This window comes from Monodelphis domestica, chromosome 3 (genome assembly GCF_027887165.1).
Source record: "Monodelphis domestica isolate mMonDom1 chromosome 3, mMonDom1.pri, whole genome shotgun sequence".
Classification (NCBI taxonomy): domain Eukaryota; kingdom Metazoa; phylum Chordata; class Mammalia; order Didelphimorphia; family Didelphidae; genus Monodelphis; species Monodelphis domestica.
This window is the reverse complement of record NC_077229.1, coordinates 140,581,019-140,653,107: the sequence shown is the minus strand read 5'-3', so window position 1 is coordinate 140,653,107 and position 72,089 is coordinate 140,581,019. Positions and strand designations below refer to the sequence as shown.

The 72,089-nt window shown below is 38.9% G+C and overlaps 1 protein-coding gene and 1 long non-coding RNA gene across 2 annotated transcripts; one reads left to right on the top strand and one right to left on the bottom strand.

Moving 5' to 3' along the window:
• Positions 1–20,547: 20,547 nt before the first annotated feature.
• HAS2 (hyaluronan synthase 2) lies at positions 20,548–60,244 on the bottom strand. Its single transcript, XM_001370252.4, has 4 exons — positions 59,649–60,244; positions 37,415–38,041; positions 25,004–25,105; positions 20,548–22,665 (listed from the first exon to the last, which is right to left on the bottom strand). The coding sequence occupies exons 2-4, from the start codon at positions 38,039–38,041 to the stop codon at positions 21,736–21,738; spliced, it is 1,659 nt and encodes a 552-aa protein (XP_001370289.1). The 5' UTR covers positions 59,649–60,244; the 3' UTR covers positions 20,548–21,735.
• LOC130458336 (uncharacterized) lies at positions 33,594–57,051 on the top strand. The gene is made up of 2 exons (XR_008917512.1): positions 33,594–34,208; positions 56,858–57,051. It is a non-coding gene; the product is annotated as an uncharacterized LOC130458336 (long non-coding RNA).
• Positions 60,245–72,089: the final 11,845 nt, after the last annotated feature.

The window sequence follows — 72,089 nt, the reverse complement described above, 5'->3', positions numbered from 1 at the left end:
AAATAGAAACATATGTAAAATAAAACTAAGGGAATATATTTTTTTCTTTTTTTTAAAGCATGCATCAAGTGAATCCAAAAAATCAGGAATTATCATCATGTAATCTAACAAGGCAAAAACAAATAATCAATAAGTGTTTACTAAAGGTTTATGTGCTCAAAACCCAGCTACGATGGTCTGGACACGTCATCCGCATGGACCCACAGCGAATACCAAGACAGGTATTCTATGGTGAACTGTCAGCTGGACTCAGGAAACAAGGCCGACCAAAGAAAAGATTCAAGGATCAGCTAAAGTCCAACTTGAAGTGGGCTGGCATGACACCAAAGCAACTAGAACTCGCTGCCTCTGACAGAAGCAGCTGGCGAACCCCCATTAACCATGCCGCCGCCACCTTTGAAGATGAGCCACGTCGACGTCTTGCCACTGCGTGTGAATGCCGACACCAGGCCACACCCGCACCTCCCATAACAACTGGCGTCCCAGGCCCCGTGTGCCACAAACTGTGCTCCTCAGCCTTTGGACTGCAATGCCACATGAAGGTGCATCAATAGATGATAATGCACAAAGACAATTGTCATTCTCGGTCACTGAGAGACTACCACTAATTGTACTATACTAAGCCATACAGATTCTTTGTATCAAAAACATTTTTGTCCATTTTTCCTGCCCTCAAAGAGCTCACATTCTGCTGAGGGAAACAATATGAAAAAAAATTATGTGTGTCTGTTTGTTTGATCTATGTAGCGTAAGTGGAAGTTTAGCTTAAAAGGAAGTTAATAGGGTTAAGGAATGGAAAAGAGATTTGGTTATAAGCAATGGAGTAAGATGGAAATTCCACAATTTAAAAAACAGAGAATCTGTGTTCAAGTTAAGACTTGTATTATCTGAGGGAGTTGTTTGACTACCCTTTGAGACTGTTCCCTCACCTATAGGTAACCTGAACCTCTAAACTCATTCTCATGGGACTCTCCTCATTGGTGGAGATTGATTATTGGATGACCCATTCATGTCTAAGTAAGGGGAGGAGTTGGTGAGAGATTGGGAGAAAAGAGATCGTGGTTTTCTGATCTCCAAAGACAAGAAAAGTGGTACCAGGCTCTCTTCAGATCCATGAAAGGGGGGAAAGATTCCTGGAAGAAAATGGCATGTAGAAGATGACAGCTTAGCAAGCAGCAAAAGTTCAGACCTCGTGGAAGACCCTTCCTTAACAGATATAGACTGGATGCTCCTAGGGCACCGAAATTCAATCTGAACAACAGGACAGAAGTGGGGAACCCTCCTTCTGGACTCAAATCAAAAGGGATGCCCCCCAAAAGCCAGAATCCAAGAATACTCAGGGCTAAGGGGAAGGCAGAGCGAAGGTCCCAGGACCCCTCCCCCACAACCCAGAGGGCTGAAGCCCCAGCAGCAGCGGGAACCTCTGAGCGGGAAAAAGTGCTGGTTTGCAGGGTCTACCTTGGGAGCAGCAGGGCACCGGGCTCAGAGCATCCAACTTGGACAGCGGGGAGGAAGCCAGGGAGAACCAGGCTATGACTAGGTCCCTCCATCAGGCTCCAGTCTCACCCTTGCCTCGGGCACATCCAGACCAATCCAGTTGAACTAATCCAATCAGAACTCCTCAGAGTTTAGGGAGGCGGGCAAAGGCACTTGCGGACAGCAGAGAAGCAGCTGGAGAGAACTGGAGAGAGCCTGGGTGGCCCAGCCTTCCAGGAGTCTTCAGAGCCTCAGAGCTTCATACCACATACAGCCCAACTGAATTGAACTCAATCCAATCAAAAGCCTCCAGAGGACAAGGAAGCTAACATTCCTCCCCTAGAGACTGTACCAAGAGATCTGCAAAGCTCCAAGAGGGGAAACTGATAGCCCCAAATCCAAAACAAAATGAGAGGAGCAAGAGCACAGCCAAATACGGGGAGCAAAGAAGGGGTAGTAAACTCGAGCAAACAACAGAAAAAGAAGAAAGAAATTACAATACACAGCTTCTGCACAGGTAATGAGCAAAGAGCAAATGAAACAGAGGGGGAGGACCCAGCAAAGGAAAAATCAGAAATCCCAGCGAATTGGATACAGGCTTTGGAAGAACTCAAAATGCAATTCAAAACACAATTAAGAGAGGCTGAAGACAATTGGGAAAAGAACTTAAAAACTAAGATAAGTCATCTGGAAACAGAAAATAGTGTCTTGAAAGCCAAAATCAACCAGCTGGAAAATGAGGCAAAGGAGATGAAAGATGAGGCAAAGCAGATGAAAGATGAGGTGAAGAAGATGAAAGATGACCTCCAAAGAAAATCTGACCAAAAGGAAAAGGACGACCAAAAAACTAAGGATGAAATCCAGTCTTTAAGAACCAGAATACAACAACTAGAATTGAGTGACCTCACAAGGCAGCAGGACACTATAAAACAAAACCAAAAGAATGAAAAAACTGAGGAAAATATGAAGCATCTCATTCACAAAACAGAGGATTTAGAAAATCTTTCAAGGAGAGACAATTTAAGAATTATTGGCCTACCAGAAGACCATGACAAAAGAAAAAGTCTGGACATCATACTACAGGAAATTATTAAAGAAAACTGCCCTGAAATCCTTGAACAAGAGGGAAAAGTGGAGATTGATAGAATCCACAGATCACCTCCTGTACTTAATCCCCAACTGACAACACCCAGGAGTGTTATAGCCAAATTCAAGAACTATCAGACCAAAGAAAAGATATTACAAGCTGCCAAGAAGAAGTCATTCAGATACCAAGGAACCACAGTGAGGATAACTCAGGATCTGGCTGCATCCACACTGAAAAAAAGAAAGGCATGGAATATGATATTCCAGAAAGCAAGGGAACTAGGTCTACAACCAAGAATCAACTACCCAGCAAAACTGACCATATTCTTACAGGGGAAAGTATGGTCATTCAACAAAATAGAAGAATTTCAAGAATTTGTAAATAAAAGACCAGACCTTATCTTCTCAGATTTCTGGTTTGCTTGACTTGAGTTTTATTTGCTCTGCATGTTCATTGTGGAACTGATATTTGGGGAGGAAGTCAGGCCTTGGATATGTAACGTGGGGGACTCCTTCCCCATGTAAGAAGGGTGATAAGGAGTTCAACTTGAACCTAAGAAAAATTTTCACCTAAACTACCAATATTAAGGATGATAGAGAGATATAATTCTAGTCAAATATCCCTTTTCATTGAGGAGATAATAATAACCAGCCTCTGACCCAAAAGTCCCCCTTAGAGAAGGATGGGGGAGGATGACTCTGGGGATAACTATTCATGCCTCCCTGAGAACCACATCTAGATAGAACCATATAGACATACATAACTCCAGATAAAAGAAAGACAAGTAATAATTATATTATTTGCCACACAGTTGTGATGAAAAAAGTAAAACACTATACAAATAAGAACTAGCACCGTTATCATTGAAATTCCACGCCTGAGGACTGATGCTCATCTCCTTCATTAAATAGGCAGAGTAGTTGAGGAGAGAGCATCAATACTCTGGTCCAGAACAACATGGAGAAGCAGAAAGGAAGACTCATCTCATTGGAGTACAAGAAGGAGCACTTGATAAGCCTCAGCAGAACTGGGACAAAAATTAGCTCAGGTGGCAGGGGAAAGGTCCCAGGCACTAAGTCCAAGCCTCACCAGAAGAAGCATCAGTGGGAGGAAAGTGACCCTGTCTAGTCCAACCAGTACAAAGGTTGGTGTGACCCAGCACAGGCAGTGGTGGGAGGAACTCTGCCCAACAAGGTCCAATCTCCATGGGATTGACAGAACCCAACTCCAAGGAGTTGCACTGAGCTAACTTAAATAGCCAGGCAAGGAGATCATCTCTGGAGACAGTTGAGTTGACCCCAGACAAAATACGAGTGCAGGATGGTGATCCCTCCTCCACCCCAGAAATGGAGCTAAATTTCAGTGTATAGATAAAAATCAAGGAAGAAGCATTTCCTAAAGGAGCAAAAGACAAAGAAAAAGCTTGATGTTTGAAAAACATCTCAACAATAAAAGCTTGGAAGAGGACAGCAATACAAAAATGAAAATATGTGAAGCCTCAGAGGAAAATTTGAAAGGATGTCAAGCCAAAAATGCACCCCTGGAAGAGCTCCAAAAAATGATAGAAAAATAAATAAGAAAAAATATGAAGAAAATATAGAAAAGAAAATAAGAGAAAAAATCGACAGATGAGAACAGAGTACTGCACTAGACAGTAAAGACTTGGAATCAGGAAGACCTAGGTACAAACCCTTTCTGCTGAAATAGCTTCTAAGGTGTTGGGCAAATTCATTTCACCTCTCCAAACCTCAATTTCTTCACATGTGAAATGAGGCTAAAAATACTCCTAGTATCTACCTCACAGGATTGCCAGTGATGAAACTAAAGTAGACTTTATATATATGAAACACTTTGCAATCTTTCAGGCGTTAAATAAAGGGTCATCGCCATGGATGGGGACTGGATCTTTAGTGGCAATGCCAGTGAGACCCAAGCTCTATCCAGATCTGCCAGGCTGAAAAGGCTGTCAATGTTGCCTGGGTATGGATTGTGCTTGTGATCCCAGGATGAGTTTTAGGTGAATTTGAAGAGGTTCATTAGGAGAGGGTTGGATAGAGAGCAACTTATTTGAGAAGAGATTTCACTCTGATGGGATGATGTAAATGCTCATGCCAGTGGAATTCAGATATTCAGTGGAATATCTTTTCGGGTATTCAAATATCCTCAGCATCCCAGACATGGCATGTTGCCTCACCTCTACCTTCTGGCTGCCTTCATTTTTCAGCTTACATGCTACCCTATCCCACCCTTCCCTCTATAAGCATACAGATACCATTGCTTTCCCTCTAAGGGAATTGCCTTCCATTTACAGTTTTTATATCTTCTAGGCACATATTCATTTCATTGTTGTATCAGCCATTAGAATATGAGCTTCTTGAAAATGGGTACTATAGTTTTGCCTTTATTTATAACCCCAGCACTTAACATAATATCTGGCATACTACAAGCACTTAATAAAGGGTGATTGACTGGTTAAAGCCCTGAAAGACATAAAAGTTTCTAATAATGGAAAGGGAAACCAAAGTAGTATGAAATGAAGTGGATAAAGTGGTAGAGAAATACGAACTCAAACACATAGCTAACCACCCCCAAAAAGATATCTATTGTCTATGCTAATTTTACCAAGTAGCTTTAGAGTAAGGAGAAGACTGGGGAGAAAGGAGGAAAGAAAGAGGTGAGATTGAATTAAGCAGGTTAATAATTTGTTCTTATTCATTAGCTTCAGTCATGTCCAACTTCATGACCCAATTTGGGGTTCTCTTGACAAAGATACTAGAGTAGTCTGCCATTTGCTTCTCCAGCCCATTTTACAGAGGAGGAAACTGAGACAAACAGGGTAAAGTGACTTGCCCAGAGTCATACAGCTAGTAAGTGTCTGAGGTCAAATTTGAACTCTGAAAGATGAATCTGCCTGACTCTAATCCTGACACTCTATCCACTGTGGCATCTAGTTGCTCTAGGTTAATAATACTTAGAGTTAACTGAAATGGGTAATTTTGTCATCTTCTCAAAAGCTAAATTTAACAGAGGTATGAATTTATATATTTAGATGACATAAGTCATCAATAACTTTTGCTCCCTGGACAGCTCTAAACATTTTCCAAACCTCATGATCTTAAATCAAACCCACAAGGAAAAAGAAAATAGCAAGGATCTTATCAAAAATATTTTATTTAAAAAAAGAATCAATTTTACTATACATCCTATAATGGAAATACATTGAATAATTGCTAAAATAAATACAGGCAATTAATTCAACCTTTTTATAGAATGAGAGAATTTGACATTTGAATGTTATCAAAGCTTAACTTAACATAAATAGTTAAAGTTAAATCAAGTTTTAATCTTTTTTTTTTTTTGAATGGCTGTGTTGTTCACAGGCTCACCAACCACTGAAAATCCTGTTTTTCAGAAAATTGTGAACCTTGAAATCTTAAGACAAACTGGAAGGTAGTGAGCATATATAGCTCTCTCTGCAGCAGAATTTCATATAGGTGCCCGCATACAAAGGGCGGAAAAGATGGCTAATTCATTAAAATACCCAATGGTTTCTGCTTTACCACAGGGCTTTTTAATGTCACAATCCAAAGGGTGCCTACTTGTTCTATGGGTTCCAAACACATTTTTAGCCCAAGTATACATAGCACAAAGTACAAGAGAGGATTTGCTGTGCCAACCACCAATCTGGAGAACTAAGGACCCAAAGTGGAACTGAGTATGCGTGTGTGTGTGTGTCTGTGTGTGTGTGGGGGGGGGGCAGTGGGGGAAAGGGTGGCTACTCAGAATGTCCAGTTGGCTGTCCATATGTCCATATTCAAAAGATAGGTACTGGCCTTCTTCCCTTGTACAGTGTAGATATGTTAATGTAAGTCAAAAGAGGGAGAGTTGAGGTAATCTGTGTAATTCATTATCAAATACTTTTGGAGGGAATTTTTCTGATTTAAATGAAGCAGGCTATTGACTGATAAGTTTCAAGACTACTATATCATGCCCATCTCCTTTTGATTTTGACCACATGGGGCTGGCATTACCCTGTGTCTTCACAGGCAAAGTCAAGTAGAAGTTGAACAATTATCTATTTGGAAAATCAGTATGATATGTAAGCACTGTGGAGTGCTTAGGGCATGTTGGAGCACAAAAGACAACACGGCCATCCAATGCAGCTGAGGAAGTCTCTAGGCATAACAATTTTTTGTGCCAATGGACCCAGTCTTCCAACGCCAAGAGAGTGGGACTGTCTCTGTGCATTGGCTTTTCCACTTAAATCTCCTTCACACACAAGTATCTTTGTGCACACTCATCTATCCTAACCACCCTCTTCAAGACCTGAGGCAATGGGGGAGTGGTGACGCAACAGGTGGAGGTGACCACTGGCAGTTGTAGTCACGATCCTGCACGCAGGCGGCCCATGGACCAGTGGTCACTTGGCTCTGTAGGGCAGCAGACATTCGGCAGCATCCTGGGTGACTGAGAAGCCCTCTCTAGGACAGCACTGCTCACTCTAATCAAGGGAGAGGACTAGAAAAGGTGTCCCAAACATTGCCTGCCCTACAAACACCCGGTCAGCACACCGCAGCCGAAGGGTCATCCTTTTAAGTGGTCGAAATCAAAGAAAAAATACAAAGAAACTCCTACTAGGAGCATGGAACATCAGGACATTATTGAATAGAGAGAATACCCTAAGACCTGAGAGAAGAACAGCTCTAATTGGTAAAGGACTGGCGTGATATAACATCGACATCGCGGCATTAAGTGAAACACGCTTACCAGAGGGATCACTCAGCGAACCCACCACTGGATATACCTTCTTGTGGAAAGGTAGAGCCTCAAATGAAGACAGAATCCATGGTGTTGGCCTGGCTATCAAGACCAGTTTGCTCAAACAGCTGCCAGACTTACCTGTGGGCATCAGCGAGAGGCTCATGAAGATCCGTTTGACTCTCAGCAAAGACCGGTACGCCACAATCATCAGCACTTATGCCCCAACACTGACCAGCACAGAGGAGACCATCGAGTAGTTCTACTCTGACCTGAGTGCTGTCCTGCACTCAGTGCCCACAAATGACAAGCTGATACTACGAGGAGACTTCAACGTCTGCGTTGGCCAGGACCATGAAAGATGGAAAGGAGTGCTCAGCAAACATGGCGTGGACAAAATGAACAACAATGGCCTACTGCTACTCAGTAAATACTCAGAGTTCGAACTCACCATCACGAACACTGTGTCTAGAATGGCGAACAAGAAGATGGCAGCTTAGAGAGAGCTAAAGTTCAGATCTCCAAAAACCCCTTCCTTACCGATCTCAAACTGTGTGCTCCTAGGACACCAAAATTCAAAAGAAACAATAGGGTAGATGCCGGGAACCCTCCTCCTGGACCTGGATCAAAAAGTACGGCCCCCCAAAATCCAGAACCTGAGATCACTTGGATCCAAGGGATAGGCAGAAGGAAGGTCCCAGGACCCTTCCCCCCCAACCCAAAGCACTGAGTCCAAGGCAGTGGGAACCTAAGAGCCAGCAAAAGGACCCCAGGGCCGGCTATTCTGAAGGCCGCACACTGAAAACAACCTGAGCCAGTCGCAGGGGCACCCAGACAGCAGGGAAACAGAGAGAGACAGAGGCTGTAATCCCCTGGCTGGATCCTTCAGTCCGAGTCTCAGGTAAGGTCCCTGCTTTAAGACACACTCAATTCAACCCAGTGGAAGTTAATCCTATCAGGAGCCCTTGGAGCTCCAGGAAGCCTCGGCCCCTCCCCCCCTCAGAGTACAGGCCTCTCTGGCCCACAAAGGCTCTGAGATACCTTGGGTACAGTGCAAAGCCAGGCTCAGAGTGTAGGAATATGGCAACGAAGAAGCATCGGGAGGGAACTGAGAGCAGTAACACCCGCAAATGGACAATTTGCCTGGGGCTAAAGCCTCTGAACACCAGACAGAGATAAGAAAAGCTAGACCTCCCCACTCAGAGATGTCAAACTCCACAGAAAAGCCTCAACACTCCAAGAAAAACAAGAAGAAGGGGGCTACTTTGGACACATTTTATGGAGCAAAAATACAAAATACAGAGGAGATAGAAGAGGAAACACAAGCAAATGCTCCAAAACCTTCCAAAGGAAAAGGAAACTCTCCACAAACCCATGAAGAATTTGAATTGGAAATGATCAAAAAGATGGAAGCCTTCTGGGAGGAAAAGTGGGAAATAATGCAAAAGAAATTAATGCATCTACAAAACCAGTTTGACCAAACTGAAAAGGGAAACCAGGCTTTAAAAGTCAGAATCAGCCAACTGGAAGAAAACAAGCAAGAATTAATAAAGCAAAGCCAAGAGACCAAGAAATTAGAAGAGTACATAAAATATCTCACCGACAAGGTCATAGACTTGGAAAATAGAGAGAGAAGAGACAATTTAAGAATAATTGGACTACCAGAAAAGTCAGAAATAAACAGCAAACTCGACATAGTAATACAAGAAATAATCAAAGAAAATTGCCCAGAGATTCTAGAACAAGGGGGCAATACAGTCACTGAAAGAGCTCACAGAACACCCTCTACACTAAATCCCCAAAAGACAACTCCCAGGAATGCAATTGCCAAATTCCAAAGCTTTCAAGCAAAAGAAAAAATCTTTAAGGGAGCCAGAAAAAGACAATCTAGATATAAAGATATAAAGGAATGCCAATCAGGGTCACACAAGACCTTGCAAGTTCCACTCTGGATGACCCTAAGGCATGGAACATGATCTTCAGAAAGGCAAGAGAGCTGGGGCTTCAACCAAGAATCAGCTACCCATCAAAACTGACTATATACTTCAAAGGGAAAGTATGAGCAATCAACAAAATAGAAGATTTCCAAGTTTTTGCAAAGAAAAGACCAGAGCTCTGTGGTATAAAGATTATAATTTAAGAATATGGGGAGACTGAGGCAGGTAGAAATTAGTTTTTCTCTGCAAGGAGTATTATATTTTTAGAGGTTTATTAAAGGTTAAAGATTAAAGAATATACAAGTAAGAAACATGTGCCTAGGCCAAAGGCCTAGACAAAATAACCTCACATCAAGGAAGATATGCATCTGCTCCAAAACGGAAGTCCAAAAAAGAGACCCCAAAAACCTTTGCCACCAGCTTAAATCCTCCCTCGATCTTGGCCCACCTCAGAATTCCCATGAGATTACAAAGCATTTTGGGGAAGTGGAGCAAAGGCTTGTGGGGATTGTAGTCCTGTATTCGAGTCTATTTTTTACATTCCCCTTTTGATCGTTTGCAAAAAAGTTAATTTTTTCCCCAAAGGATCATGAAAACATAATCAATTTAAAGATTACAATAATTTGATAAGAGAAAAAAACAAACAAACCCAATAATTGCTGAACACATTGCCAAAAAGCCAGTTAGGGGGCAGTCCCCTTTGGCATGAAAGTACAGATACAAATAAATGTTCAATCAACCACACCCAAAGTTCAATTTTGTGCAGCTTGTGGTCTGGAGACTTCTTCATTGTGGCTTCTCCAACAATTCAGTTTCTGGATTCAGGGAAGTAGCATCTTCTTTACCTAAACTTCTTCTCAAAAAGGAATTTAAACTTTGCAATTTAAATAATGATATTTTTTACATTCCCCCCGGTAAGAGGGTGATTTTTTAAAAAAAAGGATCACTTAGGGATGCATGGCTGAGGTATGAGGTATATGAATCAATTGGTAAGAGATATTAAAAGACATCAGAAAAATTGAAATAAAAAAAGAAAAATTTTGGGATGAAAATATAGAATATCAAAGTCTTATGTGTAAAAATTCCAAGTGAAAAAAAAATGAATCTATAACAGGTCCTTGAATCAGGGCCCAATTAAAATGATCTAAGCAATGATGCATTTACCCAGTCAGTAGCCAGGATTACAGAAAGTTACCACACTATGAGAGGCAGAAAAGGGGACCAGAGTATATAAGCCAAGGTTCCGGGAGCCAAGTTTGAGGTACTTGGTAGAATGTGGAACAAGGAAGACCTGCTTTTAACACATGTTAAACAGCCGCAACCTTGAACTCCAAACATGTTCAAGTCCTCTTTGTCTAGGCTCAAAGTGACATCAATTTCAACAGGATTGGTTGGTCTCTTTGACCTTATGCTCTATTGGCACTATGCAGTGGCTCTTTTGTGTATATCTTGCCCTGGAATCAGACATAATCATTAAGCAAAGTCCCATAATTTATTTAAATAATTAGTGGCATTGTTTTTATAGTCACAAGCCTTTTGGGGCATGCATTAGCAAATGTATTTCAAACTTGTAGCACTGAAAAGTAAAAAAGTTAAAGAAAATCTTAATGCTGGTGACACGTGCTTCAAATATAAAAAGGAGAGAAAAAATAATTTAAAAAACTGAAAAAGTATATTGCACATGCAAGAAAAATATAATAATAAAAGAGCTTTAAAAATTCAAAAATATAACTCATAATCATTGACACTCTGTGTCAGCTAAGAAAATATAAAATGCAAGGCTTTCTCACCAAAAAATGAGATCCATTTCCTCTTAATATCTGGCCATGATCACTGTGAGTAGAAGGTAAATGAATTGAACAAGGTAATAATTTTTTTCATTTTTAAAAATACACTAGTACAAATATGTAGTTACCAAAATCCCCAAAATTCTCAATAGCCCAATTAATTACAATAGCAAACAGACACACTTTCATATTTCACATAAGTTGCTGTATGACATTTTTAAAACCTATGAATTGATGGACATTTGTCACAATTTTTACAAACATAGCAATCTTTCAACCTTGGTAACAAACATATTTTTTAAAACAAAGTAAAACTCATCTTGGGTTTAGAACATAATCAAGAAATCTATATATCATTCTGGTGCAAGTAAAGTAGTGAGCTGAAGAGTATAAATAAAGGGGTGCTCCTTTTTGGAGGCTTTTTAGGGGTACAAATGCCCTGAGATTAACTGCCCAACTTCCATTCACATATTTAGAAATGCAGGAAGGTTGGGGGTTATAAAATGTATTTCACTTCAGCTACTAGGTCTTACCTCATGGTAGGGGCAGGCAAAACTAACCAGATTGTTAAAAAAAAAATTCCAAAAATCATATTTAAAAAACCCTTAAAATCAAATCATTTGAGGTATTTAGCACATTAAATTTTTCCAAGGTTGTTAATACAATTGTAACCAGTTCTGAAGTCCATCTATCCTCGGCAAAATAGAAAAAAGCTGTTTTTTCATATATGGGCTTATTCACAATAATATTTGTTCAACACAGTTATAGGGGAAAAACAACAGAATTTTTAAAACTAAGTACATTCAAAATAAATTCAATCGACCTTTAGTGTAAGAGAATAATATTGAATCCAGTAACATATGAACTTAAAATCACAAAGTTAAACCTTAACAAAAAATGCAATAGAATACAGAGATTTTTATAAACCATTGGAGTCTGAAATGCCTTAGAATATAGCCTTTAGTCTCTTCAAAGTTCCTTGGGGTGTGGTTGATTGAACATTTTTTGAATGTACACTCTTATGCCAAAGGGGACTGCCCCCTAATTGGCTTTTGTCAATGCGCCCATCAAAAACATTGGTTTGCTGTCTTTCTCTCTCCTCTATTTCCCCATATCTACAACTATTATAGTTTTCCTCTTAGTGGGTAAAATTTTTGTATACACTTAGAGTTAGAATTTTTTGGGGTGCAGTATGTTTATGTTTAGTGATCAATTGGGGAGACTAGTCCCCCAATCATCAGCAGGGGGGATTGTGAATTTTAAAAGTCTCCATCTTGGTCTAGCACCCAAAAATTGTGCATACCCACACTACACGGGCATGTGCTAGTCAATGACAAATCAGAAATAACTAACTGCCCACCTGGGCTGTCCTAAGCCAAGCTAGAGCCACCATTGGCACTTGTGAGGCACAGGAAGTGAGGTAGAGAACAGCCTCTGGAATTCACGCACTTCCTGTGGAGAGATCGAGATGGCAGTTCGAGTTAGAAGCTTGAACAGAGAGGAGGCCTGCAGTCAGCTTCCCTTCAGATCGGTCACGTGAGTCAAGGACTAATTCCTTCCACCTTGGCCTTTGGGCCTAAATTCCATCTGCCTTGGTCAGAGGTTGAGTAACCCCCTTTCCCTTTTCTCCTCTCTCTTTCTCTCCCTCTCCTTTTCCCTACTCCCATTGTGATTAAACCTCCATAAACTCCATTCTGACTTGAGTGTTTCATTTTAGGAATTTCATAAGTAAATTCCTTGGCGGCCATTGTTCAATATTATAACAATCTTAAAAGGTGAAATTTTCACCACAGTGGAAAATTCGATATCAAAAAACAAAGAGCATGGAATACCTGAAAAGGTAAATATGAAGGAAAGGGAAAAGGAGAAAAATGTTATCTTTTTCTTTTATTTAAACTCTCTTCTATAAGGACTATATTTATATCAATCTATGTATATTACTATGGGGGGGGGGAATGTAATGAGTAAATAGGAGGAAAAGAAAGACCAAATAGAATAATCTTTCTCACACAAAGATTCACACAGGAAGGGGAGGGAAGAAAACTCCTATAAGAAGGAGAGGAAGAGACAGACCTTACTCTCAGGGAAATCAACCCGGAGAGGGAAGAACATCCAGATCCATTCGGATCTTGAATTCTATCTGACCCAACAAGGGTAGGGAGAAGGGAAAACCAAGGGGGGTAGAGGAGGAGGGAACATAAAAAAGAGAGGGAAGAAGAGGGGGTGGGGGAAGGAACAAAAAGGGAGTGGCTAGAAAGGGAAATATATCAAGGGAGGGGACAAGTGGGACTGATTTAAAAGAAATCAGTGGATTAAATAGTTAGAGCTGAAGAAGAAAGGTTAGAATTAGGGAAGGATATCAAAATGCCAGGGAGTCCACAAGTGACAATCATAACTTTGAACATGAATGGGATGAACTCACCCATAAAATGTAGATGAATAGCAGAATGGATTAGAATCCAAATCCCTACCATATGTTGTCTTCAAGAAACACACATGAGGTGGGTAGACACCCAAAAGGTCAGAATTAAAGGATGGAGTAAGACCTTCTGGGCCTCAACTGACAGAAAGAAGACAGGAGTTGCAATCATGATATCTGATAAAGCCAAAGCAAAAATAGACCTGATTAAAAGGGATAGGGAAGGTAATTACATTCTTTTAAAAGGGACTTTAGATAATGAGGAAATATCACTAATCAACATACATGCACCAAATAATATAGCACCCAAATATCTAATGGAGAAACTAGGAGAATTGAAGGAAGAAATAGACAGTAAAACCATATTAGTGGGAGACTTGATCCAACCATTATCAAATTTAGATAAATCAAATCAAAAAATAAATAAGAAAAAGGTAAAAAATGAACAAGATCTTAGAAAAATTAGAATTAATAGACATATGCAGAAAAATAAATAGGGACGAAAAGGAATACACCTTCTTCTCAGCACCACATGGCACATTCACAAAGATTGACCATACACTAGGTCACAGAAATATGGCATACAAATGCAGAAAAGCAGAAATAATAAATGCAGCCTTTTCAGATCACAAGGCAATAAAAATAGTGATCAGTAATGGTACATGAAAAACAAAATAAAAAACTAATTGGAAATTAAACAATATGATACTCCAAAATCGTTTAAGTTAGATAAGAAATCATAGAAAAAAATTAATAACTTCATCAAGGAAAAGGACAACGGCGAGACATCCTTTCAAACCTTTTGAGATGCAGCTAAAGCAGTAATCAGAGGTAAATTCATATCCCTGAGTGCATATATTAACAAATTAGGGAGAGCAGAGATCAATCAATTGGAAATGCAAAGAAAAAAAACTCGAAAGCAATCAAATTAAAACCCACCCGCAGAAAACCAAACTAGAAATCCTAAAAATTAAGGGAGAAATTAATAAAATCGAAAGTGATAGAATTATTGATTTAATAAATAAGACAAGAAGCTGGTACATTGAAAAAACAAACAAAATAGACAAAGTACTGGTCAATTTAATTAAAAAAACGAAAGAAGAAAAGCAAATTAACAGCATCAAAGATGAAAAGGGGGACATCACCTCCAATGACGAGGAAATTAAGGCAATCATTAAAAATTACTTTGCCCAAATATATGGCAATAAATACACCAATTTAGGTGATATGGATGAATATATACAAAAATACAAACTGCCTAGACTAACAGAAGAAGAAATAGAATTCTTAAATAATCCCATATCAGAAAATGAAATCCAACAGGCCATCAAAGAACTCCCTAAGAAAAAATCCCCAGTGCCCGACGGATTCACAAGTGAATTCTATCAAACATTCAGAGAACAGTTATTCCCAATACTATGCAAACTATTTGACATAATAAGCAAAGAGGGAGTTCTACCAAACTCCTTTTATGACACAAGCATGGTACTGATTCCAAAACCAGGCAGTACAAAAACAGAGAAAGAAAATTATAGACCAATCTCCCTAATGAATATAGATGCAAAAATCTTAAATAGGTTACTAGCAAAAAGACTCCAGCAAGTGATCAGAAGGGTCATCCACCATGATCAAGTAGGATTTATACCAGGGATGCAGGGCTGGTTCAATATTAGGAAAACCATCTACATAATTGGCCACATCAACAAGCAAACCAACAAGAACCACATGATTATCTCAATAGACGCAGAAAAAGCCTTTGATAAAATACAACATCCATTCCTATTAAAAACACTAGAAAGCATAGGAATACAAGGGTTGTTCCTAAAAATAATAAACAGTATATATCTAAAACCATCAGCTAATATCATCTCCAACGGGGATAAACTAGATGCATTCCCAATAAGATCAGGAGTGAAACAAGGATGCCCATTATCACCTCTTCTATTTGACATTGTACTAGAAACACTAGCAGTAGTAATTAAGAAGAAAAAGAAATTGAAGGCATCAAAATAGGTAAGGAGGAGATCAAGTTATTGCTTTTTGCAGATGACATGATGGTCTACTTAAAGAATCCTAGAGATTCAACCAAAAAGCTAATTGAAATAATCAACAACTTTAGAAAAGTTGCAGGATACACAATAAACCCACATAAGTCATCAGCATTTCTATACATCTCCAACACAGCTCAGCAGCAAAAACTAGAAAAAGAAATCCCATTCAAAATCAACTTAGACAAAATAAAATACCTAGGAATCTATCTCCGGAGACAAACACAGGAACTATATGAACACAACTATAAAACACTCTCCACACAACTAAAACTAGACTTGAGCAATTGGAAAAAGATTAACTGCTCATGGATGGGATAAGCCAATATAATAAAAATGAACATTCTACCCAAGCTTATTTATCTATTTAGTGCCATACCCATTGAACTGCCAAAAAATTTCTTGACTGATTTAGAAAAAACCATAACAAAGTTCATTTGGAATAACAAAAGATCAAGGATATCCAGGGAAATAATGAAAAAAAAAACACAAATGTTGGGGGCTTTGCAGTCCCAGACCTCAAACTATATTACAAAGCAGCAGTCATCAAAAAAATTTGGTACTGGCTAAGAGACAGAAAGGAGGATCAGTGGGATAGACTGGGGGCAAGCGACCTCAGCAAGACAGTGTACGATAAACCCAAAGAACCAAGCTTTTGGGACAAAAAATCCACAATTCGATAAAAACTGCTGGGAAAATTGGAAGACAGTGTGGGAGAGATTAGGAATTGATCAACACCTCACACCCTACACCAAGATAAATTCAAAATGGGTGAATGACTTAAACATAAAGAAGGAAACCATAAGTAAATTGGGTAAACACAGAATAGTATACATGTTAGACCTTTGGGAGGGGAAAGACTTTAAAACCAAGCAAGACATAGAAAGAATCACAAAATGGAAAATAAATAATTTTGACTACATCAAATTAAAAAACTTTAGTACAAACAAAACCAATGTAACTAAAATCAGAAGGAAAACAACAAATTGGGAAAAAAATCTTCATAGAAACCTCTGACAAAGGTTTAATTACTCAAATTTATAAAGAGCTAAATCAATTGTACAAAAAATCAAGCCATTCTCCAATTGATAAATGGCCAAGGGACATGGATAGGCAGTTTTCAGATAAAGAAATCAAAACCATTAATAAGCACATGAAGAAGTATTCTAAATCTCTTATAATCAGAGAGATGCAAATCAAAACAACTCTGAGGTATCGACTCACACCTAGCAGATTGGGTAACATGACAGCACAGGAAAGCAGTGAATGCTGGAGGGGATATGCAAAGTAGGGACATTAATTCATTGCTGGTGGAGTTATAAACTGATCCAACCATTCTGGAGGGCAATTTGGAACTAGGCCCAAAGGGCGAAAAAAGAAAGTCTACCCTTTGATCCAGCCATAGCACTGCTGGGTTTGTACCCCAAAGAGATAATGGGGAAAAAGACTTGTACAAGAATATTCATAGCTGCACTCTTTGTGGTGGCCAAAAATTGGAAAATGAGGGGATGCCCATCAATTGGGGAATGGCTGAACAAATTGTGGTATATGTTGGTGATGGAATACTATTGTGCTAAAAGGAATAATAAAGTGGAGGAATTCCATGGAGACTGGAATGACCTTCAGGAAGTGATGCAGAGTGAAAGGAGCAGAACCAGGAGAACATTGTACACAGAGACTAATACACTGTGGTATAATCGAACGTAATGGACTTCTCCATTAGTGGCGGTGTAATGTCTCTGAATAATCTGCAGGGATCTAGGAGAAAAACACTATCCATAAGCAGAGGAAAAACTGTGTGAGTAGAAACACCAAGGAAAAGCAACTGCCAGACTACAGCGGTTGAGGGGACATGACAGAGGAGAGACTCTAAAAGAACACTCTAATGCAAATACTAACAACATGACAATGGGTTCGAATCAAGAACACATGTGATACCCAGTGGAATCACGCACCGGCTATGGGGGATTGGGGGAGGAAAAGAAAATGATCTTTGTCTTTAATGAATAATGCTTGGAAATGATCAAATAAAATATTATTTAAAAAAAAAGAATGGCGAACAAATATAAAACAACGTGGATGCACCCACGATCAAAACAGTGGCATCTCATTGACTACATCATTGTACACCGGCAAGACATCCAGGTTATAAAGATCACCAGAGCCATGAGAGGAGCTGAATGCTAGACAGACCACTGATTGGTTAGAGTGACTCTTCAAATGTGCATTGCGCCTCGCCATCCAAAACGCACCCAGACAGTTCACACATTTTACGTGAGTCGTCTTAGAGATCCATTGTATTTGCAAACATTCCAGTCCTGCCTGGACAACAAGCTGTCTGCCAAAGGACCACTCACTGGAAGCTCAACCAAGAAATGGAACCAGTTCAGAGACGCAGTGAAGGAAACATCAAAGGCAGTCCTAGGCCCCAAACAATGCAACTACCAGGACTGGTTCGATGAGAACAACACTGCTATTGAAGAGCTATTGAGCAGAAAGAACAAAGCCTTTATGGAGTGGTAAAATAACCCAAACTCTGCTCCTAAAAAGGACTTCTCCAAGCCACGGCACAGTGTGAGATCAGGAAGATGCAAGACCGATGGTGGAAAAAAAAGGCAGAAGAAATCCAGTGCTTTGCTGATACAAAAAACTACAAACAATTTTTCAGTGCCCTCAAGACTGTCCATGGGCCATTAAAACCCACCCCCACTCCCTTGCTATCCTCTGACAGTGACACTCTCATAAAAGATAAAAAAGGCATCAGCAACAGGTGGAAAGAACACTTCAGTCAGCTTCTCAACTGACCCTCTTCAGTTGACCAAAGAGCCTTGACCAGATCCCCCAAAACCTCACCATTGAACAACTTGATGTCCCTCCTTCAATAGAGGAAGTCCAAAAAGCCATTAAACAAATGAGTGCAGGTAAAGACGGGATCCCAACCGAGGTGTACAAGGCTTTAAATGGAAAGGCGCTCCAGGCATTCCATATAGTGCTGACCAGTATATGGGAAGAGGAAGACATGCCCCCAGGACTCAGAGATGCCTCCATCATAGCCCTATACAAGAACAAAGGCTCACGAGCAGCCTGTGACAACTACAGGGGCATCTCACTACTCTCCACTGCCGGAAAGATCCTTGTCCATGTTATACTCAACAGACTCCTGTCATCTGTTTCAGAGCAGAACCTGCCTGAATCACAATGTGGCTTCCGACCAGATCATAGCACCATCTACATGGTCTTTACAGTGAGGCAAATGCAGGAAAAATTCCTTGAGCAGAACCTGAGTCTCTACATTGTCTTCATAGACCTGACAAAGGCATTCGACACAGTGAACAGGGACGCATTGTGGGTGATCCTTAGCAAGCTCAGTTGCCCAGCAAAATTCATCAAACTGATCCAGCTCTTTCATGTTGACATGACAGGGGAAGTCCTATCTGGTGGAGAGGCTTCAGATCTCTTCAACATCTCCAATGGCGTGAAACAAGGTTGTGTCCTCACTCCGGTACTATTTAACCTATACTTCACCCAAGTATTACGACATGCTGTGATGGATCTAGACCTGGGCGTCTACATCAAATACTGACTGGATGGCTCACTATTCGACCTTTGCCTCCTGACTGCAAAAACAAAGAGAGACTCATCTTGGAAGCTCTCTTCGCAGATGACTGTGCTCTCATGGCCCACCAAGAAAATCATCTTCAAACCATTGTGGACAGGTTCTCCACCGCAACAAAACAGTTTGGCCTGACTATCAGCCTCAGCAAAACAGAGATGCTGTTCCAACCTGCACCAGGTAGGCCAACTAACCTGCCGTGCATTACAATCTACGGCACGCAGCTTTCTAACATCAACACTTTCAAGTACCTGGGCAGCACCATCGCCAACAACGGGTCCCTAGACCACGAGATTAATGCCAGGATCCAAAAGGCCAACCAGGCACTCAGGCGGCTGCACTCCAAAGTCCTCCAACACAGAGGTGTAAGCACTGCAACGAAGCTCAAAGTGTATAATGCAGTGGTCCTCAGCTTGCTCCTGTACGGTTGTGAGACATGAACACTGTACCGGAAGCACATGAAGCAGTTGGAGCAATTCCACCAAAGCTCCCTCCGGTCAATCATGAGGATCCGATGGCAGGACCAAATCACCAACCAGGAAGTCCTCAACAGAGCCAACTCCACCAGCATCAAAGTCATGGTCCTCAACACCCAGCTACGATGGTCTGGACACATCATCCGCATGGACCCACAGTGAATACCAAGACAGGTATTCTATGGTGAACTGTCAGCTGGACTCAGGAAACAAGGCCGACCAAAGAGAAGATTCAAGGATCAGCTAAAGTCAAACTTGAAGTGGGCTGGCATTACACCAAAGCAACTAGAACTTGCTGCCTCTTACAGAAGCAGCTGGTGAACCCCCATTAACCATGCTGCCACCACCTTTGAAGATGAGTGACATCGACGTCTTGCTGCTGCGCGTGAACGCCAACACCAGGCCACAACCTCACCTCCTGTAACAACTGGCGTCCCATGCCCCATGTGCCACAAACTCTGCACCTCAGTCTTTGGACTCCAAAGCCACATGAGGGTACATCAATAGATGATAATGCACAAAGACAATAGTCATTCTTGGTCACCAAGAGACTACCACTACTATGATATGTAAGGAATCAGTCTATTAATCACTTTAGCACTTCACTTTTCATAGTCTGTGTCAGATATTGCCTAAAGGATATTTATTAACCTTTATCTTCTGTGCATTTTTAAGCTCACAGGAACACACATATTTTGAGCAGTGCTGTGTGCCTTGTATTTTCTTTTGAGAACCAGTGTTCCCTTTGATTCAGTAATGACAAAATTGCACTTATTTACCCCTTTGGCCTTGATTTAAAATGACATATTTTGCATGCATATAAAAATATGTTTTTTTTCCTCCAGATAAGCTGGGCAATTTTATTGACCCTTTTGACATAAAATGGAAGTTCAAAGTTTTAAAAAAATGAAGTCTAAATTGCCTTCTTAGAGAAAAAACTATTCAATTTTAAAAAGCAGAGAGAAATATTTTATTCTTTCTGTCATGAACAGCATCAGCCAACAAAGCTTCACATTTTGGGCAGGTTTGTTTTTTGTTTTTTGTTTTTTAAGTATGAATTCTTTTGAAATCTGTTTAAAAAGGAAGTAGAGGTGGGTTTTGGCAGAAAAGTAGAATAAAGAATATGTGAAAATTGTGTTGGAAAAGTCATCATACAAAAAAAACACACACACACAATACAATAGTATAAAAATACAGCCAACCCACTGGGCTTTTAAATTCTCCTTTGGCATTGTGTTTGGCAGACTAAAAGAGAAGACTTTTTCTAAAAATTATTTTTTAAAAAATCTATCAAAAACAGCCCATAAATTAGATTGTAGAAGTTTAAATAACTTTTCCTTGAGATTTCGAATGCTTTTCTTGCTTGAGAACCCACAGAAGCATGACTAGTGAGGTATATGAGGCAAAACACTGTCAGGCATATGCACAGTAAGGAAAAAGTGCATAAACAAAGAATTCATCTCGTTTTCATAGAAATAACAGGTTAAATCTGAGTTTATCCTTGTATGATCTATCATTTTACTTTGGCAGAATCAAAATCAACCCATAGAAATTGAATGTTCAAGTCCCAGCAGCAGTGAAGTATTTCCCTTGGTGACAATGCCCCCGCCCGGTTCATTACAGTCCCTAGAGAAGATGACTAAAGTGTTGTGTGTATGTGTGTGCTTGCAAACTTTAGTTAAAGTAAACTCATACATCAAGCACCATGTCATCATACTGTTGCTCCTTCTTCCGCCTGCCACATTTGCTGATGAGTACCACATAAAGTGTCAATAGCATCACCCAATAGCATGCGTAGACTAATGAACCGATGATAAGAACTGTCTGTTTAGAATCACTAAATTCCTTTTTGGACTCTCTGTAAATGGTGAAGATCACACCACCGAGAAGGATTGTAAACCAGATGGACATTGGGATGAGTCCTATGAAGTTCACAACGATGGTTTTCCTTCCTGATGTGCCCCACCCTGCCTTGTTGATGGTGGCAATGGCAAAGATCTTTGCTGGGAGTAAACTTGACATGTACAACACTGAATACAAGGACATGAAACCACCTGGTTCATTACAGTCCCTAGAGAAGATGACTAAAGTGTTGTGTGTATGTGTGTGCTTGCAAACTTTAGTTAAAGTAAACTCATACATCAAGCACCATGTCATACTGTTGCTCCTTCTTCCGCCTGCCACATTTGCTGATGAGTACCACATAAAGCGTCAATAGCATCACCCAATAGCATGCGTAGACTAATGAACCGATGATAAGAACTGTCTGTTTAGAATCACTAAATTCCTTTTTGGACTCTCTGTAAATGGTGAAGATCACACCACCGAGAAGGATTGTAAACCAGATGGACACTGGGATGAGTCCTATGAAGTTCACAACGATGGTTTTCCTTCCTGATGTGCCCCACCCTGCCTTGTTGATGGTGGCAATGGCAAAGATCTTTGCTGGGAGTAAACTTGACATGTACAACACTGAATACAAGGACATGAAAACCATGACGATATTCCCTCTTAGGCAGCTAGCAAAGGAAGCCTTGATGAGACCCACAAACTGGACGGTCAATAGAAAGAGGAGAATGTTCCAGATTTTCCCCCGATAGAATAGCTGGATAACTGTGGCAATGAGGAAGAAAGGAAAAAATCCAGTGATAACAGCTTCGTAGGTCATCCACAAATGATGTTTATGGAACCACATGGCATTGTACAGCCACTCTCGGAAGTAGGACTTGCTCCATCGGGTCTGCTGGTTTAGCCATCTCAGGTACTCTATTGGTGTTTCTGTAAGGCACTTAGATCGGGCAGTATATTTTGTGGCATACCCCAGGCTCAGCACTCGATTAGTCAGATGCCTGTCATCTCCAAAGCTACACTGGTTGCCCATAAATTCTTGATTGTACCAGTCTTCCACAAATTCATGAAGCAAAGAGTTTCTGTACATTCCCAAGGGTCCACTGATGCACTGGACGCAGCCAAAATAGGACTGACAAGCTCTCTCTATGTTGAAAGCCATCCAGTATCTCACGCTACTTAGGAATGAGATCCAAGAATCATATTTATTTAAAATCTGCAATCAGAAGAAGCAGAAAGATCAAGCATTAGTAAAAGGAATATATGCAAGGTCCCAAAATCTAGCGAGTGCTTTCTTCCTTCTTGGACTCTTTACTGCCTTCAGCATTAGTCACTGCAACAGTCTCTCAATTTGCTCTTCCTAAATGTCTTATGCTTAATGTCTTATCCTGATTTTCTTGCTTTTTTGAACAACATAGAAGTTCTAATTTTGCTTTCACCTATCTTTTTTTCTTTGGCTATGATTTCCCTGAGTTCAATCTTGAATCTCCTTTTTTCCCTCAACTTTACATACCAACTTTAAGCCTGATTCCCTCCAGCTCTTCCCAACTTCCATGTTATCTTATGTATCTTCCTTAAAGTGCATTGTTGTCTTCTGTCTCCTACACTTTCCCTAGTGGTAATCACTTGACATAAGCAATTTATTTTTCCTAAAAAAAAAAAAAAGGTAAAACTGCAATAACTCTTTCAATGTTAGACCAAATACATCAGAATTGGCTTCTGAGAACACTCTAATCTATTCCTTTCACCCTTCACCTGGATCAGAGATTCTCTGTCTTGTTGATTGACATCTGACTGCCTCCATTTTCCCTCCCAAGTTTGAACTGCCATCCTATTACCATAAACCTATGGATTTCCTTTCTTCTATGCTTCCATTATTAATTTGGGTTCCCCAAAGATCCTTTTGCTCTCCCATTGTTTGCTTTCTGTCATCTCCCAAGTACTCTTTTTGCCCTTGTTCTGTTCCCATAAATAATAGCTATCTTCTTTGCTATTATCATCTATGTTTTATGCAGTTTTCTTTCCACTAGTGGTAGATAATCACTTAACATAAGCAATTTATTTTTCCTTAAAAAAGTAAGATTCTGAAATAACTCTCTCAATATGAAAGAGAGACCAAATACATCAGAATGTGATTTCCTCAAAAGGTAGAAAATCTTATATTATGTTATAATATAATTGTATATACATTTAATATATGAAATATAATTATGATTGTAATACAGTTGTGTGTATGTGTAATATATGAAATTATAATATAAAATATTAATTATTATACAATGTATTATAAAATGTGTTGAGGTATTTGGAAATTGTAAACTTGTAACAGGTTAAATATAGTTTGTTTTTGTTCAGTCATTTCAGATGTGTCCAATTATTCATGACCCTATTTGGGGTTTTCTTGGCAAAGATACTGGAATGGTCTGCCATTTCCTTCTCTGGCTCATTTAATAGGTGAGGAACTGAGGCAAACAGAGTTAAGTGGCTCACCCAGAATCACACAGCTAGTACGTGTCTGAGGACAGATTGGAACAAAAGAAGATGGTTTTCCCTAATTCCAAGTCCAGTGTTTGATCCAGTACACCACCTAACTACCCCTTAGTTATTAGTTACTACATAGTTAAATTCAGCTACAATTTTAATAAGCAAAATTCTACATATTCTTTTTGGATCTTTACATATTAAAACATCTGTTATTACTAAATCTATAATAAAAGAATTTTTAAAATCTATATTGATATGTATTTATACATATACATATTTATGCATCAGTGTAGGTATAGACACATACATGACCAACTTCATAGCTTCCTTACAAGCCTAAATGGCACTGCATAAAATTATTTGAAGCATTGATCTGACCTTCTGGTTTCATGAGAGTGGCAACTCCTGGTATGAAAACTTCTTCCATAATTAGTTTAGTAACTTTTTTGTAACTTAAGAATCTTAGACATGTGCTTAGATCACTAAGAGATATAATAACTTCCTGGGGGCAGTTAGGTGGCTCAGAGAATAGAGCACCAGGCCTGGAGTTAGGAGGATTTGGGTTCAAATCTAGTCTCAGACACTTCTTAGCTATGTGACTCTGGGTAAGTCACTTAACTCCAGTTGCTTAGACCTTACTGCTCTTCTGCCTTAGAACCAATATTTAGTATTGATTATATATTATAAATGTTACATATGTATTCTATATATTAACCAATACTTGGTATTGATTCTAAGATAAAAGATAAGGGTTTAAAAAATAAGAACAAATAAATAACTTCCCTGGGTTCACAAAACTAGGACTTGTTAGAGATAGGACTGGTTTTGACTCTTCTTGAATGCAAAGTTGTTGGTTTTTCATCTACTATGCCATGCTCTCTCTGATTTTAGGACTAATAGCTATATTTAAATCAAATTATAAGGCATAATTTCTCTTTATATATGGAGTGTTTCACGCTTCATCCATGAAATCCCAAAGGATCTCAATTTGGAGTATTTTGAGGTATCTGGGAAGCATACCCTGAAATATAATCTTATTTTATTCAGGCCAAATCTCAGGTTTTATTCACCTGCACATCTCCACCAACGCCTCCAACCATAGGATCTTCCTCCAAGACTTTGACCATCTCCACAGATGAGGCAGGATCAAGCATGGTGTCTGAGTCACACACCTGCAGAATGACAGTGGAAAAGCGGGTGAGTGAAGGGGAGGAACCTCGAAAAAGCTCCAGATACAGGTGCTGGACAGGTTTGCTCTTCCACGCGAAGCTTGGAGGCTTCCTGCCAAGGTTTCAGACCCCACAGCCCTGGCATTTCAAAGATGCTCCTGCTTTCCCCACAGAAGGCATCCATCCGGCTGAGTGACCTGTGGGGACGGGACGTGGCCTGAGTTACGCTGCTATTATCTCTGCTGAAATCACTTCTGGGAGCATGCTGCAAGTTCTCATGAAGACCCAGCATGGGGAAAGCAGAAGTGCAAGAGAGGAGAGGCTGGGAAACGTGCCAGCAGCCTTTGTTCCACTTTCTGTGGTGTGTGGAGATACGGAGAACGCTTCTCCTAAAGAGGGTGCCTGATTCCAGGAGGGCGATACCCAGAAGGAAACTTCTGCTTAATAGAACAGTAAGATGGTCCTGTCCTGGGGAGAGGATTAAGGCGACTACTGGAACTTCATAATGTCCTTCCTATTTGGTGCTATTTTTTGGACTCCTGGTACATCTCCTGACATGAAATCAGGCGTGTGTCCCCATAAGGAGGCTGACATCCACATGACTGTCCCTATGAATGCCGTGTTCACATAGATCACAATTCTGTGTGAGCTGTTCAGATGGGCCAAAATGTACAAAATGACCATTTATCAGAAACCTGAGTCGATCAGGTTTCCCAAGCATCCAGCCTGATGACTGCCTGGCACATGCCAGCTGCTTAATAAATCAATGTTTGTGAAATGAACAATTGATTTATTCCAAGATACTAGGCTCAACCATATTTCAAATCATACTGTGTGTATAAAGAAAGCTATTAGTTAGGGACTGGCAAATTTTGTTCTAATAAAAAATCAGAAACAATATACCTTTGCTTTACAGAAAATCTCTTCAAACATAAGCTTGAACATGAAGAGGAAACAAGAAGCAAACCCTGCACACCTGCCCCTTTTCGTTCATCTCCATCACTATATGTCATTGTTGTTTGGTGCTTTCAGTTGTGCCTGATTCTGCATGACCTCATTTGGGGTTTTCTTGGCAAAGAAACTAGAATGATTTGCCATTCCCTCATCCAATTCGTTTTTCAGATGAAGAACTAAGGCAAACAGGGTTCATCGACATCTCCAGGATCACGCAGCTAATAAATGTTGGAGGTCAGATTTATACTCAGAAAGATGAGTTTTCCTGATTACAGACCTGGCACTCTATCGATTGTACCATCTAGCTACCCTCCACTGCACCACCCACAAGATAACCAGGTAGTCACTTACACACACACACACACACACAACACACACACACGTCTATATAGGCATTTATGATATAGAGAATTTCCAATTCATTGATTCCTACCACCCACAAATTGTATAAGTATATTGCATATATAAAAATATATAATTTGTGTATGTGCTCATATATGTAATTGTATGTTAGATCATTTTATGTAAACATAATTTTGTTTTATTTAAATATAATTTGTATGCATAATATAAAAATTGTGTATTGCATATATATATACATATATTTATAGGTAATATACATATATATAAAATTTGGGCATAGTGAGGATGAATAAAGGGGAGACATGTTTATGAGATTTGTTTCTTTCCCTTCAGTTTTGTCATTTATGTATAAGAACATAATTTAATTTAAAAGTATATCATACGTACATATAGTTTATTGCACAGATACACATAGTTTATAAGGTAGAGGTATGTGTATATAAGTATATATATATATATGTGTGTGTGTGTGTATGTGTGTGTTCATAAAATTTATAGGTGGTGGGGATATACGCATATGTATGCATTTGTGTATATATATATTTATATACATTCATGCATAATGTCTATGTATGTGTGTATGTTTTTATATACATGCTCATATAGATACGAATACATAAATATATTCAGGTGCAAATATACTTGGAGCAGCAATATGTGTAGCTACTCCTTACTTTATTCAAAGTTTTTTTTTAAAAAGTATAAACAACATAATTTTAAATGAATAGATTATAATTTTATAACATTATATAAAATTAGCATCTAAAATATATAAGTATGTATCTTTGTATGAATAAATTGTATTTAATATATAATACATTGGAATTTTAAGTGACTCAATTATAAATAGCATAGTATCAAATGAAACATGGTAAATCCTTTTCCCAAAATGAGTCTTCCCCCACCTGTCTTGGGAATAAATACTAATATCCAAATATATCAGATCTACTTAAAGTAAGTTACGCCCATACATTTGGATGAATGACTCTTTGATTTCCCTTTTTGGTATGTCCCTGAACCCTCTGATTTTAGAATAGAAAAGTAAAAGGGGGGTATTATTTGGGATTAGGAAGTCTCATGTGCCTACTGGTCACAGGTTTTCAAGGAGGGCTCCCACCTCAGTTGACATCCCAAACGTCTTGGGCAGAGGGGGCCCAGGTGGCTTTCCCTAAGTGCGGATGCCCACCCCTTCCAAGGGTTGTCAGTCACTGGTCATGCACAGTGCTACACGCTGGGCAGAAGGCCGAAGAGGAGGGCAGCAAAAGGTGAAGGCAGAGTTCCAAAACCACTTTCATGGTCCAGCATCTGGGTGCATTAGTGACACACCCACTGCTATTGACTTAAGCCCGGAAAGGTAATATTGGGCTAAAAATAAGACTTAACGACAACAGGAAAGAGAAATCCAAAATTAATGTTCAGATTGCCATGAGAGCTCCTGAGTGTAAGTCAGAACTGCATCTTTTAAAAAACTAAACTCGAAGCAAATCTCTGAGGTTCTAAGATGTTTGAATAGTCCCGGTCTCCTCCCTGTTTCCAAAAGCAAAGTGCCAGAAGTTCTGTGAGAAAGACTGTTCTCATGACTTATTCAGCCATGACTGAAAAGTTAAACTGTCAAAAATCCCCTGGGACAAAGCTTGCCATTAGGAGCTTTGGGAAGTTGGAAGACGAAGCTCAACCTCTCAGATTTTATACCGGTTGCCTCAAACTCAACTCACATGTTTGTGTTCACTTCTCAGAACTAATGGTTTTATTTGCCCCACTCCCATCTAAAGCCTTTAATCTTATTATAGAGCAAACCAAACAAATAATTACTAAGATTTATATAGCCCTGGTGAAGTCAGTAGTACTTTTAATATCATCCTCATTTTACCGATCAGGAAACTGAGGTTCACAAAAATAAATTGGCTAGCCAGAGGTTACACAGAAGGTAGATTTCAGTTGAAATTGGATGTCAGGTTTCATGATACCTCTGAGAAGAAGTGACTTCATAAGACCTGGGTAGCTATGGGTCTAAGTTTCCTGCTCCAGAAAATTCCAAACCTCCTTTTATAACTACTTTTAACAGGCTATGAAGACGTATGACATTGTGCAAGTATAATACCTATAAAGGGAAGAAAAGAAATAACTAGCTAATTTTTTTAAAACCCTCTCTGTCGTAGGGATGTTTTATTATTTTGAGCCAGTTTTCTAATAGTCCCCAAGCACAGTTCATTGAGTATGTAATATCTATTCAGTGCTTGGTTTCCAAGGGGATAAAAGAATTCAATGGAAGGGAAGGGCTGACCCCACAAATCCACTGTCTTATAAGGCAAGAAAAGATTTATGTATCTGAATCAGAGAAGTAATCAAAATATATTTCACATTTCTTAAGATTCAAATTAGACAGTGGCCTTTAAGATTACCTAGACCACTGTTGCCAAACGCAAATAAAAATGGATCCTGGTAGCTATATATTGACTTAGAAAACCAAAAATTAATATTATCTTTATAGTATTGTACTTTTTTAAAAGTTTGTTAAACATTTTCCAATTACATTTTAAACTGACTCCAGTACACTGAGACTCTGACTGGCCTCAACTGTGACATCCCTAATCCAGTCTGATTGCCTCTTTTTATAGATGAGAAAACTAATGCATTTAGGTAAACTCAAATTTACTGTAGTAAGTAATTGTCAAAGTCTGAGTTTGAACTAGGGATTTCTGAGTCCAAACCCAGTGCCCTTTCTACTATACCTCTGACCAAAATCTTTTGGCCCTAAGCATCTTCCTTGTAATAAAGTATTATTATTTATATTATGTTTTACATAAAGTTAATCTGTAAATAATTGGAATGATAAACCCAGTTGAGTACAATGGACAGTACTTGGATTTGTATCAAGAACTGGATTCCAATTCTGCTTCTGATACTTGTTGTACAGTTTGGCCAATATATATGGGCAAGTATGGGATCAGTGGATAGGATGTCAGGCTTGAAATCAGGAAGCATCATCTTCCTGAGTTCAAATCTGGCCTCAGACACTTCCTAGCTGCATGACCTGAATGAGTGCCTTAGTCTTGTTACTGCAGTTTCCTCATCTATAAAACAAACTGGAGAAAGAAATGGCAACTTACTCCAGGATCTTTGCTAAGAAAATTGCATATAGAGTCAGAAATGATTAAAACAACTGAACCACAAAGCCTACAAAAAGGACCCTGCAGTCAGTATATTGAATTAGCTTTAAGATGTCATGTTTATGTTTTCTTGTCTTTTTTGTTTTGTAAAATATTTCCCAATTAAATTTTAATCTCTTTCATGTTTCATTCAGGAGCCTGCAAGCTATATATTTGACATCTCTGACTTAGGATATTGCTAAATCTCTGCATTGTGTTCCTTAATATCCCTTATGCCTGTTTATATATATATATATATATATATAATATAAAATGCATAGACATATATACTACTATGTATCATTCCTTCTGATATTCCCTATTACAACGTATTATATATACTTGTAATTGAGAAATTTAGAAAGAAGAAAGAACTACAAAAACAAAGAGAAGATTAGAACAGAAACAGTTAAATTTCTGCTTCAGAGGCAAATGGAGAGCTGGCCATTGAGTCGGGAAGATGTGAGTTCAGATCTAGATTTAGACATGTATTATCTGTGGAACCCATAATCTCTGTCTTCCTCAGTTTCCACAACCATCAAATGGGGATAATAATAGTATGTGCCTCACAGGGTTGTTATGAGGAACAAATTAGATAATATTTGTAAAACATTGAACAAAATATACATGGTTAATAAGTGTGTATTCCATTGTCCTTACTAATTCATTTTATACTTTCCCTTATCCTTATCAATCCAGTAATATTTTTCTCTTGTCTCTCCAAGAAGGAGCTGATTTTTAACTATGTCTTTTAACAAAAAAAAAAAAGCATTGAGATTCTGTTTTCCATTCAAGGAGTTATGTTTGTTCACCTTTTCTTTTTACAAAGTAAATTAATTATATTGATAACTTAAAAAAAATAAGTTCACAGACCCCAGGCTAGTAACTCCTGATTTAAATGGAAAACTCTTTCACTAAATTACAGTATGTGCTACCAAATGTGAGGCCCCAAGACCCAAGTCTAGAGCCTTAGTATTTCTCAACATTTTGGCTTGCTTTCTTCTTCCCTCCAGACTGACTTCCTTCCAAGTCTTCTTCTATCACTGCAAAAAAAGTAGAAGAGCTCACAGAGCAAAAGGAAATCCCTATCACTCTGATTGCCTTCATTGCAGAAACAGGATGGAAATAAATCAATACAGATTTCTACTGCTGCTCCACAGCCAGGTCCTACACTGGTGAGGTCCTAGGATTACACATTTGAACCTCCAGCTTCCATCTTAACTCTGACCAAGTGGGATAACTTAGCTCTAGGCGGAAGAGGGGGATTAATTCTTGAGCTTAGCCACTAACAGAACTTTCCAGTGGCAACTAAACACAACATAGTTAGGAGACTGGCTTTATGTTTGATTAATGTAAATGTATTTCCTATTTTTAAATATTCTGTTTTTGATGTTTAATATTGTAATATAAAATAGTTTTATACCATAAATAAATTTCATATGTAACTTTTCCATTTTAAAGAAAATTTACATTACTTTTTGATAAAATCAATTCTAACAAACATTGGTGAAGTACCTACTGTGGGCAAAGCTCTGGGAAGATGATGAAATGAAAAATAACAGACTTTGATTCCAAGGCAGAACTAAAAGCAACAGGTCAGACTTGGAGAAAGGTAGATTTCAGCCCCATTTAAGAAAAAAACAAGTTCCTACCAATTAAATCTGTGGAAAACAGGAAAGGGTGGCTTCTTTTGGACATAATGGATTCCCCCTCACTGAAGGTTTTCAAGCAATGTCTGGATGACTGCCTGTTTGAGATATTATTGAGGATTCTTAGTTAGGGTCTAGTGTCCTGCAGAAGATGGCCCTCATGCCAGGTTTGGAAGGAAGTCATCAGGCATTCTAAGGATAAGTAATTGAAAGGAAGAATGACCCAGCCATGTGGAAAGAGGCAGCAGGTACCAAAGGCCAATGTAGATGAATCAATATGACTAATGATCGGTCGTGACATAGTATCAAAGATTCATCTTCAGTTTTTTTTAAACCACTGAGCCCCAGAATATTAGAGATGAAAAGAGCCTGAGACATCATCTTACCCAACTTTCCCTTTTTATAAGTGAAAGTCCAAGCCCCAGAAAACGGAAGTGACTACTTGTCTAGCATTGGAATCAGAACCATGCCTAAGTTTTTTGTGTCCTTGTCCAAGGCTCAACGCTATTTAAAAAACAAGAGATACTAAGAAATGCAGATTATTCACAATGGAACCCTTGAATTTTCTCTGCTATGACCCATTCTCAAAATATGAACCCTTTGTATCCTAACTGTCTTCCCCATGGTTTTGCTTATCCTCAAATTTTCTAATGGTGCAAAATGCTACAAAGGACAAGGAGGAAGTGAAAAAATAGACAAGTTTTTAAGGAAGAGAACATTATGAGGGATGTCCTCAAACTGTGCACTAATTAAAGGATCTTGACTACTTGGAGGTTTGTGGTCTGATTTTCTTCCACATGTTCTAGAATGGGTAGAATTCCAAAAACCCCAAAATGACTCCTTCAAATTTAGCCTATTCTCATTAGATCTCCCCTGCCTGCAAATTTCTAGGACATACACTAGAGGGGAAGGGGTAAAGAATTCTCCAAATTTCTATGCAACATTTTCTGGTGGTGATTTAGAGTGATTATAGAGGTTCTAGGAGAAGGAGCATGGTGGGATGGACAGAGAAGACTGTTCTCAAAGCTAGGAAGATCTAAAGAGTTCACACACTTGTTGATTAACTGTTTCATGCCTCCTGGGTATACAACCTTACCATAAAGTCCCATCTTTGACACATAATAACCATGAGACAGCTTCATTTAACCTCTAATCCAAGGCGATTTTCTCTAAGACTCTCCATTGCAGAAAACCCAAACCTTTGTTGGGAAAGGGAGTTTCTTCACTTGGAAATTCTCAACAACCAGTGAAATCATCATCCAGTCCTATTCCTTCTCCTTATAGATTTGACAGTTAATAGTATAGCATCAGGTTTTAATGTAATATCTTAAGCCTCATCTTAGGAGGCTGCTTCATCTGTCACCTAGTCTTAAGCAGTCTTAGATGGACGAGAATCAGTTCTGTTTGAAAACACTTTGAGAAAAGGATCTAATGGAAAGCTGGGAAATTTATGGGGAGGAACTTGACCACCATTCCCCTCCAAAGTGTGATTTTTGTTCCCTTAGAGAGGCAAGGGGATCAATGAATGAAAACTGAAATTAGAATTGAAGCACTAAGCTTGAGTCATGGTTTGTATAACCTTCAGGATGCAGCAGAATCTTTGAGGTCAAAGATGAATTCAGGTCTTCCTGGCTCAATCTGATTCTGTATACTCAGTATCATTGAGATACTTCTCTAAGAAGACTCGGGTTCAAGTCCTGCCTCTGGCATCTATTACTTGTGGGACTCTAAGCAAGTCAGTTGACTCCTGGCAACCCAAAGTAAGTTCAAGAAGAGATATGCTTATTTGCTTTGATGGAGAAGGCTCACACAAGGGGAATTTCCTCCAGCAAGAAATTATAGGTCTGAACTTTGTATATATTACATATATGTGGGTGTACCTGTCTGTAGACACACACATTCATACATATAAATGTAAAGGTACACATACATACATGAGTGCAGCTAGGTGGTACAGAGCTTATCATCCTGAGTTCAAATCCGGCCTCAGAGATTTACTAGCTGTGTGACCCTGTACAAGTCACTTAAACCCATTTGCCTCAGTTTCCTCATCTATATAATGAGCTGGAAAAGAAAGTTGCAAACCAGTCTCTCTGCCAAGAAAACGTCAAATGGGATCACAAAAAAATTGGTCATGACTGAAATAACTAAGTAATGGCTCTACACAAATATATGTATATACCTGCATATATACACACATGTAAATATATATCATATATACATGGATACACATACATGCCGATTATGTCTATATATGCACACACATATATCTTCAGCAAGATCATTACTTGAATTTATTTTTTTTAAGATCTTCTCTTAAAAAAAAAAAGCACTAAGCTAGCCAGGCTGATTATGTCACAACAGGCAGGGCCCCAGTTCTGTTATTCCCAGCTCTGACCGCTGCTTTAGCAGAAAATCAGCCCTTTCACGTTTTCAAATGTTTGTATTTTTTTTCCTGGACAGGCACAGTGTATGTTGTCAAGGATACAAGCACAATTCCAAGCCAGAATTATAGGAGGGAGAGAGAATCCAACAAAAATAAGGATCAGTTATTAGAGCAGTTAGGGACTCCTCCTATAAGTTTTAGCTAGAATTGAAAACAGAGCCCAGGGTCATCTTGTCCCATTCATGGAGGGGAAACATGGGAGAGTGCCCAAATTACCCCAACTTCGGCACTGATAAGTTGCACAGCAAGACATTTCCTCAGTGAAAAAAATCATCTCTATGAACCTCAGTTTCTTTTTCTAAAAAATGGGATCGAGGATACCTGCATTATATTATCTGTGAGGTCTGTTTGGGAAGAAAGTGCTCACTAAACTTTAAAGCACTAGAGAAATGAGAATGCCTATTTTTGCCATCCCTAGACTTAAAGATGCTGTGTGGAAAGCCTCGTGACATGTTGTAATGGAAGTCACCCATTTCATAGCATTTAATGAGAATGAGCCAAGGAGAGAAAAGAGAAGGCGACTTTCTTGTGACCTGTCAGAAAAGGTAAAAAGTAGGAGGTATTAAGAAGTTTGAAGTCCTTAACCCAATTTTCAAACTGCTCCATCACCTAAAATGAGCCCGCTGATGTAGAGTCCTAATTCATGTCTGGTCTGGCTGTTACATCTGGGAAAGTCAGAGAGGAATCTCTGCCTTATAGTCTTGGGAAGCCTTTTGGGGCAATAAGAAGCCAATGGTCAGAAAGTCAGTGGCTCTCAGAGGTAAGTGAAAACCCAAATCTTCTGGCCCTCTGACCACTCTGCCCGTGACCATAGACATCAGATAATCATTGGAAAGCTCTTTATATGGTGGTGCCTGGCGTAGAGCAAGGACTATGGAAATGTTGGTTAGAGTTGCTGTTGTAGTTATTATTATTACCCCATAGATTATTAAAGCTGGAATCTTTGGTCAAAATCTAGCATTTATTGAGTGCTTTAAAATTTGCAAAGCACCTCATATATAACAACAGTCCTGTGAAATCAGCAACATCATCATCATTTTATTGATGAGGAAATTGAGGCAGAAAGAGATAAAGTGGCTTGCTCAGAGTCACCTAAGCGGGCAAGTTCCTAAGGCAATATTTGAACTTGGGTTTTCTTGGCTTCGTGGCCAACATTTTCTCCATGATGTCATCTAGCTTTCTGAAGTTCTCATTTAAAAAAAAGAAAAAAAATGAATCTGAGGCATCAAGTAACTCAATTGTTTGCTCAGCTGGGCAGTGACTTAATGACAGAACCCAGGTTAGCAATCAGGTCCATTTAGTGACAGAACCCAGGTTAGAAACCAGGACCATTCAGCGACAGAACCCAGTTTAGAAACCAGGTCCACTTAGTGACAGAACCCAGTTTAGAAACCAGGTCCATTTAGTGACAGAACCCAGTTTAGAAATCAGGACCATTAGGTAACTGAGAGAACCAGGTTAGAAATCAGTACCACTCAGTCCCAGGCTTGATCTGCTAGAAGGAACCTTTGAGGACAATGACTAGGAAAAGACCTTTTATAGAATGACCATATAGGTGGATAGGATCTGGCACCATCACTCCTTATAGGAGCATAAACAGACATCCAGACAGACAGGAAAAACCTTCATATGCTCTAAGATATTAATATCAGCATTGTTTCTCATAGCAAAGAACTGGATATCAAGTGGGTGCCCATTGATTAGAGAATGACAACCAATTGTAGTATTAACCAAATTGAAATACTCTTTACTAATAATTTTAATAATAAATAATTTTATCATAGGGAAGCCAGGTGGCCATGTAGATAGAATGGAAGGTTTGGAGACTCATCTCCCTGAGTTCAAATCTCGCCACAGAAACTTATTAGCCGAGTGATCCCTGGGCAAGTCCCTTCACCCTGTTTGCCTCAGTTTCCTCATCTGTGATGAAGATGAGGATGTGAAGAAAATGAAGAAGAGAAGGAAATGGCAAATCACTCTAGTATCTTTGCCAAGAAAACCCCAAATGGGGTCACAAGGAATCAGACATAACTAAAGCAAGTGAATGACAACCACAGTGTTAAAAAAGGAATATGAGGAATTCAAAGAATCATGACAAAACCTGTCTATACTATTGCAAATTAAAGAAAGTAGAACCAGATGAACAGCACACACAAGTACAATAAAGTGAAAGCCAACCCTAAAAAAAAAAGGAATCTACTTATAATGGCCAATATTGGCCTGTTAGGGCAGATGTGGAAATGTGGCATCTTCCTAGTGGGGATGTGGAGGAAGCAGGACGATAGAATTATCACATCCTTTTTTTCTTTTAAACCCTTACTGTTGAATATTGCCTAATGTGCCACTTCATCCCTATGGCACCCAGGGACCACCTTCCCCTTTTACCTTAGGTCATCAGTCTAAGTTTTCTTTTCAGTCAGCATCCTAGGTACTAATTTAGAAGGAGCAAATAATTTCATCTATGTTTTATTTTATTTTTTTATTTTATTTTTTAAACCCTCACCTTCTCTCTTAGAATCAATACTGTGTATTGGTTCCAAGGCAGAAGAGCAGGAAGGGATGGGCAATGGAGGTTAAGTGACTTGCCCAGGGTCACACAGCTAGGAAGTGTCTGAGGCCACAATTGAACCCAGGACCTCCCATCTCCAGGCCTGGCTCTCCATCCACTGAGCCACCCAGCTGCCCCCAGAATTATTACATCCTTTGTCAGAGGCAGGTTCCTATGCCCCATGGTTCTTTATTATCTGAGAAGTCTTCCTGGGAGGCTGGGTAGGTGAGTAAGGACCAAAAGGAGGATGATAATAAAATAAAAGACATTGATAAAACTGCAAATTAGAGAAATAACGATAAAGGGGATGACCCTGGATGGGCGGTCCTCTTATTTTCCTTGGCAGGAATTTTTCTCTGCCCTTATTCCTAATTTAGTTAAAATTTATCTGAAGGATCTCAGCATAAGGAAAGGCTGCCACTTGGACTCGGGGGTCACTTTCATTTTCATGAAGGTGGTGATAATTCCATGACCCAACAACAGTCCTGGTACGAGATAAGAAGTGATGCAGAGGAGGGATCCCAGCCCTTAGTGCATGCTTAGGGAATTAATAAAGGACACGGGGTGATTATTTGTGTGGACGTGAATCGTACCATGGACGTTTTCAGAGGTCAAGCCCTGAGAATGAGGTAATGCTGTTATTAGGATGAAGTAAACACATTTTGGCTTTTTTACAAATGGGTGTTTTTCTTCCTTTTTTTCCCCCTTTCTTCTCATCTTTTTTTAAGGGATCTCTAAATGGCTCACCCCTTTCTATCTCACCTATCCTTGCGGAAAATGTTTTTAAAGTCCACACAGTGCCTTCCTTTTTGGCTAGTGGAATAGAACAGAGTCTTACTAGCCTTGGACAGGGGGCAGCTCATTTAGGAGACTATTTGCTTACAGGGTTGGAGGTTTTGAAAAGTTGTGGAAAATGACCTTGGATTTGACTTGGCTAAAGAGAGAGGGTGGGGAAAGGTCTCGTGTTCAAAATAGTCTTGATTTCGAACCAATCACAAGTGAAACATTTTCATAGATAGTTTCTAACAACTTTGCAGGCCTTTTTTTTTAACATGCTTTCAACAGTCATGCTGTTTTCAAACAGACTGAAAGAAACACTGTGTTCAGAAGGCCCTAGGATGGTCTATAGCATGCTGCTGGAGAGATACAAAAGTGGCTTTATTTGAATGGATGTTTGCATTGGAATGAGTCTAGAAGACCTACCTGCACATAATCCACACTCCTCCCCAGTGCTTTGAATGCTGTATACATTACTTCTCTTTTTCCACCCCATTTTTGCATGATGCAAATACTTTTGTTGGACAAGACCAGTTGGGTTATGTACTGTGAGCTCTCTTTATGTGACTCGTCCGTCTCACCGGGGCCTTTGGTGTGGAAGTTATTCTTCCAGATGTACGTGGCCGCTGTGTCCCTGCCCATGACATCTCTGAAGATCTCCAGCATATACAGGTCATCGTCGGAATTGCCGTCGATGACCATGACCACCTTAATCCCAGGGTAGGTTAGTCTTTTCACAGAAAGTAAACATTTTCTTAAGTAATCAGGGTCTTCTTGGTATGCAGCAATGCAAAGAGCCACAGATTTGTTCAACTTAATAGGAGTTTCTAGTGATCTTCTCATTTTCCTGTGCTCTAGAAAGGCAAACAGGCTTTGGATGATAAGATGTGAGGCTAAGAAAGCACCATACAGTCCAAAAGAGAAATAATAATTTTCCGTTTGGAAAAACTGGTAGCCAACAATATAAGCAGCTGTGATCCCCAGGAGGAGGGAGACTCCAAAAAGGGTAGTTCCAATTATTCTCAGGATACAGATAAACCTCTCACAATGCATCTGTAATAGAACAAAATAAACAGAGTGAACCAAAGCTTGGCAAATGTCTTGCCATACATTCTTGGTTATTCCTAGAAAGATAAATTTAAGAAGTTTCCAATTTCACCAATGCCCACCAGAGCTTGGAAGCGCTGTCCAAATATTCCTAAGTGGTACCTGGTCAAATGATAGAGCAAACTGGAACAGTCTATTAATAAGCACATAGACAAAGATCTACAGCATAAAGAAATAAAATATATACAAAATAATTAAATACAAAGTATTTGGGGAAGAATACCACTAGCAGCTGGAATCAAGGAATCAAGAAATTCTACATTAGCCACCATATACTTCCACATTTGCCAAAATATGAGCACCTTAAGGGGATGAAGCTGATCATTCATTTTAAAAAATTCTTTAGTTTCCACTTGAAAGCAATCCACTACCATGGATGAAATGGCACTGGAGCTAAAGTCAAGCAAATCTAGGATACTTCACAAGTGCTTGACCAAGAACCAGTCTGATCCATTGGAGTCTTCCTCACTAGCACAAAAGGCTTCATAAACATTTGTTGATTGATCTTAGTGGCTCCCTATCACCTCCAAGACAAAAGGCAAAATACTCAGCTAATTTCTCAAAGCCCTTCACAACCCAGCCAACTTCTGCCTCTCCAGTCTTCTTATACCTGCGATCCAGATCCCCTCAACAGATATACACAAACTCTTCAATGCAATGCAATGGTTTCCTGACTTTTCCAGTTACAAGTCAAACCATCTCCAGATGCTAGGAGTTTTAATTGCCCATTCCTCATCCCTCAAAAATATTCTTATTTTTCATCCCTGCATCCTCAGTTCTTCAAATCTCAGCTAAAATCCTCTCCAAGAAGCAAATCCTTAATGATCCCCTTAATGAGAGTGCCTTCCCTGTATTGATTATTTCTAACAGCCTTTCCTATATCATAGTAAAGAAGTTGTTTTTATTTTGTTACTTCCAGTTAGACCGTGAAGAGAGGGGGGACCATCCTTTATCTTTTTGTGTATGTGTCTCCAGTTGTTAGCACAGGGTTTGGCACATTTGTTGTTGTTAAGTCATTTCAGTTGTGTTTGATTCTTCATGACCCCACTTGGCGTTTTCCTGGCAGAGATCCTGAGGTGGTTTGCCATTTCTTTCTCCAGCTCATTTTATACATGAGGAAAATGAGGCAAAAAGGGTTAAGTGACTTGCCCACATTAGTGTCTGAGGACAGATTTGAACTCAGGTCTTCTTGACTTCAGTCCTGGCACTCTATCCATGGTATCACTTAGCTGCCAATGTATTAATAAATGCTTATTTGCTGTCTACTGATTTAACACTCTTGTGCAATAAGGTTCTGTCACGATGGTTCTTTCATCTCCCCACATTTGCCTTCCTTCATCCTCAATGTGTCCCTTGCACAATCACCTGTAGAGTACCATTGGTCCAGGCAAGTCAGAACTTTGGTTTCTCTTTTATCAAGTGAGAGACATTGAAATACTATCATCAATGATTCTGGCAACCTTGGATCCAGTGGACAGCTTTCACTTCCCGTTGTTCTTCCGCAGAAAAAGACGCAGAAGATTCATTTTGATATGACTTAGAAGAGTTGCTTTGTTATTCCGGGATCTGAAATGCTCTTTTTTCAGAATAAGATTCTACCAGGCCTCCAAAGGCCAGCTCCAGTCTTGACAGTATGGAGTTGGTGAGGCATAGGGGCTAGCATGGGGAGCTAGCCAGTGGATAGAGTGCCTGACCTGGAGTCAGGAAGACTCATCCTCCCGAGTTCAAATCTGGCCTCTGACATTTACTCTCTGGGTAACATGAGGTAAGTCATTTAACTCTGTTTATCTCAGTTTCCTCATCTGGTAAATGAGCTGGAGAAGGAAATGGCAAACCACTCTAGTGTCTTTGCCAAGAAAATCCCAAATGCTGGCAAGAAGAATCAGACATAATTGAACAACAGTGGAAAGTTTGGAGTCAGAAAGGCTTGGGTTCATATTTCACCTTGAATCCATTTTAGCTCAGTATCTTTGGGTAAGCAAATTCATCTCTCCATGCCTCCATTTTTCCCATCTGTAAAACAAGAATCCCAGATCTGATGGTCTGTGAGGTCACTTCCAGCTCAAAATCGAAGATCTTGTGAAACCTCCCTTCCCATGGGACCAGCAGAGTGTGCTACAGTATGAAACTGAGGGTCCTAAAGTCTGGTTCCATTCCTACCACTGATCAGCCGCAGGACCATGTTTATATCTTTCAGCATCCCCTCTTCCAACCTGTCACAAGGCCAGGAATAAAATCAATGCAATCTGGTGAGTATTTATTATGTGGTAAGTATAATGCAAGATAGCATATCTAAGGTCAAAATGAAAGTCCCTGCTCTCAACTAGCTTATATTCTACTTCATCAGACAGAAGAATAATAGAGGACAACTTGTTCAAAGATAAATAGAAAATGTGAAATATTTACAAAACAAGTTCAGGGAGACGGAGACGTACTAACAAATGGGGAGATCACATCTTGTTCCACCACATCCAACTCTTTGTGACTTCATTGGGGGTTTCCTTGTTAAAGATACTGGAATGATCTTGCCATTTCCTTGACCAGTTCATTTTATGGATAAGAAAACTGAGGCGAATGGGGTTAAGTGACTTGACCAGGGTCACACAACTAGTTTCCAAGGCCATACTTGAATTCAGGTCTTGGCTCAATATGCTATCTTCTGGGCCAGCTAACTGACCTAACAGAGTCTATACCAGAAAAATCAACCCTCAAGAGTGCGTTACCCCCTCTGACGCCAATCTCCATTCACATTAGTCTTGTCTCCCAAATGAGTGTTAGCTGCTTGACATCCATATCCTTCATGCCATGTAGGAAAGTTCTGGGCCCAGAGGAAGTTGTTTGGTGCTTGTCTTGTGCTACAAAGGATTATTTGCATTGTTTAGTTGAATCCCGCTTCTTTCCAGGGCAGAGGCTAGTCATAAAGGCTTCTGAGAACACCCGAAGTGTGCTTATGTGTCCTCATCTACAGTAATGGAGGGCATGCAAAGGAGAATATCTCTTACTTGACATATATGTGGAACTTTAATATTTGCTGAGTGATTTCAATATTTTACTTATTTTTGATGCTTACAGCAAGCTTGTAAGGTAGCTCTTTCAAGAATTATTATCCATATTGTACAGGTTCAGAGAGATTTAAATAAATTCCCCCTCACAGCACAGGACTAGATCCCAGGTTTTCCTGATTCTAAGGTAAGCTCTCAGGATCCATTATGTAGTTATTCCTTGATTCTTAGAAACCCTACTGAGGCAGCTAGGTCATACAGTGGGAAGAGGGGTAGGTGTGGAATCCTGGAGACGGGAGTTCAAATCCTGTCTCAAACCCATTCAAGTTAAGTGACTGTGGGCAGCCACTTAACCTCTATAAAATGGGTGTAATAATAGAACCTACTTCCCAGACTTGTTGTGAGGATAAAGTGAGCTAATATTGGTAAGGAACTTATCTCAATGAGTGCTATATAAATATTAGCAATATTTTTGTTATTATTTATTTAATTTATTTGTTATTATTTATATACATATATACAATTTATTATTATTATTTATTTAACCTCTCTTGTCCTCAAGGGATGATTATAGCAACTACCTCACAGGGCAAGTGTGGCAATTATAAGGACCAAATAAAATAACCTATGTAGGGGGCAGCTGGGTAGCTCAGTGGACTAAGAGCTAGGCCCAGAGATGGGAGTTCTTGGGTTCAAATCTGGACTCAGACACTTCCCAGCTGTGTGACCCTGGACAAGTCACTTAACCCCCATTGCCTAGCCCTTACCACTCTTCTGCCTTGGAGCCAATACACAGTATTGATTCCAAGACGGAAGGTAAGGGTTTAAAAAAAAAAAAACTATGTAAAGTGATTCAAAAACCAAACTGTACTATACCAAGCTATAAGTATTCTTTGCCAGCCTCCTCCCTCCCCCATCCCATGAAAGAAGACAAAAAAGTTCGAGAATTTCCTTGAGTACCAAAGACTCTACCCAAAGTCCAAGTCTTCCATTTCACAAAGGACAAAACCAAGAGGAGTGATTTGTCCACAGTTATAGGATTGTTAGAATAATCAAGGCTAGATTCCTGGGACCCTGACTTCTAGTCCAGACTCCCTCCTCACCTCCCTTCCCTGTCCCCACATTCAAGGGAGCCTTTAGCTGGGCCTCTCCTGGACTCCCTCATGACATCACAGGAAAGCCAAAGCAGGGAGATGAAGAGGAGAAACTCTAACCATTTAGGACAGGCTTACGACAAGCGTGGTATCTCCTCACAAACAGAGCTAGGCAGTAGGGATGCTGGCAGCCCCCAAGGGCTCCATGAACCAGCCCCATAAGGACCCGGGAGCATGGATTCAGTCTCAGAACTTTTCATTTCAAAGAAATGAGTCATTCTCACAAGTGTGAAAAAAAAATCCAACTGAGCTCAGACACTCTGCCAGAGAGAAGCCCAAGTGTGTGTGGGTGTGTTTAACAAGTGCCAAGGTCAGCGTGGCTAGAGCTCCTCTTCTTGGCTTTCCATTATTCACATTTTCCTTATATTTATCAGCCTAAGGAGACACTGATAGGCTTTGCCATAGCATCTGTTGAAACTGAAACACTGCCCTCTGACCTTGGTGGAGCCTGTAGACCATCCCTATAGAATTATCTTGGGAAAAACTACCAGGAAATGGGAGACAGGCTGCTGATGTCAATCTTTTGGGCAGACATGAAATGGCTAAAGCTAACACAGCATCTTCATTTCAACATGGAAGACTGGAGGAAGAAAACAAGAGCTCACCATATTTTTCATGGAGCCTCTACTGATTCTCACTCCACCCCCTCCTCAACTACCAGGATTCTTCCTTGTGTCAGGAAAACCTGAGTTCAAATATGGCCTCAGATGCTAATTATCTGGGCAAATCAGTTAATCTCTGACTGCCTCCATTTCCTTAATCATAAAATAAAGGTTGATCATAGTATCTACCTCAGAGGTTTGTGAGAATCAAATGACATCATAATCATGAAGTATTAGGAAAGTGCCTGATTCAAAGGAAACACTTAATAAATCAATATTCTCTTCTTCCTTTACTTTTTTCCTTTCTTCCTTCCTTCCTTTCTTCCATTCTCCTTCCCTCTTTCCCTCCCTCCATCTATCCATCCTTTCTTTTCCTTCCTTACATTCTCCTGCCCTCTCTCCCTCCATCCATCCATCTTTTCCTTCCTTTCTTCTTCCCTCCCTCCTTCCCTCCATTTTTTCTTCCTTCCTTCCTTCCTCCCTCTCTCCCTTTTTTCTTTCCTCTCTCCTTTCCTTCCTTCATTTCTTCCTTCCTCTCTGCCTCCCAATCTACCTTGTTTTAAGTATTTTTCATATATTTATTTTATTTACTTCATGTTGTTTATATTTTTACACATACTTGTTGTCTCCCCTATTAAGAATATAAACATTTTGAGAATAGAGGTTCTTTTATTCTTTGTACTTTGCACAATTCCTGGCACATACTTGGTACTTTTTAAATACTTGAAGATTGATGGTTGCTGAATATCAAGTAGTTCTGAATCAATCTTTGTGTACAAAGATAGCTGGGGAGAATCACTTCTCACAAGAATTCCACTCCAGATCCAGTCATTTGGTTTGGCAAAGAGATCTTTTCCTATGTGCTAAAACTATATAGAAACAGAGCCCCATAAATAGTTAGGGGCTCCATAAAATAGTATATAACTGCTGTGGTTTGGGAATGAAGGAAGGGAAGAAAGGTGAAGAGTGCAATAGCAACAATATTGGGTTACAACTTGTGTGAACTTGGGCAAATTGTTTAACCACTTTGGGACTTAGTTTTGTTGTTTTTCAGTCATGTCCAGTTCTTTGTGACCCAATTTGGGTTTTTCCTGTATAGATACTGGAGTGGTTCACCATTTCTTTCTCCAGCTCATTGTACAGTTGAGGAAATGAGGCAAATAATAGGGTTAAGTGATTTGCCCAGAGTCACACATCTAGTAAATGTCAGAAGCCAGATTTGAATCCAGGAGGAGGAGTCTTCCTGACTCTAGCCCAGCACTCTATTGTACCATCTAGCTGCCCTCAGTTTACTGATTTGTAAAATGAAGGGACTGGACTTCTTAAGTCTTATCCAGTCCTAAAACTATGTTCTGCTAGGAGACTTCCTTTGGAGTCTGACGCCTAGACACAATCCATCAGATGGTACAATGTTCATTCAACACACAACTGCATGGTTATCATGGCCTTCCCTTACCATCTTCAGCCTGAAGGAGCCATGGCCTGGAACAAAGGAAGGAAGCTCTGCTATTTGCATTTAAATGGCAACAGAGAATGAATCTCAAAACTCTTACAATCTTTGAAGTTCCCCTGAAGGGGTTGTGCTTTGTCACCAATCACAATCTCCCATGTCTTTGGTGATTTCATGACTTATTTTGCCAAAAAAAAAATTAATCTCCTTTTTAGGGATACATTTTTCTACAATATAAACAAAGCTGCACTTTGGCAAAAGTCTGACAGGAGTCCTGTTGTTGAAACTTGTCAGAGCTTGTGTTCTCTCCTTACACAGGTTCATAGGCTTAGAACTGAAACAGAGCTTAAGAGACACAAAGTCCAATCCTCCCCGGTGCAAAGAGATGTTAAAAGATTTGCCCAGGATTGCACCATTGGCAAATACCTAACGCTAGAGATGAACCCCAGTTCTGACTCCATTGCCAGTCCTATCCACTGCTACAGCTTAGTGTCGCTTCAAGCAACAAACTGGGCATGAGCTTGGAGAGCCCAGGGTCGCCTCCAGGAAACAATGAGGCAGGGAGGGCACGTCTTTTTTTGGAGCTTTAATAATGACAAGAATGCTTGACAGTTTACAAAGAGCTCTCAGGTTCATCTCACTTTTCCCTCATATCAGTCCTGAGAGGTAGCAGGGATGATCTAGAACCGCAGCAGGGTCAAAATGGAGTTGGAAGGAACTAGTAAATCTTCAAGCACTTATTAAGCACCTTACAACTATGTGCCAGGCACTATGCCAGACACTGGGGTTACAAAGACAGAAATGAAACTATCCCTGTTCTCGAGGAACTTACATTCAATTGGAGGAGATAGTGTGTGTGTGTGTGTGTGTGTGTGTGTGTGTGTGTGTGTGTGTGTGTGTGTTTGGAAAAATGACTTCATTTCCTGTCTCTGACACAAGATGTATGACCATTCCACCTCTCAGGACTCAGTTTCCTCATTTGCAAATTGGAGATAATAATTGACTATTCTATCTCTCTCAAAGGGCTACTCAGTGGATTAAAAAAGATAATGTATACAAATGATTTTGTACACACCTTAAAGTATTTACAATGATGGATTCTATCTTATATTCTCTACTTTACAGGCTTGATGTGAGAAAAGCATTTAGCTGATCTTTGAGCCCCACAGAAATATAAATTATCAATCACAGTACCTTTTAACTTGGCAACCAAGCTTCTTAAATTAAAAATATATCTTCTTAGATTAAAAATATATATTTGAATATAAAATAATTATAATACTTTATATTATATATTATATATAATAAAACATCACAGTGTTATATGTTATTATATCATTTTATATTAAAATACATAGATATATTCCCCCCTTTCTTTTGTCATTGGCCAGTAGTACTGAGTAATAATAGAGATCCTTAAGTATTATTCCTAGATTTGAGAATCATGTAGATCTACTGATAATTGATATTTTTAAAATATCCTTCAATCTCTTTGATCCAGTAGGAATTTATTTTTTGCTTAAATTAGGAGGGAGGGGAGATGGGTGATTATTTCCTCTAATAAATGGCCTTCATCTGTCCATGAACTTACACATAGAAAGCAGGAGTCAGCATTGAAAACCCCTCATCTGTCCCCCATATCGGACCCTCTTTCCTCCCCATTCTGCTGCTTCTTTATAATAATAGCCAGTCATATAACAAGTGCTCAATAAATGCTCAATTTCTCCCTTCTCTGCTCTGATCTGTAACCTGCCTGTTCCCCAATGTCAACAGCTTTGTCCAAATAATGGCTATAACTTTTCTCATTATCTGTCAATTAAATATGATCCAAGAAGAGTAGCCAAGTGCCAACCAGAAGGGAACTTCACAATTTCTCAGAAAGTGAGCATCACACAGAACTCAAGATAATTGAACATTTCAAGGCCTTCCTTTTCTAGTCAATAAATATTTACCAAATGCCTACTACACCCAAAATTTGTTTGTTTGTTTTGACAGAGAAAAATGAATGAAACCATCCTTGTCTTCAAGACTATAGTCCAGTGATGGTCCTGTTACAAGATTCAACAGTGTGATGATACAAAGATACAGCAATGATATAAGACAAGGTCAAAGTCAAGTGTAAGAAAGTTAGAATATGGAAAGTGCTATAGGTTTTGAGGAGGGGGGCATTTTACCTACCATTTTGGGTCTAAGAAGGCTTTGCCAAGGAAGATAAGTTTGAGATGGCCTTGAAAAGTCAGAATTTTGACAGATAGATGGCCAAAAAAAAATTCCAAATGAAAGGATCAGCATGATTAAAAATGTGGAGGTAGGTAGGAAAGTATTAATTGTGTGTGTGAGAGAGAGATAAACAGAAAATAGGCTAGTCCTGTTGTGATGCTGGATATGTATCTACCTTATACAGTAAGAACCCAAGTTCTTACCTCTATGAAAATTCCCTACCCTGTAGAGGGAATGAAACTGTGGAATATGATGTTTGTTAAATACATATGATCAGAACACAGAGGTTATTGAATAGTAGACTAAATGGTTTGGTCTTGATTCAGTAGGAAATGAGGAGGTATTAAAGAATTTTCAGGAAAGGTTATAAATTATTCTAGAGGCAACAAGGTGACTCAGTGGATAGAAAGCCAAGTCTAGAGATAGGAGGTCCTGGGTTCCAATCTGGCCTTAGACACTTCCTAGCTGTGTGATCCTGGGCAAGTCACTTGTATTGAATGGATTGGAGAGAGAACAGAAACATTATAGGAAAAGAGATCAGTTATAAAACCACTGCAATAGTCCAAGTGTCTGGATTAGAATTATTCAAATCAGTACAGAAAGGAGGGATAATATAGACAAAATACAGAAGTAGAATAATAGAACTTGAGCAGATTACACATGACATTTAAGGGACAAAATGCCAGATTTGAGTCAGGAAAACCTGAGTTCAAATCTTATGTTAGCCATTCAATGACTTTGTGAACTTGGGTAAGTCCCTAAGTTTCCTTTCTTAAAATTAGAAAACAATAATAGCAACTATCCCAAAGGGTTTCTGTGAGCACAAAATGAAATTAACATGTGTGAAGCACTTTGCAGATCTTAAATATATAAAATAGTATTTATAAAAATACTTGCTATTATTGTGGGATTGAGGAAGAAAAAAATAATGCTGTGAGTGTTCAGAACTAGGTAGCCAAATGATGGCAGAAAAGGCAGCTATTTTCTATTCACTGTATTTCTGATGTGATGCAGTATGTATAATGAAGCAGGCCCATCCTCCATGAAAATGAAACTTGAGGCAAAATTAGGTTTCCATTTCTTCAAAAAAAAAAAGAATGAAGTAACAAGGAAACATGAAAGCTAAGTATATTTGCATTGTTGTTTGGTCATTTTAGTCACATCCTACTCTTTGTGACCCCATTTGTAATTTTCTTCAAAGATATTCTAGTGTTTTGCCATTTCCTTTCCCAGCTCATTTTATAGATGAGGAAACTGAGGCAAACAGGGTGATGGGACTCCCACATGGTCACAGAGCTAGTAAGGGTCTGAAACTGTATTTGAACTAGGGAAGATGAGTCTTCCTGACAGCATATCTGTCCCCCTATCCACTGTGCCAACTAGCTGCCCAGTCAGGTGGGCAGGCAAACACAGCTAGGAAGGCACATCCACACATTCTGTATCCCCCTGCCTCGACTTGTTTCAACCATGAGTGTGGAATTGAGATGAAAATGTATGATTGGATCTATTCCTTCTGTGGCTGGAGCCTAAATACTGAGTCACAATATTATAAGAATAGGGACCATTTACTTGGCCCTTTCATAGGTTCATAGAGTGTAGAATTAGTCAGTCAGTTAACAAGCACAAATCTTTATACTATAAATATGGAACTCAAGAAATTCTAGAGAACTCAACTAATAAACTCTACTGGAACCAGACCATTGACTCATAATCCAAACTCTTTACATATAATCATGCAGATAAAATATTGATCCACAAATACTTGAGAACATTTTCATAGATGTCATCATACTCATAATCTCCGAGATTTGAGAAGTAAAAAGCCTTCAAAATAAAGAGACTGAGATGAGAAAATCAAAATCATGGGGGGAGACAAGATAAGTTAATTGGCTTGCCTGTTGTACTTTCTGCTCCTTGAATGGTATTGAGATTTTTAGTGAAATACAAAAGGTGAAATTACATCCCAACACTTTTCTTAAGCTACAAAAAGTGGTTGTTTTATCAACCTCTGCAATAGTCCATAAAAAAGAAGAATAGGATATTGACATGCCTGAGCCATTTCTATTGAACTATATGAAAAGATGGAAATATCCACATTGATAATGATGATGACAATTAATGACAACATTTCCTGATCCCTTTCTCCCATCAAAACCTACCTGCCCGTTTTCTCATCTTCTTAGAGCCCAATTCCTTAGAGAGTTAGGTGATGGAATAACTAAGCAAATTTATTATTATCTGCCATTTGCACACATGAATTACCCTAGTATTCCTCCCTCCCCAGTAAAATGCAAACTCTTTGAGGACAGGTCTTATTTTATTTCTTGACTTTGCTTTCCTATTTTGCACAGTGCAGGAGTGACCAATTAATAATGGCTGTTGAATTCTACAAAAGTGATATATCACAGAGATATCATAGACCATTAATTTAGGGTTATTAAATTCTCTAGTTCAACCTTTTCATTTTTTTGTAAGAAGGAAGGAAAAATCATTTATTCAAATTATATTTAATAACCACCAACTATGTGTCAGGCACTCTGATAAGATCTCTTAAATTTTTTTAAACTATTCTGTCTTAAAATTATTACTAAGTATTGGTTCAAGGCAGAAGCACTAGGCAATGGGGATCAAGTAAGTTGCCCAGAGTCACACAACTAGAAAATATCTGAAGTCAAATTTGAACCCAGGATCCCTGGCTTTCTAGGTTTGGCTCTCTATCCACAGAGCAACCTAACTGCCCTCCTCTTTTTGCCTGTGTGATAAGCTCTTTACAGATATTTCATTTTATCCTCATCAGCTGGGAGATAGGTGCTATTATTAGCCCTATTTAATAAATAAAGAAGGATAGCTAGGAGGCACAACAATTTGGCTAGCTGTGTGGCCCTGCATGAGTCACTTAATTCCATTTGAATCAGTTTCCACATCTGTAAAATGAGTTGGAGAAGGAAATGTCAAACCATTCCAGTATCTCTGCCATGAAAACTCAAAATAGGGTCAGGAACAATCAGAAACTGAACACCTTGTTTGTAGGTAGGTGTCTCATCACTGGGTGAAACAAACATTCATCATCTTCCTATAGCTATTTGGTTCTCCTTTAGAAGCCTTCAGGTGGATTCTCTTCTGCCCTGGCCAAGCTGGCCTTGGAACTAGTGTCCAACCAGAGATGAAATTAAAGAGTCCTGTTTGTAGTCCAAGGAAAGGAGCTCACTAACTCCTCTGCATGGATGTATGTCCCTGTGCCTCTAGAATATCTGATAACTGTGACCACCTGCCCTTAAAATTAAAAGTAGGGTGATGGCGAACACACAAATAAAGGGTCTTCGATATGCTTCCTAGATGGAAAACACTCAACTCTCTTGTCTCTCTTGGACTCAGAGACTTGTTCATCATTACCAAAACAGCATCTTTTAATTAGAACTTTACAGATTAGGAAGTGCTTTTCTAGTGGTAAATATTATTATCCCCTTTTCAGAACCCAAAAAAAACTGAGTCTGAGAAAAGATAACTGACTTGCCCAAAGTTGTATGTAGTTTGTAAACTGGGAATTCAAAACTCAGTCAGGGTCTAATTCCCAAGTTCAGTGACCCTTGGCTGATGTCAATATCTCTGCTGCTTTAACCAACTTCCTCTTTTTGCTTGATATTGCATACACCAATATTTCAGGTTAATCCTTTAATCTCCATTTCCATTGTTTTCTTCTGAATCTGGGACCTCATCACCAGTTACAACATCCAAGATCATTTCCATGACTCTCGCCTCTCTTTTGTAGCTTCACCCTGCACACCCCTGCAGAATCATTTTTATGACAAACTGCTCTTATCATGTCAGTCATTTCCCACCCAGATGGACTACTTTGGGGCTTCTCTGACTGATTTCTTTACCAAGACTCCTCATGGGGCCTACCCCACCCCTAACCCTCAATTTTCAAGATCCTTTTTGTGTCTTTTTCTTCCTCCATTAGACTTTAAACTCCTACAGGTCAGAGACTGTCTTCCTTTTCTCATATTCATATCCCAAGTACATAGCACAGTGTCTGATGCTTAATAAATATTGATTGATTAATGGAATGGCCATTCTCATTTCACTGCCACTACCTCAAAACTTTTCATGAATTTTTGATCTCAAAGTCTTCTATTGTTTATACAGTAAGTTGGAAAAATACTACATCTATCTTTTAAAACAGATTGTAGTTTGTTTCTACAATAACTTCATTTTTGAATATATTTATCTCCCTTCTACCCACAAAGCCACCCCATCTAACAAAGAAAAAAAATGAATTCAGCAAAATTAACCAACATATTAACCTAGCCTGACAGCCTCAGCCTTGATCCATATGCATAGTTCCTCACCTCAGAAAACAAAGAATGAATATTCTGACTTTCTGGGAAATTCCTCCAGAATCCAATTGTCCTCTAACTACTTAGTTTTATCTTCCAATACTCTTGAAGCCTGAGCCAAGTTCATATAAGCACAAAATCTTAGAAAGATAGAAGGGATCTCAGGGGCCAGTCAGTCCAGTTCTTTACTTGATTCAAGATTTCTCTCTCTAACATCATTGACACATGTGACCCCTGCCTGGAATGTCTTCCTTTTTTTTTTTCCTTTTCTCATCCAAGTCCTAATTCTTCTAAGTCCAGTTCAGGTCCCTGAAGAAGCCAGAAGTTCCTTTCAGCTCTAAAATTCTGTCATTCTCTCATTCTACTCCAGCCCATACTGTTTTCTCCAAAGCCTCAATTCTTTGAGTATTTAAGTCAGTACCACACAAGTGAAGATCTCAATAATCCCCTTTCTTGATGCAAGTGAGTCTTGCCTCCCCAATGTGGCAGTCGACAAGGAAGCATACTTACTTTGTATCTTGCTCAGGGCTTGCTGGGTGTCCAGCCCATGTCGAGAATGCAACATATACTTGCTTACTTGATTTAACTACAAAAGGGCATCCCGGGGCAAAGGTAATGGAGTTGTGGAAAAAGACAAGTTCAACCATATCGAAATGGAGCTAACAATTTTCCAGTAGAAGATCTGTCCCCCTGTAGCTGCTGGAACTCCTGGCTAAGGCCATTCATGGTCATTTGTGGCCATGTATGGGTGCCCAGAGGAGTCTGAATGAATGGACTGGGAGGACTGTCCAAGTTATCTATTTATGCATCAGAAGAAGATGAAGCTGAGCTGGGGAGGAGCAGGATGCCACCTTGTCTAGGCTAAGTATCCAAATTGAGACATTTTGTGGTTGCTGAAAACAGTTGTTGAGTAAAAGAGCTTCATAGCCAACTACAACTTATTTAGATTCTCTATTTGCTTAAGGGGGTTTTAGAGCATGGGGAAGCAGCATGCCATAGGATTGCTTCAGAATAGTGGGGCAATTTGTGATTACTAAAGAAAGGAAGAAAGAAATTGGACTACATGACCCCTTACATAAATCCTAAAAGAGAGGGAGGATGGATAACTTTCAAAATGCAGCTGCTTTAAGATTGTTCAGTTGTATCTGACACTTCATGACTGAATTTGGATTTTTCCTGGCAAAAATATTGAAGTAGTTTGTCATTTCCTTCTCCAGCTCATTTTACAGAGGAGGAAACTGAGGCAAACAGTTACATGATGTGTCCAAGATTATACAGCTAGTGAGAAATCTGAGGCCAGATTTGGACTCAGGTCTTCCTGATTCCACATTCAGTGCTCTATCCACTGAGCCACCTAGCTGCCTTCAATGGTTACTGATTTCCTGTTTTATTGGATTTTAGCTGGTTTGACAGGCACAATGTTTACAAAGGGAGAGGCTATAACAGAAAAGGGTAAAAGTTCCTGGAATGCTTCTGGCTCCTAAGAGGGTCCTTGCCAAATCAAGTCACTTCAGATTTAAAAAGAAGAAGAAGAAAAAGAAACAATAGCACACTATATGTAAAATGTTGAGAGTATATATGGCGAATTAAGAGCTAACTTTGAACTCAGAAAGGCTCATTCAAGTTCTATCTTTGATACACTTTGTGATTCTAGGCATGTTATTTAATCCATTAGTGTAGGGGCAGTTAGGTGGGATGGTGAATAGAAAGCCAGCCTTGGAGATAGGAGGTCCTGGGTTCAAATATGATCTCAGGCACTTCTAACTGCATGATTCTGGGCAAGTCACTTAACTCCCTTTGCCTAGCTCTTACCATGCTTCTACCTTGGAACCAATTCTTAGTATCCATTCTAAGACAGAAGATAAGATTTTATATGTGTGTGTGTGTATATATATATACACACACAATTTTTGTGACTTAGATTGGCAGGGGGAACTCCCCACAATGATGATGAAAGTATTGACTCAGACCTGTGTCAATACATCTAAGGTTCAAATGAAGCCAAGTATAGGGATAACTTGAAAAATTTTATTTTTGCTCTAGCAATGTTTAATGTCAAGATGTTATATATATATATATATATATGTATATATGATACAAATTCCTATGTGTATATGAATGCATATATATGTTTATCTATGCATGCATTGCTCCAAAAAATTGCTTATGTGACAATAAGCCATGAGTTCTATGCCCATTTTTATTGTTTAGTAGTTTTTCAGTTGTATCTGACCCTTTGTTATCCCTCTTGAGATTTTTCTTGGCAAAGATACTGGAGTGGTTTGCCATTTCCTTCTCTAGTTCATTTTACAGATGAGAAAACTGAGGCAGAAAGCGTTAAATGACTTGCCCAAGGTTACACAGCTAGTGGATGAGCCCAGATTTGAATTGAGGAAGATCAGTTTTCCTGACTTTAATCCCAGGACTTTATCCACTGCACCACCTATCAGCCCCTGTTGGATAAAACACACATATACAATATATATACATAATACATACATATACACAGCTCTTCTTTTTTTTCATCTGTGATTTCTTCAATAATGTAAGATCCTTCTGAAGAAATTTCTGTATCAATACAGATTGGTCCCTCCTTTGTAACCTGTTAGTCTAGAAGAATTATCTAGTGGCATTGAGAGGTTAATTGATTTGCCCAGGGTCAGCTAGTCTATGTCAGAATGGAGACTTGAATTCAGATCTCTCTCTCTGTCTCTCCCTCCTTCCCTCCCTTTGTGCGCACGCACACATCTGTCTGTATCTTGTCTCTCTCTCCCTCCCTCCTTCTCCCTCTCCCCATCTCCTCCTCTCTCTCTCTCTCTCTCTCTCTCTCTCTCTCTCTCTCTCTCTCCCTCTCTCTCTCTCACTTTCTCTGTCTCTGTCTCCCTTCTCTTTATCTCTCTCTCCCTCTGTCTCTCCCTTCCTCCTTCTCTGTCTCCCTTCTCTTTATCTCTTTCTCCTTCCATCTCTCTCTCCTCTGTTTCTGTGTCTCCCTTCTATTTACCTCTCTCTCCCTGTCTCTCCCTCCCTCCTTCTCTATCTGTCTCCCTTCTCTTTATCTCTGTCCCTCCCTCCCTCTCTCTCTCCCTCCCTACTTCTCTGTCTCTGTGTCTCCCTTCTCTTTATCTCTTTCTCCATGTACACACATGTATGTATAATATACATAGACACATGCATACATAAAATATGCACATGTGTATAAAAACAGTTCACAGCTCATATTGCCATCGCATTAATATTTACTTTGATGGTCTTAGAGAAACACATGCACATACCCAAACATGTGTGAACATTGTTTCACTTTTAGAATATAATTTGAGCATCAGAACTGCTACATGGTGCTCCTATCTATGGAACCACTACAGGTGCTCCTATCCTGATTTTATAATTGGGGAAACTGAAGCTTAAAAGGTGAAATGAACCAGATAGATCAATCAAGTCAGATCAAGTCTGGATAAAGTCCTGAAGAAAAACAAGGAGAGTGCTATGTAACCTTGAACAAATCACAATTTCTCCATTCAGATATATATATATATATATATATATATATATATATATATATATATATATATATATATATATATATATCTTTGTATATATATTGTGTATATATATATATATATGTATATATATATATATATATACAATAATGTGTGTGGGGCAGCCAGGCATCATAGTGGATAGAGCACCATGCCAGGAAGACCTAGGTACAAATCTGGCCTCAGACACTTCCACTTCCTAGCTGGGTGACTGGAAAAGTCACTTAATTCCAATTGCCTAGCCTTTTCCATTTATACTATCTATCCCATAGCATTGTTGTAAAGGAATGCTCTTTATTTGTAAAACTTAAAGCTTTATGTGTGTTTGGAAATTTTCAGAGGAAACCTGGACCCTTAACATTAAAAATAAGATTTCAGGGTTTTAGTGAATGGCTCTTCATTAAATGAACCCATTTTTGGCTTTGCTAAGTCTTATTTATGAGACAGCTAAGTAACAGTGGATGGAGGACCATACCTGGAGCCTGGAGGTGCTGGGTCCAAATCTGGCCTCAGACACTTCCTATCTGTGTGACCCTGGCAAGTCACTTAATCTCGATTGCCCAGCCCTTGATACTAAGTCAAAATGTAAGGTTTTTCGTAGTTGTTTGATTTTTTTAAGCACTTATTTGTAAAGATGCTTCTATGCCACTGTTTCATTAAATCATTGTAGTCTGAGATCAGAGGCAACGTCATACAGTGGTTCTGGTATTGGAAGACCTTGGTTCAAAATCCCTTAATTGACATCTCTGATATTTGCTAATTGTGTCACCCTGGAGAAGTTCCTTAAGTTTTGTTGTGCTTTTTTTTTGTTTCGATTTCATCTGTTAAATAGATATTATTTTTTTAGAGTTGAAAGAGATCTCCGAAGTCATCTAGTCCAACCTCTTCATTTTACACATGAAAAAACTGAGACCCAGTAAAAGTATCTGAGGCCAGATTTGAACATGAACTGAGAATTGCACCTAGATGGCACAAGAGAGAACACATTGGTTCCAGAGAAAGGAAGACTTGAATTCAAATCCCCCCTTAGTCTCTTACTAATTGTGTGAAGGGGAAAAACACTTAATCTCCACCTTAGTCTATCAAATACACCATCTATAAAATGGGGATATTAACAGCACCTCTCTCTCCCAGAGCTATTGAAAGGATAAAACGAGATAACATTTATAAAGCACTTTGCAACACTTGACCTGCCATCTATGTAAACACTAAGGGCAGCTAGGTGGCACAGGGAATAGCATGGCAGCCTTGGAGCCAAGAAGACTAATATTCCTGAGTCCAAACCCAGCCTCAGATACTTATTAGCTGTGTGGCTCTGAGTAAGTCACTTAACCCCATTTGACTCAGTTTCCTCCTCTGTAAAATGAGCTGGAGAAGGAAATGGGAAACCACTCCAGTGCCTTTGCCAAAAAAGGGGTCATGGAGAGTCTGACAGGACTGAAAGCACTAAACAGTAACAACAGATGTAAATACTAGGTAAAACAATAATTATATTATTATATTATATATTTATATTATTATAGAATAATATAACATTTGTCAGTAATATATATTATATATAAATAATAATTAATATTAACATTACCATGGCCTAGTATTAATTAGATAACACTTTAAGGTTTACAGTACACTTTACATATATGGGTCAACTAGGCATACTAGGCATAATAGTTTAAAGTGTTTGGTCCATGATAAATACTATATAAATGTTAACAATTATCTATGATCTCATTTTAATCTTTACAACAACTGGGGAAAGTAAATGCTATTGTTATCTACATTTTATAGATGAGGGAATGGAATTTTAGCAAAATTATTCTGTGCTCAAGATCATATAATAATAATTGACATAATAATATTTGACTATAACAATAATAATAATAAATGACTATAGGAAGATTAAAACTCAGTATACTTATAATTAACTCAGAATATTTAGAACTCAGGATGCAGAGTTAGGATTTGAACCCAGGTCCTCTGATAGGAAAAACCCTGTGGTATAAAGGAATAGAATGGGTACTGGCTCTTAAATCAGAGGAACTGGATTCAAATCTTGCCTCTGATCACTGACTCCCCTCATCTGTGAATTGAATGGGTTGGGCTCTGAAGTCCCTTTGAGTAAATGGACTAAATTAACTTTTGTCCTTAAATCTGTTTCTACATTCAGTTCTTTTCACTGAAGGATGATGGAGATAGTATTAACCATATGGCATACCTCACTTGGCTGCTCTTAGAATAAAACAAGATTATAGTTTTAGAACACTTTGCAGACTTCATGGAGATATTAAAATATCAGCTACCTTCATTCTGAGAATGATAGTCTATTTCAAATTATAGTTCATTTTTGTATAGAAGCTGTCAGAATCCATTCCCCTAAGATAAAATAATTCAGAGGATATGTTATTTCACATCATGGACCTTGCAGACCTTGGGCTATGTGTTCAATCTCTCCATTTTACAGAGGAGGGATACTATAGATGGCCAGAGATGTACAATGCCTTTTCCAAGATCATATAGCTGATGAGAATGAGAGCCATCACTGAGCAGAATTTGAACACAGATTCTTTTCACTCTGGATCTCCTTCTAGGAACTTAATCAGAGGATTTTCACATCATGTATTCTTCTATTGTTATAATTAAACAAATACTCCAGTGTCCACTTTTTTGTATACTCATTAATACTAATTTATTTGAAATATGTGCATATAATATATAATGCTTATGTTGAATTAATATATGCATGTGATATGTATATATGTTCACATAGATTAACTAAAAACTATTGGGAAAAGTGTGTCAAAGGTTATTTTGCATTGATAGCTATTTTCTGAAACACAGGACTTCTCTGTTTAATTTTGTCAGACTGCAACCAAAGCAAAAAAAATAAATATATTGCATGAAGTCGATTTGTGAACATTTGAATTCAAGAGAATTTCAAACATAAGAATTTATTTATAGGTTCTTTAGTGCAAAATCTGAAGCAAAGTTTAAATGATTTAAAAATCAAATGCAGCTACCATCGTGCCCTTCTAGTTCTCAGTATAGCTGGCTGAAGAATGCATTGGACTTACTTTAAAAAGATGGCATCTGTAATTGACATTTGGCGGGAGTACGCCATAAATCCGCAGTATTTTAATCTTAAAAGTGTCATTTGAAAATCTTAATAACTTTTAATATCTTCAAAGTCCCTCAATAGGACTTCAGGGCTCTGAAACCTAAGGCATAGTTTTGAAATGACCAATAAGCGCTGAACTTATTCTATCTAGAACTAGAAGTTTCATTCTCTAAAAGACATCTAATTGCACTTGAAATAAAGCACCTCCAGTCTCTTCCCCCTTTTGAGATGCATCTTTGCACTTAACCATCAAAATCGGGAAAGCCCCTCTTGCCCAATTAGGATCCTTCAGGTCTATTGCGTCACATCTCCCCCCCCCTTGATGTGACGTCAAAGGCATTCCCTGCCCTGCCACGTGGGTTTTGTAGGGGAAGGGAGATATCTGGGAGTGAGCCTGGCTATTCCTTGCAGCTGCTGGGAGACGCCACAGACTATTGCTCAGCATCCGGCTCTGTGGGGAATTGGGAGGAGAGGAAGGGCTGAGAATTCTCCACACCCACCCCGAAGGCTCGGAGTTTTAGACTCAGTCTGCTGCAGCTGCCTTTGCACTTTCCCTAGCCCAGGAGGCGATTCATGGTGCACCTAATTTCCCCCGCCTGGGCGTTAGTGGTGGGGGTAGTTGGCAACCAAATTGGTGTAACATGAGCTGGCCCTTTTAAGCCCTCCTCCCATTGCCCTTCTCCACCCAGTCACAGCCCCTCTCTCTACAGCCTTAATTATCTTTTCCGCGCGGCTTCCCCTCGGGGTCGTTTATGGGCTCTACGAAAGACTGTTACGCTCACACAAACCCACTTTTCAGACCCGCCCTCCCGCTTCTAGGGACGCCTTTTGGTGGATTTGGAAAGCGCTTTCCTCTTACTGCTGCTGGGAGGGAACCAGCGTGACGAATACACTTAGGTGTGGATAAATCTAGACCCAGTCTCACGGGCTTGCTCCCACTACCACCCCTTCTGTTCCTAGGCCCTATATCTTCTGATTTGTCCCCAAATCCCGAGCCCCAAGTCGGGAAATAGCTGAAAGAGAACACCGTTTAGGCGCTCAATATAGCAAAGGTGGGCTCTTCGGGAAAATTACTCCACGACTTTCCCTTGGGGGGAGGGGAGAAGGGGGAAGGAGAAGGAAGGGGGGACGGGGAGCTGGGCTTGCTCTCTTTGCAGAGTGGGATGTTCCAAGGATGGACCAAATTAATGGAGCGGTGTCCACCGGCCAGCAAGCTCATCCTACCACCTCCTGCTTTCCCTTCTAAAAGTGCCAGGCCAGATGTGTATTAGCAGAAAGAACAGATGTTCCCATAGAAAGTCTCGGAGCGAGCTGAGTCCCCGCGGTTCTCTAGCAAGGAAGAGGTTTGATGTAGGGGTAGGGAGGGAGGGCTATGGGAAGGAGAGTGGGAGTGGCGGCGCCCTGCCGGGTCGCGCATTACCGCGAACATACTAGGTGGCACTAGGGCCCTCCCTCGCCGGGATCCCTTCTACCCCGAGCAAAGGACCAAAATCATTTAACCCTTTGCATTCCGAGAGCGAGGCAAAAAGCGAACCAGAGCCAGAGTAAAGATACTTGTCGTTTTGAGAAGGCTAGAGGAATTGAGAAGGCTGTCAAATGGCGCTTTACTTTATGCCTGGGATTTTTGCTTTCCTAAACTGCAAGCCACCAACTCCATAGCTCCCAAGAGACAAAGATAAGAAACTCCATCCTGAGACATGCAACTCTCTCTCTCTCTCTCTCTCTCTCTCTCTCTCTCTCTCTCTCTCTCTCTCTCTCTCTCTCTCTCTCTCTCTCTCTCTCTCTCTCTCTCTCTTTCTCCCTACACACACACACACACACACACACACACACACACACACACACACACACCCCACAACTTAGGTACCTGTGTATCCATTTAAAAAAAGTATTTCTCTGAAGGGACTCAGGGAGAAAAGAAAAGATGATTTACTTAACCTAAAGTAAGTACACTTTCATAGCGCTACCTATGATTTTCTTTTGCTTGCAAACTTTCAAGCTTCGACTTTGTCTTAAAGATTGCTTTTTAAAAAATAAATACAACATACAGATATTTGTAGGCACACATATCTTTCCAGTCTATTTGTTTTATTTCGAAACTGTTCTATCGACTGAAACGCTACCACAAATAACTTACCTTGCTCAGCTTTTGGTCATAAAGGTCTTCTTCAGTCTGCTGTGTGGTCCCAGTTGGTTGGTAGTGAGCAGTTCCCAAAATTGAGGTAATAAGAGATCAGATGAATTTGAGACGGCCGGCCAAAAAAATTAAAAAAATAAGAAATAACATTAAAAAGAGGGGTTCTGTGGAAATCCTAAGATGAGCTGTTTTTCCCACTTTTAATGGATATTGTAATTATTATTTTCTGTACTTATTATTTAAATTCAGCTTTGGGTCTCAAACTCTCGACGTGTATTGCTTGTGCCCTTAAAATAAATTACTAAAATTTCTCCTCCTGCTTCCAGCTCTATATATGAAAAGGTGTCCTTTCAGTTAAAAAAGCTACTGCTCATGAAGAGTCAGCAGAAGTCCTCCCAAGATGTGCAGCATCAGGAGAAAGTCTTCTTTGGCTGATGCCGGCCAGTTCAAGTCCCTAGTTCAATGAGCTTCTCAGAGTAGGGACTGGGTAATTTTTTCCAGACGTCTTGACTTTTTCTTTCCTGCTATTGCCTTTCTGCCTTCTCCAACTTAAGGGGGTCTTTTAACAAGTGAGACTTGCTGGTTGTTTTAATAGGGCGGAGGATGGGGGTGGGGGTGAGGGGAGTGGAGAAGGGAGGTGTGTTGGGGGGAGGGCGGGTGGGGAAGAGGGAGGGGAGGGAAGAAAGAGAAGGGAAGAAGGGAGAGAGGAAGGCAGGAAGGAGAGAGAGAGAGAAACAGAGAGAAAGAGAGAGAGAGAGAGAGAGAGAGAGAGAGAGAGAGAGAGAGAGAGAGAGAGAGAGAGAGAGAGAGAGAGAGAGAGAGAGAGAGAGAGAGAGAGAGAGAGAGAGAGAGAATATTCAGTCTCTTTCTTAGTTTTGGGACCAGTTCAAACTCCAATGAATTCATTTAATTTAATTGCAAAAGTTTGCAGGGAAATGCAAAACACACATGTTAGCACCACCTGATTTCCTCTTCATGTACAACAATCTAAACTTTTAAAAAAAGTCCTTTTAGCTGTGTCTGAACTGCATGAACCATTTCTCGTTGATAAGATATTTTAAGGAGAGGGAGAAGGGAATAATACCATTCATAAATTCAGCTGCATTGATACCCTTAGGGAGATATATATGTGTGTATTTATTTAGACAAATATATGTGCTTATGTACGTACATACGTACTCACATATGCATATGTAAATTTATGTTTATATTTATACTTGAGGGTCAGAAGGGGAGTCGCAAGAAACCTTTAATACAAACTTTATCTTTTTTACCCTGTGGTCAGTTTCTCAATCCCCTTTACCCCAACAATGCATGCCCCACCCCCACCCCCCACCCCTTTTCTCTGATAGATAACTAGAATTTAAATTCGCGAAGAGAAAGAAAGTCCCCCACTGCCACCCCTCCACCTCCGGAATTAATTAGCCGAATTGAGCCTGTAGGGAAAGTCAGAATTTTGATCAGCTAAGTATAATATACTTTGTTAAATCTCGCCTTCCCTCCAAGTAAAAATGTTAAAACGGCGCCTGTTTTAAAAATCACTCTACAAAAGGAAGAGGAACCAGTCTGAAGGTCGAGAGACAATCACGGCGACTGCCGCGGAAATGTCGTTAACTGCCCTGCGTTTCCAGAATGCCTCCCGCGAACATTAGCAGCCAAGAGGCCGGGCCCTGGTATCAGCAAATGCTGCTGCAATCTCCCGAACCAATGTCCCAATCCCGTAGACTTCCTCGGCGTGGTCACTTCCCACCCCCGCCCCCCTACTCCTTCCAGACAGTCGCGTGCTGACTCCGAATGGCCAGAAGATGGCACTGTTTAGGAAATAATGAGAGTTGGTTCCCCATTAACTCCAAGGGTCCCGGGTGATGCCGCCCCTGAAGAATGAGAGGACCTGCTCTAGAGGACTTGTGCGAGCTGACCAGTCTCTGAGAGGGGTTAGAAATAACCTATGAAGACCCAGGAGCCACCCCCAACCCCCCACCCCCGTTCAATCTGACATAAGCAGCCACACACAGTTCGGCCCCCACACAGAGCGGCTTTCTCGATACACCAAAGGGAACATTAATTCATGGGTCGTATGACTTCACCTGGTTCTACAGACACATACAAGTGTCTGTCCCAGGCAAACTTCTTTAAGACTGCCTTCATTTCAACAGACAGTGACCTCATTAGAGCATTTTGTAACTTTCAGAGATTTCTTTCCCCAGCAACCGACCTGTAAATCTTTAGATAAGATACATTTTGAGTTTATTTTTGTATTATTTATTCTGGGGACTGATACTTTTTAAATGCATTCGATTTGCAAAAATGGAGGAGTTCTTATGAGTCAAGATTTAGGTTCATGTTCTGCCTGTGACATACTGAGTGACTCTGAGTGAGTCACAACTTCTCAGTGTCTCCAGGCAGCTTTCTCAGAGTGAGAAGTTACAAAGGGCTTGCAGATCTTCATTGCTGGAGAAAGTTTCCACACCAGGAGTTCCCCCACAGCAATGAAGTCATAGGAGAATGAGTAAGAGTCAAGGTGCTGGTGGTAGGGGAAAAAAAATAGTGAACTTAGTTTTAAGTTTAGTTGCTCTTCTAACAAAAAACCTAAATGGGTTAATCTCTTTCTACTTATTTCCTCGATTATAAAATAGGGAAGGAAGATAGAAGAAGGAAAGTTAAATGAGCTTTAAGGCTGATTCAAAGTCTAAAATTCTTTATTTTTTCATCTCTGGTCATTTTACAGCTGAAAAAGTTCGAGCCCTCCTAAAGAAAGCTATTAGTTAAGGGTCACACAAGCAGTAAGAAGCAAATCCACATCACCTAGACTCTACTTGAATACCTCCCCCAAAAGGGGACTTACTACTTCATGATATCACTCATTCTCCTTTTGTATAGCTCTGATTTTAGCAAATTCTTGTCTCATATTGAGACACAAGGTTCCTTTCTACAACTTCCACTGATTTTAGTTGATGCTTCAGCAGCCAATCAAAACCAGTCAAACCCACCTGTGACAGTCTTTTAAATATTAGGGCACATATCCTAGTTGTATGATTCTGCACAAGTCATTTAACCCTGATTGCCTAGCTCTTACCACTCTTCCTCCTTGGAATCAATATTTGTACAGGTTTTAAGGAAGAAGGTGTAAGGGTTTTAAAGTAAATAAATGAATGAATGCGTAAATGAACAGTTGTCACTCTCATTATCCATACACATTAAGATTTTAATTGTTCCCTATTTACAAAACTCTGAATTCTCAAGGTGTTAACAAATTCAAGTAATTAGATATTAATTTATTCTACATAGCTTTTATTATTCTTCAGTCATGGCCAACTCTTCATGACTTCATTTGTAGTTTTATTGGTAAAGATGATGGAGCAGTTTGCCATTACCTTTTCCAGTTCATTTTACAGATGAAGAAACTGAGGCAAAAAGATTAAGTGATTTTTCCCCCAGAATCACACAGCTAGTATCTGAGACTGAATTTGAACTCAAGAATATGAGTCTGCCTGGTACTCTATCCAATGGACCACCTAGCTGCCCTTCTACATAGCCTACCCATGTGCTACTGTAAGTAGGCACTAAACTTTGAAGTGGACTTTTAAGAAATAGAACTGCCTTGAGTGAATTGAATGCTGAAGCTTCTGAATAAAAAAAGGTGCCATCATATGCATTTTAAAAAAGGAGTAAGATTGAAAATACAAGGCTGAGGCTTTCCTGTAAAATCCTATAATGTCACATCTGGTAGAGAAATAGAAATGAAACAATGCCTTCATAAGGGGCATCCAATATCAGAATCTAGCTCACTCACTATATAGTATGTCAGATATTTTATCCTATATCTTTTGCTTGAAGACCTCTGATGGTAGAAGTCAGTTTCCTTCACTGATAGATCAGGAAAAAGAAAATAAGTTGCCAGTGTAACAAGCTGATTAGTGGCAGAAGGATATTGGACGACAACACAGTGAACCGCTCATTTTGTATCTCTGAATTTCTGTTTCCTGATTACAAATAGCATAGATGGAAAAATCTTTTGAATAGTCATTATTCTTTCCCTCTGCTATATGACCTTACTACATATGCCCAGCAGTTGGATTATCAGGTCAAAGACCAGTTCCGTGGCTCTTGTCAAGGGATAGTGCCAGTTCTATTCCAGAAAGATTGCACCAATGTACATTTCCATCAACAACAAGTTACCTCATATCCATTCTCTAGTTTCCCAACCCCCCACAACTCTCCTAATTCCTTAACTTGTTATCAATACAAGAAAGGAAAGAAAATAAACTGGAAAAAATTGCTGCTAATAATTATGACTAAATTTGGCTCTAGAAGAGACAATAAAGAGCATCTTCCTCTTTTCTTTGCAGAGGTGGAAGATGCTATGAATGTGGAACATCCTATGTACTATCAAATATGGTTGATATGTTAATAACTTTTCCTGGAGAACTCCTTCCCCTCTTTTAAAATTTGTTCTTGAGACAGCTTTCTGGGAAAGGGATTGAGGGAAAGATATTTACAAATAAAGGTCATAGGATAACAAGATACCAATACATTTTTTAAAATTCTGATTTGTTATTAAACATACCCCATAGATGTTTCCTCAATTACTCAAGTCTTGAAACAATGCCATTCCTTCTTGCTAGCTAGAGAAGCAAATCATCAGACTCCTTCATTTTACAAATTGTTCTATAACTTTTCATTCTTTAAAGAAACTGGATAACATCGCCAAATCATAGAATTGTGCAATGGGAAGTAACCCTCCCTACAGAGATAAAGAACTTTAAACTCAAGAGAAAATATAAATTCCCTTTACAAGATCATTGACAACTAGTCATCTTATTCCCACCTAAGTATCTACAATGAGGAGAGAGAGGTTGGTAGGGTTATTTACCTATCTTGGTAGATAGAGATATGTATTTAGATTCAGAGATGTCTTTAAATATCAGAATGTTCTTCCTTATTTCATGTCTACTCTTACTTAAATGAATTATCTTGACTAAATGGATAAAGTATGGGATTATGTAATCTCAGAGATGAAAGTAATCTTGGAGACTATGCCAGGCAACCCACAACTAAATGCAAATCACATCTATAAGCAATATCCTTGATAAGTGGCCACCAGACTGCTTGAAAATATCAAATAAGGGAAAAATCAAACCACTACTATCTAGGATTGGCCATTCCACATCTCAGGAAATCAGATTATTAGGAAGAGATCTGAAAATTTCCTCATTGCTATTTCCCTACATTGTTCTGAGTCATACTTTCTGGATCTACATTACAAAGTAGTCTAATCCTTCTTCTTTGTGACAACTATTTAGTTATAGAGACTATTTGTCATAGATTCCAAGAAAGATTCTGACCTACAGGCAGGCCATGTGACCCCCAAGTTTAGAGGGTTCTTTAGAATTGAGATTGAAAATAGACACTTTTTTCAATAAAATATTTGAATTAGAAAAGGGTCCCAGACATGATGTTAGCTATCTTATACCTTAACAAGATTCTTCTTGGGCATCCAGACTTTTCTGAAGACCTTCAATGAGTAGAAATTCAGTATATCTCAAATCAACTGATTCTACTTTTGGAAAACTAATTAGCCAAAGTCTGCCTAATTTCCATGATTTCTATAGATCCATATATCTTCTAAAACCAAGCAAAAAAAAAAGTTTAAACAGAAGCACAGTTTGGTTTTTTTCCTAATCATCTTTCTAGGTAAATAGTAAATTACACACAACCTAGAGGTAGCTAGGTAGCTCAGTAGGTAAAATACAGGGCCTAGAATCAGGAATACATGAGTTCAAATCCAGCCTCAGATGCATATTAGTTGTATGTTCCTGGGCAAGGCTCTTCACCCTATTTGCCTCAGTTCCTCATCTGAAAAATGAGTGAAAGAAATGACAAACTACTCTAATGTCTTTGTCAAAAAAGCTCCAAAAGGAGTCACAAAGAAATGGACACAACTTACTGGATTTTTTTTTTCTCCCTTTTGACTGTGTTGTTTAAAAGGTACCAACTTATGGGCCAAAAGTCACTGGGGATATTGAGGGGCAGGTAAGAGCATAGATAAATTGCAAATCATTCATCAGAACATAGTCACACCTCAGATTATAACTTTAATTTGTAAATTTAGTTTCAATAAAATGACTGATTAATACAACAAATGAGAAACTATTGCTTCTATGTATTATAGTACGGTGCTAAAAGAAATATGAAGAAGATTAAGACGTAGAATTACATAACAAGTACTGAAAAGGTTCATGGGACCAGAAACATAGAGTTGGAAGTTACCTTGGAGGTATACAACTTCTTTGGGATAAGTACGTAAGTACATAGTATTTGAACATATTGTTTTAAAAATGTGTATAGATGTGTATATATATTTTACAAATGTGATTTATAAATATATTTAATTTAAATGTTACTGAATTTACAGCTGCTTTTTGTTATTATGCATTTTCTCAGTCCATAGATACCACAAACTTGCACAGATTCACGTTTTTTAGTTATAATAAAGGGTTTTTAATCATGGTTTGAAAGAGTACAGTCTGGGTTCCCCCATAGCACCATTCACTATGGTATTAAGTTTCCCCTCATTCATATTTATTTATTTGATTTTTAAATTTTTATTTTTTAAAAACTCTTACCTTCCATTTTGGAATCTATACTATGTATTGGTTCCAAGGCAGAAGAGTGGTAAGGGCTAGGCAATGGCAGTCAAGTGATTTGCCCAAGGTCACATAGCTAGCAAGTGTCTGAGGCCAAATTTGAACCCAGGACCTCCCATCTCTAGGCCTGGCTCTCCATCCACTGAGCCACCCAGCTGCCCCATCACATTTATTTTTAAATGTAATCCTCACACATTAAAAGATTGGGAAACATCTCTTAGATTTGAGTTTGATGAGGTGCTATTATAACTGGTGACTTAGATGCCATTCCACTCTCTGCTCATGTAAATTTTCTTTTTCTGGCCTCTCCCCTTCTCAATTCCCTATGAACCAGAAGTATTCTATACTTCCTTTAAACATCTGATCCCTGACTCTCCTATTCTCTATGTGATGTTATTTATCTAGTGCCATTTTCTTTTTGCCTACCCATGTGGTAGGTCATTGGCTTCCTAATGAGGGAACCCATCATCCATGTCTCATGATATATCATTTAGTTCATGGGCTATGACCCTGATCCACATTTCTTGTACCTTCTTTAAATGACCAGCATTAATGGGTGCTATCCTGTAAATACCATGTAATAACTGTATTTTATTTCTTATACTCCTTTAGTCCCAGGCAAAAACAAAACAAAAGAAATGATCATGATTTGGGCTGTGGATGGGGAGAATGTTCTAAGGAAACTGATCTGCATCTGTCTTAGCAATCCTGGGTTGGGAACACAACCCATGCATACTTTGTCTCGGGGATTCCTGAATCTTGGAGAGTCTATGGGTATGCAGCGACTTGGTACATTTTATGTATTGTTATACTTTTAAAAATTAATCATACCAAAAATAAAAGTGTTTGTAAGCATCTGATCATAGTTTGTCATTTTCTATAGAAGACTCCATTGTACCAAGGAAATGGCAAGGGTCAAGGCCAAGGACTCAGTGAAATAAAGTTCAGGGAGAAGTTTTAGGTTTAGAACTATTCAAACTGGGCAAATGCATAGTTACACCCAGTTGGGTCATTCAAAAAGAAGTAAACTTAGGAAACAGAAAGTAATTTACTTTTTAAAAGACATGCATAACTTGAGTCATCCCTACCATTGTACTGTCTCTAGGGTTCCATAACTGACATGATCAACATGGGGTTTCTTAGCCATAGTCTTGCCTTTAGCTAGAGCCACATTACTGGTTAGCAGCAATAATTGGAAATTAAACATATGTCAGATCATAAGAAATGTAATAAACTTATTAAAATTAAGAGAGTGAACTATCAAGTTGCTAAAGGAGCTATTGTGATGCACTGGAAATAATATTAGATGAAAAAGGTTGAAAATAGTCAAAGACTTCAGTCTGAAGTATCATTTTAACTTTGGGACTGAGGTCAAATTATTTTTTCTCTATATAAACCTTAGTTTGTTCATCTATGAAATCAGCACAATAACATTCTTCCCATCCACCTCTCAGGTTACTGTGGAATTCAATTGAAATAAAGTATTAATTCTTTGCCTCCTATAAGTGATTACCAAGAGATCCCCTCTTAAAATTACTTTGTATCTAATATCTGTATCAATATCTATCTATCTATCTATCTATCCATCTATCTAATTTATGTTAATATACCTCTCTCTGTGTATTGTTTTCCTTCCTTCCACAGACTAACCTCCTTGAAGTTAATGGCTATTTCTTTTTTTTTCTCTTTGTTCTCCAATGCTTAGAACAATTCCTATAACACATAGTTATGCATAATACATGTTTGTTGAATGAACAAGTGAATGGATTAATGAATGAATGAAGTATCAGAAGAGGAATTTGAATTCAGTTCCTCCAGATTTCAATTTCAGTATCCTATTCTTTATATCAGGATGAGTCTATGAAACTGTAAATTAATTTATTCTATAAATAGTTGTGAAGTGGTACTGTGTGCTAAGTACTACAATTGCAGCTAGAAGGCAAAGAATTTCAGATGGTCTGGATTAACGAACTGTCCCATGTAATATTCTTTGTACACTATGCCACAGAGAACCTTGGAAATGGATCAGACCATGAAGAACATCATGTTCAACCTCCTCATTCTAGAGGTGAGCACCCAGAGAGTTTGAGCAACTTGCCTGAGGCTACACTGCTATTTAGCAGTTAGAATAAGAATTGAGGGAAGTCTTCTGCACTAAAGGGCTCTCTGAATCTTACAACCTGTTCTTATAATCTGTTGTACAACTTGTCATTTAAACTCATGCTTTCCTGCAGCTGCCTTGAGTCACATTTGAAATCCAGAGGACCTTCAACATTGCCCTGAGCTGTTATGGAATGAAATATTCTACATGTAATTACCCTAAAGTAAAGCAAGCATTGTCTATTTTAATGTTTTCTTTCTTAGGAGTAATAATTGCTTCTTATCACATGAACTTTGCTCCACTTAAACTCTAAAATGGTCTTCCTTATAAGATCATAAAATTTATAGCTTTGCTGTCATTGAATTGTTGAGTTGTGTCTGACTCTTTTTAACCCATGGACAGTCCATGGGGTTTTCTTGGCAAAGATCCTGTAGTCTTTTGATATTTCCTTCCCCATGTGTTCCAATTTTGCAAATGAAGAACAGAGACAAATAGGAGTTAAGTGATTTGCCCAGAATCTAGAGATAGTAAGTGTATGAGAATGAATCTTCCAGCTTTTGGATATTAAGCTCAGTACTCTATCCACTGTGCCACCTAGCTGCCTCAAGAGTTACTTTAGGGGAAAAAAAAATGGAGGGAAGGCATGGAAGTTGTAAAGTCTTAAGGATGTAAGTAAGTTTATAAGCCCTTCTCTAATGGATAGCTAATAACTTATCTCTGAGGTTGAGTTTACATCATAAGAAAAAGCCAAGGTATCTAATCATCAATATCAGTTTAACAATAACTCACTAAAGGATTCCTCCCTTTTCTTATGATAATGAAACAGGATTGTTTTTTAAAGAGAGGGAAAGGAGGAAAGTGGAAAGGGAAGAAATTCAAATTCTTTATTGAAAGCCAAGATAGGAAGCCAACTTTTACTCTAGGGTGGCTTGAAGCCTCAAACTGGTTGCCTGAATTAACAGAATAAAGACAGATTGTCCTCCTTTCCATAGATCTAGCTGTTATCTAAAAGCAAAATTACCATTTAAATGCTACCAAAGTCTTTAATACACCTACCTGGGAAAAGGGGAAAGGTTTGGAAAGATCATAATACTTTAACTATGACTCTAAACCCTTAGTAGCAGCTTGACTTTCTAAGAAAGATCAATGTATGGTCTGGTGAAGAATATGTATTTTAAATAAGCAAATGCAAAGTTGAATTCAATTCCTGAATTGTGGAACACATCCCTCAAGTGAAAACATTGAAAATTTTCTCATTAAGTCTTTGTAGCCTAGGAGTTATTCTCAGAAACATGTACCAATTAATATCCAGTTATTACATCATCATAATGTTTACTGCTTAAAAATATCATCATTAATCCTTAGAAGCACCACCTCCAAAAATTTGTTCCTGCCTCTACCTTTCAACAGAATAGCAATTAAGTTCTGAAAGCTTGCTGTTCTGATTTGTGGAGGGTTTTTTTTTTTAAACTTATTAACCTTATTATATTACCATTATTAATTTACTATTTATTAATTTGATTATTAATTAAGCAAGTTTACTAAGGAAACTTAAAGGGGGAAGGTCAGATCAGTTTGCATTTAGAAAACAAACCTCAAACTACTCTTGCACACACACATAATCACAGACATGCATGCACACATCTTTTTTATCCCAATATTCTCCTGTCAACTCTATTTGCCTCCAAATTATCTTGGAACTGAAATGACAGAAGACCCAAAAGATAATGAATGTTGTGGTGGGTATAAATAGGCTGCAGTATGTAGCCAGTGATGACTCCATACAGTAGGAAGTCCTCCAGCTCTGGAATCATAGGATCTGTGCTCAAATTCTACCTCTGATACAAACAAAATCAATGCAGTAAAACTTGAAAGAAAAACCATTAGTTGGGGGGAAATAACAGAAAGTTTATTCATAAAACCCAAATGTCCAATACATATATACACAGACATACACATATAAATATATACGTATATTTCCCCAATTCAAATATAGGACCATGATAATCATTACCCAAAATGGTAAAAGGATATGAATGACAGTTCTCAAAGAAAGGGATATGTGATCAAAAGCCATATAAAAATATTTATAGAACTTTAGATTAAAACAGCTCTGAGGTTCCATTTTACACCTATCATATTGTAAAATATGACAATAATATTAAATAATTGTCACTTATTTAATTAATTAATAATATTAATTAATTAATAGCAATAATTAAATGATGAATGAAGGACCTTCAGGAAAATAGTCCCTCTGGTGTGCTCTATACAAAATTATAAATTAATTCAACACTTCTGGAACCTAGTTTTTTGAACTATTACAGAAAAGTCACAAAACTTTGTGTGTGTGTGTGTGTGTGTGTGTGTGTGTGTGTGTGTGTGTGTGTATTCTTTGATTTAATAATACAAGTAGTTCTATGCCCCAAAGAGATCACATAAAGGGAGTGGGGGAAAGGAGTATGTACAAAAATATTTAAATCAGCTCTTTTATGGTACAACTCATTGAACTGGAAACAAAGAGGGTATATTGGGAAATAGCCAAACAAGTATGACTTAACTATGTAATCTATAGCTTTATCCATATCTATATCATGGTTGTATGATGGAATACTATTATTCTAAAAGAAATGATGAATGGAGATGATGTCACAGAAATCTTGTATGAACTGATGCATAGTGAAGTGAGCATAACCACCAGACAAAATATATAGAACAACAAAAAACTGTAAAGAAAAAAACTTTGAAAGGAGACAAGAATTCTGATCAATATAATGATCTATTCCAAATTGGAAGGTCACTGATGAAGTCTGCTATGCACATGCTGACAAACATTTTTGAACTCAGTAAATATAATAATCTGTTTGGCATGGCTACTATGCTTATTTATTACAAAGATTTTTGATTGTCCGGATTGGGTGGAGAAAGGGGTAAGGGGGCAGAGAGGTAGTAATAGGTTTGACAGAAAAGAGAATGGAAAGAAAAGAAAATAGTTCTTGGAAGAAGGTTCAGAAGAAAATATATGCAGGACTTTTTTTTTTTAAACCCTTGCCTTCCCTCTTGGAGTCAATACTGTGTATTGGCTCCAAGGCAGAAGAGTGGTAAGGGCTAGGCAATGGGTGTCAAGTGACTTGCCCAGGGTCACACAGCTGGGAAGTGGCTGAGGCCACATTTGAACCTAGGACCTCCCATCTCTAGGCCTGGCTCTCAATCCACTGAGCTACCCAGCTGCCCCCTGAAGGACAGTTTTTAAAGTTACATGTTAAATTTATTATAAACTTTTAAAAGCAAGATTTTTATAAATCACATTAACAGGAATTTAGAGATTTGTGACTTCACATAAAATCTTTATGTTAATCTCCCAGTTTCTATGTGTAATGTTCTTGTTTTGGGTACTCATGAAATCATAATAAAAAGAAAATATAATTAAAAGAAAATCAATTCTACCTTTAATGCTTACTAAACCTCTCTGAATGTCAGTTTTCTCACCTGTAAAATGAGAGAAAGAGTTGGACTAAATAACCGTTTGGATCCTTTCTAGCTCTAACTCTATGATCATCTATAAATTTATGATGATATAGGATCCTACCCAGGAAATATATGACAGAAAAAGGAGATAGGTTATTTATATAATAAGAATTAGTACTAACCAGCTCATATACTCCAGTGGTATCGGCACAAAGATATGGGACA

Bases quoted from the DNA above. Each gene is read 5' to 3' on its own strand.
- HAS2 (XM_001370252.4), bottom strand. From the start codon at position 38,041: ATGCATTGTGAGAGGTTTATCTGTATCCTGAGAATAATTGGAACTACC. The intron at 25,106-37,414 runs GTAGGTCTTCTA...GTCATTCTGCAG, and splicing joins GGAGTGTGGATTATGTGCAG to GTGTGTGACTCAGACACCAT. The intron at 22,666-25,003 runs GTGAATAAAACC...TTCTGATTGCAG, and splicing joins GCGTTGGTGGAGATGTGCAG to ATTTTAAATAAATATGATTC.